General features: G+C 43.4%; 1 protein-coding gene across 2 annotated transcripts; it reads left to right on the forward strand.

Annotated features, from left to right (window-relative positions):
- The first annotated feature begins 10,303 nt into the window (after positions 1-10,303).
- GAS2L3 (growth arrest specific 2 like 3) lies at positions 10,304-41,481 on the forward strand. Of its 2 annotated transcripts, XM_073651459.1 has the most exons (10): positions 10,304-10,449; positions 25,458-25,517; positions 26,817-26,866; positions 27,302-27,470; positions 27,991-28,109; positions 28,563-28,704; positions 29,921-29,984; positions 30,080-30,215; positions 30,826-30,933; positions 38,052-41,481. In XM_073651459.1, the coding sequence occupies exons 3-10, from the start codon at positions 26,849-26,851 to the stop codon at positions 39,324-39,326; spliced, it is 2,031 nt and encodes a 676-aa protein (XP_073507560.1). In that variant the 5' UTR covers positions 10,304-10,449; positions 25,458-25,517; positions 26,817-26,848; the 3' UTR covers positions 39,327-41,481. The 2 variants fall into 2 exon arrangements, with proteins under 2 accessions (XP_073507560.1, XP_073507561.1); XM_073651460.1 differs by lacking the exons at positions 25,458-25,517; positions 26,817-26,866 and having other exon boundaries at positions 10,339-10,449.
- Positions 41,482-72,089: the final 30,608 nt, after the last annotated feature.

Raw genomic sequence — 72,089 nt, forward strand, 5'->3', positions numbered from 1 at the left:
AGTCTTAGTTCATTCCTGGGTTAGGCTCCAAACGCACTCCATACAAGGTCCCGGTTATAAAAAGTCCATAACCTGTGAGTCCTTACGGTAGCTGCAAGAAACTGAAACACACTATTAATAAACATGCAGGTAACTCTGGCAAACAATTCAACATTTGACAACAGGGTTATTTACAATTTAGTGCACCCTATATTCTCCAGCGAGCGGGTATCTGTCCCTTTGTGCTCCTGGTTGACCTCCTTAACCCACTGTCTGGTGGTGGACTAACCTGGCTTTCCCCACTAGCGTTAGGGGTACAGCTACCAGCTGGGTGTACAGGTAGGGCAGGCAGCTGTCTGCGGGTTCTTTGGCTTACCGCAGGCATGGCAGGCTCACTGTCAGCAGAGGGTTGATTCTCCTGGGCTGCTGGTACAGGCTCTTCTGCCTCTGGAACCGCTCGCTCCTCTTCACCTTCCGGCTCTGGTGTTGGTTGTTGCTGTGCCGGTTGCAGGAAATGCAGGACGGGTACCACTATGGCATCATTTATGCGAGTCCAGGACTGAGGGAACTCTCCGAGGACGGTGCTGATCATTTTTTCCTTGTCCTCTGCGGGTTCAAGGTCACTCTGATCCTCTTCTGCACTACGGAGTTGCTCGGGGCACCTTTTGAGGTGGTCTCTGGAGACGACACTAGTGGTTTCTCCTCCGTCCTTGGTGATTACGCACACCTTTGGGTTGTCGTGGTCAGACTGCAGTACGGTGTAGGGTTCCCTTTCCCACTGGTCGTCCAACTTATGTAGCCTTCTTTTTCGCTTTAGGACTTGCTCACCAGGTTCTAGGGGACCAGCAGGGGCATGTTGATTGAAGAGTCTTTCTTGCTTCTCTCTCACCTGGGCCAGGCTCTTCTCCACACTCTCCTGTACCTTCTTGTACTGCAGTTGCCTTTCCGTATCCCAGTCCGCATCCGGGGAGGTGTCCTCAGGTATTAGGACTCCCATCTCCAGGTCTACGGGCAGCTTACCCGGTCTGGCTCGCATCAGGTAAGCCGGGGTGCAGTTTGTAGCGTTCACCGGGATATTGTTGTACATGTCTACCAGGTCCGGCAATTTTTCTGGCCACAGGCTGCGTTCCTCCAGGGGCAACGTCTTCAGGAGATCAATGACTATATTGTTCATCTTCTCACACATCCCGTTGGTTTGGGGGTGGTAAGGCGTTGTCCGAATCTTCTTACAGCCATAGAGGTTGCAGAACTCCTGGAAGATTTCAGCTTCGAACGCTGGACCCTGGTCTGTCAGGACCTGTTCCGGATACCCGTGTGGACGGCAGAAGTATTGCTGGAAGGCTCTGGCCGCTGTTTGGGCTGTCAAGTCCTTTACCGGGACCACCACTAGAAAACGGGAATAGTGGTCCACGATTGTCAGGGCGTAGATGTATCCAGACCGGCTTGGAGCCAATTTGACGTGGTCCAGAGCTACCAGCTCAAGAGGCTGCGTGGTGACGATGGGCCTCAAGGGTGTCTTCTGGCTGGTACGGTCCTTCCTCCTTAGGTGACAAGGGCCACAGTCTCTGCACCATTTTTCCACAGCTCCTCTCATGCCGACCCAAAAGAACCTTCCTCTTAGTAGGAACTCCAGTTTCTTCCAACCGAAGTGTCCCGCTCTGTCATGGTAAGCCCCCAGGACCATAGCTGCATCTCGCCTTGGGACCACGACTTGCCAGGTCAGCTCGTGCGTCCGGTGGTTAACAATCTTTCTGCACAACTTGCCTTCGTAGAGGAACAGCTTACTCTTCTCCTTCCACAGCTGCTTGGCTTCCTCTGGGGCATCTGGATCTAGGCGGGCGTCTTCCCGGGTCAGCAGATCTTTCACCAGGTGGACTGCAGGGTCACTATCTTGGGTCTCGGCCCAGCTGTGGTGAGGTAGGGGATTCATCATCACAGTTGTTAGATCCTCCTCCTTCACGCGGTGAGAGTGTTGAGCGGCTCCATACCGGTGAAACGCGGGGAGTTCTACCTCCTCCAGCTCTTCTGGGTCTTCATCACCTTCAGGTAAGTGAGGCATCCTTGATAGGGCGTCCGCGTTGGCGTTGGTTTTGCCTGCCCGGTACTTGATCACGAAGTCATAGTTGAAGAGACGGGCCATCCACCGCTGTTCCAGGGCACCCAGTCTTGCATTGTCCAGGTGTGCCAACGGGTTGTTGTCCGTGTACACGGTGAACTTTGCGGAGGCCAGGTAATGCTTGAAGCGTTCCGTCACGGCCCACACCACCGCCAAGAATTCTAGCTTGAAGGAGCTGTAATTCTCCGGGTTCCTCTCGGTGGGCCTCAGCTTCCGGCTGGCGTATGCGATCACCCGTTCTCTGCCCTGTTGGTTTTGGGACAGTACGGCTCCCAGTCCCACATTACTGGCATCTGTGTGGAGAATGAAAGGCTGGCCGTAATCAGGGTAGGCCAGGATCTCATCCCCAGTGAGGGCCAACTTTAGCTGGCGGAAGGACCCCTCTTCCGGTTTATCCCACTTGAAGGGTGGCTTTTGACTTCTGGACTTGGACTGTCCGATCAGGAGGTCCTGCATAGGAGCTGCCATCTTAGTGAACCCGGGGATGAACCTTCGGTAGTAGCCTACCAACCCGAGAAACTGTCTCACCTCTTTGATGTTCGAGGGGCTTGGCCAGCTCTTGATTGCCGTGACCTTGTCAGGGTCGGGGGCCACTCCTTCCGCGCTTACCACGTGCCCTAGGTACTGGACCTTTGGTTTCAGCAGGTGACACTTCGATAGTTTCACCTTCAGGCCGTAGCCTGCCAGGGCTTCGAACACCTCGGCCAGGTGCTTTAGATGGTCCTCGTAGGTCTTCGAATAGACGATCACGTCGTCCAGGTAAAGGAGGACCGTCTCAAAGTTTCGGTGCCCTAGACAGCATTCCATCAGCCGCTGGAAGGTCCCTGGTGCGTTGCAGAGCCCGAAAGGCATACAGTTGAATCGCTCAGTCCCATCGGGGTGGTGAAGGCGGTCTTCTCCTTGTCAGCCTCTGCCACAGGAACCTGCCAGTACCCGCTAGTAAAGTCCAAAGTAGAAAAGAAGTTAGCAGATTTTAGTGCGGCTAAAGACTCCTCTATTCTAGGCAGCGGATATGCGTCTTTGTGGGTGATACGGTTGATTTGTCTATAGTCCACGCACATTCTCATGGTGCCGTCTTTCTTTTTGACCAGAACCAAGGGGGCTGCCCAGGGGCTACAGCTGTCTCTAATGACCCCAGCTTCTTTCATCTCCCTTAGCATACCCTTGGCGTTCTGATAATGTGCAGGGGGTACAGGTCTGTGCCTCTCTTTTATTGGTGGGTGGCTCCCTGTGGGGATGTGGTGTTCTATCCCTTTTACTCTGCCGAAGTCTAGCGGGTGCTTACTAAAGACTCTCTCGTACTCCCGTACCACCCGGTAGACTCCTTGTTTTTGGTGCAGGGGAGTGGAGTCAGCACCCACGTGGAGTTTCTGGCACCAGTCCTCCTTTTGTTTCTGGGAGCCATTACCCTCCTCCTGTGGAGATGGAGGCAAGGGTTCCACGGCCCTGATAGCTTGGTGTTCGACGACAAACAGTTTGGCGAGTGTAGCGTACCTGGGTAAGTGTACTTCCCTCTCCCCAATGTTGAGGATGCGGACGGGCACCCTCCCATGACGGACATCAACCACCCCCCGGGCTGTCAAAATGGTGGGCCTGCTGTCTGAGTACACGGGTTCTACCATGGCTTGGTAGTCTCTACCTCTCAACCCGATTGCAGTCCGACACCAGATCATCATTTCACTTTTGGGAGGCATGGAAATGGGGAATGGATCACTGAGTCTTACGCTACCGATCTCACCACCAGACAGTTCTACCTGCTGCCGTCTCATCAGGGCTTTTATCTCCTTGTTGAGGACTCTCTGTTGGCTGGAACTAGCATTCACCGCCACCTGTTGTAGAATTACAATTACTTCTGAAAGACAATTTTCAATTATGTTAGTACCCACAGTTATTTTAGGGTGACTTTCATGACGGTCAATGTCCACAATAATCACTCCCTGTGCCGGCAGTTCAACTTTACCAATTTTAATGGTCATCTCCTTGAACCCCATCTGCGGCACGGGTAAGCCATTACTGGCGATGATGCTCAAGTTACTGTCTGGATACCGTGTGATATCAGCATCAGTCCAATACTGCTTAAAAAGTACATAAGGGATTGTGGTTACTTGCGACCCAGTATCCAGCAAGGCGCTCATGGGGATACCGTCCAGCACCACGGGTAAAACCGGGCGCCCCCCAACGTACTTATCACGCCAATTATAAGGGCCTGGTGATCTTATGCCTGGGGGTCGGCCCTCTGCCCCAGGTTGGACCCGTTTAAATTACAGTACCTGGAAATGTGTCCGGGCTGGTTACATCGACGGCAAATGGGCTGTCCATCCTCTGCGTAGCGGTCTGTGGGCCTCCCTCGGAACGACGGGATCCTCCTCTGTCGACGCCACGGGACATCCTCCGGACTTGAAGCCAGCTCGATGGGTCTTGCCGGGTCCACTTGCAACGCCTGGACGGTCCTGGTCAACGCCGCGACGCTCCTGGTCAGCTCCTGGACTTGGTGGTGCAGGTCTTTCGACGGGGCTTGGTTCAGGGCCTGTGCATCAGCCCCCACGGGGTCCATAGAGGAGGGCGCCGCCTCCTGGTGGTAGGTGATAGCAGGGCGCCGGGGGTTTATAGCGCCACTGGTTGCAGATTCACGGAGCACCCTTATGGCCCTGTCCTTAAATTGGGCAAAGGTCAGGTCGGGGTTCTGAAAGAACATGAGGCGCAGTTGGGCCCTGTGGGCGCTAGACAGCAGTCCTTCTATGAATTGTTCTGTTAGCAGCTTATCCGTTTCCTGCACACTGCCAGGGTCAGTTTGTTGAATAGCCCTCAAGGCTTCCTGCAGATTTAGGGCATAGTCTCTGATGCTGTCCTGTGCCCGCTGCTTACATCCATAGAACCTCATTTTAATCTCAGCGGAGGTACGTGTGTCAAAGGTACCCCGCAGCCGGGCCAGAATACCCTTCACAGTCCTTTTCTCCTCAGTGGGCCATGATTTTACCTCCCTTTGGGCTGCGCCAGTTAACTGCCCTGTTAGTATGCTGACCTTCTGTTCCTCTGTCAGGGGGTAGACTTGGAACAAGCTGTACAGCCTTTCCTTAAAGTCAGTTAGGGCATGGGGCTCCCCAGAGTACTTAGGCAGCCAGGCCGCTCCAGGGATGTAAGGCAGGGAAAATGGCATCACCGCTGCTGCAGCTGCGTTGGTGGTAGTGGGCGGGCGCCTCTGTGTCCGACATCTTCCTCCCCCCTAGTCAAGCGTGGCCTACCTTCCGACGATTCTCTTCTGTAGGCCGCGGCTCCGCTGCTGCTGCTATGGACGAGGACCTGGCGTCGCGTCCTGATGACGTCAGCGTCGCTCTCTCTCCCTTCCAGGACCTTGCGCAGCGTCAGTGCGTGGGGCGGAGCTTCGGATCTCGCGCGGTTTTGACGTCCACGCCCCTCTTCTTCCCACGCGGCGTCCTGGAGATGGCGTCCGATGGCGGGAAACAGCTGCAGATGGCGGGAAGATGGCAGAAGACGGCGGGAAAAGGTCCAAGATGGCGTCTGATGGCGGGAATCGGCTCCGGATGGCGGGAAACGACTCCACAGGTAAGTTACAAAAGTCTTTTTCAGGCACGCAGTACCCGGTGGTTGCGGGCACGAAATCCTGCCGACTACGCCAAAGCTGACTCGCCCCCTGGGCCGTGGGGCACTCGGATCCGGGCAATAGGGAGCAATGGGAGTAGTAGTGGCAACCCGGTTCCGTGGCTCAGGGTGGTCAGGCCAGTGGTAGTCCGTTATATTGATTATGTCCGACTACGCCACCCGAGGATTGCGGTTATTGGGAACCGCCGCTGCATGCAGACCGCTGGGGCTGATGAGGTGTGCATCTATGGTAGTGTGACTCCCCACGGGAAGAGTGCGGCCCCAGGGCAGTAAAGTGGATGGTGGGAGTGATGGTAGTGCTGGAGGAGCAAGGAGCACACAGACAACAGGTTGCAGTCCAGGGTCTTTACTAAACAGGTAAACTGACCCACAAACAGTCCCAGCTAGGAGGGGACCTGGATGTCTGAGAGCAACGGGGAAATTGGCCCTGGTCAGGGTGAGGGTGTAGGCCTACCGTGCTTTCTGCGCTCCTTCTGACTATCTCCTCCTGATAGGATAACAGCCCACGTTTCCGAGCTTTCCGTGCTTTCTCGCCTGTATGGCCTGCGACGTGGGTTCCTTTTTGCTCCCAGCCTTGTACGGCTTTACTGGTCCCTTCGGTTGTGGCAGGGCCTCCAGGCTTCTTAGGCCAAGGAATGTACAGTCCCTTGCGGACTGGTTCTCTGCTGGGGGATGTGGAATCCTTCCAGCCTCAGACACCAAAGTCTGGTAAAGCTAAGTCTTTCTCTGCCAAGACAGGCTCTCTTCGCCTCTTGTCTCTGGCTTGTGGCTCTCTCCTACTGCCACACTTCCTCTTAGGTGCAATACAACTTTCTGTCCCTGCTCCACTCTGGGACACGTCTCAAAGCTGAGACAGGCAATCCAGTTCTCTCTAACCCTGCCCTCAGTACAAGCTTTTATAGGGGCAGCCAGCTCCCCCTACTGGCCTGAGACAGGAGGCATTGCATGCTAATGTTCCCCTAACCAGAGAACCTCCCCCTTGCTCTCAGACACAGCTTTATTACACTTGTGGCATCCAGGTAGGGTGACACAAATGCTATAAATGATAGCAGAGACGTTTTTGATGCCTGTACAGGGGAAGCTGAGAGATGCTCCAAATACATGAAGACATGCAGTATTAAGGCTTTATGAGGACCGCTGAATTACAGCACTGCTCATATCACAGACCAGAAATAATCATTAACCTCATTCCTGATTTTTCTCACACTTTTTTTTTTACATATATTTTATCCTATGTTCAAATTACACGCTACACATCTGGGAACCAGTCCAACTTTCTGAGTCATGTAAGAGCATCTGCTGACTAAATTACAGTTAGAGAAGTGTTGAGTAACGTACATCCCTCAGGGCTTCAGATAGTGACTAAAACGGTTGCCAATGCTGCAAAAAAAATATTATTGGACGCCTACATTTTTGTATATGAGTGCCAAATGCATCCAAGTATTTTTTCATTCTAGAGCCCTGGCTGCCCACAGCTGTAACTCTATAACAAGAAAGCTTAGTGCATATTGTGGTATTAATGAATTTTACTGTTTTTTCCCACCACTGCAGAGTGTAGCGCTGGTTTATTTTTGGTAGTCTCATAGATAATGAATGCAACGGAGCATAGGCTCTCCAGTGACATTAAAGTCCGTAAAATCTCGCTCTGGGAGTCACAGCGGTCTGATAGGGGAGAACTTTTTTTTTCCAGAATAACTGTTAAATGTAAAACCATATGCAGTGAGCACCTATGCTTCCTCTAATGGTGGCTGTAAGTAGCTGGTACATAGAACATATTCGGGGTGATTTACTAAGCTTCATCTGCCAGAACTTTGACTTAATATTTGCCCCCCCAAAAAAATGTTTGCCATACTTTGCTTGACAGGCGGGTGTAGCCTGTAGGAAGGTGGAAAGAGTAAGGTTATGTGCACTCAGGAATTGCTTGCAGAAATTTCTGCGTTTCTGAAAGGTTCTGCACCTTTTGGCATCAAAAACGCTGCGGAAATTCCACGCCTTTTTGATGCATTTTTTTGTATTTACATGCGTTTTATGTGCATTTTTTTCCAATGCATTGTATAGGAAAAAAAGAAGGCAAATCTGCACAAAGCACTGACATGCTGCTGCTTTTTCCGCACATGAAATCTTGTCAGGAGAATTCCTGATCATGTGCACAGATCTTCCAAAATCCTGTAGAAAATGCTGGGATAACGTTTGCAATGCGTCTTTGGGGCCAAATCCATGCAGATTTGCTGCATAAAAAAGGCTCCGTGTGCACATACTCTAAGTACATAGTCTAACTCATCCTCTTGTACCAAAATTGCATCAAAAATGTATGCAACTTTGTGGACCAAAGTAAAAGAACAAATGAATGGTACAAACTTAAGACTGTTAGGTTTATCAACCAGCATCAGATGCTACTAGGACAACCCCTTCTAGATCTGAATATTTGCCCCCGTGAAAATGAATACTTATAAATCACCTCCCGTGCCGGCAACATTCCAGCGGTGTTGACACTCGCATTCCTAGGGCTCATGTACGCTTGTTATGACATTGCGGAACGGCGCCGGCATGAGAGATGATTATAAGTGTTTTTATTTTCATGGGGGAAAATATTCAGATTGAGAAAGGGTTGTCCTAGTAGTGGAAAACCCCTTTAAGCCCCGATTCATTTGCATTTTTAATTGCCATTTTTGGAGCCAAATTCATCAAAATGACGCACGTGATTCATTAATTTTGTGCAATTAGAAAAGGCTTTCTTCCTGTTTTTAACTGGCTTTTGCGACTTATGGTGCCAAAAGTTGCACATTGCCAACACAAACAAAAAGTCGCAGAAAAATGCACCAAATTGCTGGCATAATTAAAAATACACCAGATGGGACTGGAGTGAAGTTGAAATTGAGACATTTTAAAAAGTTGAAAATTGATGGATCAGGCAAAAAAACACATCTGAAATAGCTAGACTCCACCCAAGAGGAAAAAAAGAAACAAAAAACAAGCGAGCACATAAAATAGACTTCAAAAAATAGAATCATGAATATGGTGCAAACAAACAAAAAGTGCGAAACACAAAGCTAGACAGAAAAAGAGGCGCAAAGGCAATGATAAATTGGGGCCAAAAAGCATTATATTTTGATTAATAATCCTGTGTGTGTCTGGTTTTTGCAGCAAGTTTCCTAAATAGCTAACTTGAGAAGAAAATGCAGGGAAACACAAGCAGCTCCTAAGAATGGTGCTCCAGCATTCCCACAGACAAGGAAGGCGTTTTAGGATAAAACAAGTTCTTATCCCCGATTAGTTGGCTGGGTGGCGATAACTCGCTGATTGGTGGGAGTCTGACTGCACCAGTGGCAGAATGCGAAAGTGTTATCCCCTAAGCATGGAGTGGCAGTGAGAGTATGAGAGTGATCACTCCATCTAACGCAGTGTTTCCCAAACTCCAGTCCTCACGGCCCCCAACACATCAGGTTTTCAGGATCTCCTTAGTATTACACAAGTGAGAGAACCTGTGGCGATTTCTGATGCCTTGATAATAATTCCATCACCTGAGCAATGCTAAGGAAATCCTGTTCTGTTAGGGGCCATGAGGACTGGAGTTTGGGAAACACTGATCTAACGGAACAAATATTCCCTCAGTATGTGATTGGCTGCAGAACGGCCCACGCTGATCAATATGTTCTCATCTATCCTGGGAAGAGGGAACTTGTGTTCACCAGAGACCTCAGCTCCAAGACGGGGCTCTGGCCAGCTGGGCTCCTGGAGTCCCATCTTTGGGATTGCTGGGGGCCCAGTATTAGGTCACGGACCCCCCTTCAGTATTTGGTCAGTATTTTTTCTCAGGAGTGGGAGCCAAAACCAGGAGTGGGTGATAAATGCAGAATTGGTGACTTGTTTCTATTATACCTTTTCTCTGATTGTTCCTCACCTGGTTTTGGCTCCCACTCCTGAGAAACAATACTGACCGAATACTGACCGAATACTGATAGGTGGGTTGTGGCCTTATGGTGAGAACTTGTAGTTTTGGGAGAACCCCTTTTAGGAGGTAGCAGACACTTATCTACTTGGCCCTGTGTAGCTACACATAGTATGCTGCCCACCCATGGGAACCCCCATTTCCCACAGTCTATTTCTAGCACATCCATAGAAAGGGCAGGGTTGACAGTGTGTGATGATTCCCACTAATAGTTGGAGGTGTGATCCCACCTGCACCATCACCCTATTAACCCTCTCTGTGCTAGGCCGCCTCATCCATGCGGAGCACTAGACCCCACCATCACTCCCTTCTTGCACTTAGTGTACTCCCCCCCAAGCAGCCCCACACCTCGCCGGGGTCTGCAGTAACCCGTTACCCCCTCAGCACTGTCTGCAGCACCTGTTCAGCTCTCCCCTCCCACCCGCCGTGCCATTCCCAGCAGGCGGCCCCTGCCGGACTCTGACTGTGTGTTGACTGTGGAGCCTCCAGCTGCCACTCTAGTCCAGCACGTACTCCCCCTCCTTCTCCTCACACCTCTGCCTGGGCGGGGCTTCATGGAGTTAGCAACACCTAAACCCTCATTGGATAGTTCGAAGCAGTGTAGTAATAATCCGCCAATGGCAATGAAGAATGGGGAAAGGGGCGGGGCAGGCGGTTTGTCTGAACTGCGGAGTGTGTGGGTCCGGGAGCTGCTCAGTACGGAGGAGCGTCCCGGGGACAGTGTGAGGCGCTGCGCTGTAGGAGCATACTGCAGGAGCCCGGCTGTACCGTGCATCACCGGCCGGTGAGTAGCCGCACTAGTCTGCCGCAGTGCATGAACCACGTATCTCCGAGCCGTGCAAGGCAGCCCTACAGAAGGACCGTGATTTAGGCCGTACTGCAGCAGCAGGGGGCGCTGTGCTGCTCATGGCTGGCTGCAGCTGTCAGGGCTGACCACCCTGCTGCTTGTATGGCTTCCCTGTCACCCGGGGTTTAGGCTGCTCCTCAGGAGACCGCAGCAGCTGTCATTAGTGATGGGGAACGCCATACACAATCCCAAGGGGAGCAGATGGAGTGTTATATGGCGGCTATGTAATAAGGGGTATGAGCAGGGGGCTTTCCTCTGTCCTATAAGCCTGACCCACGGGTGGGCTGATGAGATCGGAGCCCCCTAGTGACCCTGGTGCGTCCACAGGGGACTTGTCACCCTCTGATAGTCTTTAGTGAAATCTGCTGCGGTTTTTGCAGTTTTTCTTTGCTGAATTGCTGCTGTCTTGCCAGGGATTCTGTGCTATATAAAGAGTGAAAATCTTCAGCATAGACTGACCGGCCGTGGCCTCCAGATCCGCAGGTCAGCCATCGTCGTGGTCTTCTTCAGTGTGTGTGGTTGATGTATCCACCTGTACTGGTACCATAATACATGATTTACCAAGAAAACCCCACTGTACCAGCCAATGCGGACCTCCTATGGGGTCTACTCACACTTTGTAATGTCGGGATGCGCTGTATCCTCCAGGCATGTATGCAGATGCTATATGTTAGCAGTAATCACAGCTTAAAGTTAAGGCTTGTTCAGACGACTGCGTTATCAGTCCGAGTGCGATCTGACCAAACCTCAATAGCACCAGGACCAATGTTGTCCTAGGAGTCTGTCCGAGGACCAAATCGCTGCATGCCCAAGTTTGATGAGAAATTTAGATCGGACTCTGCCATGCAAGTCAATGATGGAAGCCATCGGACTGCACTCGACCACACTGTGATCAGAGTGTCATATAAATAATTGATCAGATATTCTCGGATGACAAAAAATACGCTTGTGGTTGTGTGTTGAGGAGGAATGAGAGGATCATTACTCCTGTTCTAGTGGTCAGTTGGGGTCCCAGTGATCAGACCCTGTGGTTGGTTGACATGTTACCTATGAATCCAAAAATAACAAATACTAGTGACTAAGTGTCCCTCAATATCTGTAAAACCTACAACTATGACACATGGTCAGACGTAAAAGCTCATTTATTCAACAAAAAAAATCACAAAGAATATATATTTATACAAAAATGAATAGACACAGAGGAAAAAAGTCCAGAGACATGGATATTCTGAGGGCAGGCAGAAAAAATGTAAAGTATCAGAATCTATGCAAGACATACTACTAAATACCATACTAGGGTCAAAAAGTTTCAATCATATAGGAATAACAGTTAGATTTAAAGTGCATAGTGCAATAAATATATTCCCAGATACATATACATATATATAGATAATAAGCTCCTAAAGATGAGATAATAATAGAGAGACACAGTAACTAGGCAAAGAGGTATGTCAAAAAGTGAGAAATGTAAATAGATAATGAACTACCTGTAAGTCCCTCAGAATCCACATTGATCCGACGCGCGTTTCGCCGTTTAGCTTTAACCATTTCTCTGGACTTTTTTCCTCTGTGTCTATTCATTTTTGTATAAATATATATTCTTTGTGATTTTTTTTGTTGAATAAATGAGCTTTTACGTCTGACATGTTACCTAGCCTAATGTGGCAAAACCCCTTAGGTTGCATGGATTTATATTGTGTGACCAACTTGTCAAGCCCGTTTTTACATGCGTTTATGCATGCGGTTTTCCAAGCGATTTTGAGCATCACTTGGAAAACCGCTAAAAAAAAAACCTCATGTAAAAACGCTGAAAAAACGCATGTAAAATCCGCATGCTTTTTTTCTGCCAAGGAGATGCAGAAATGCTCAGGAAATTTCTGCTTCAAATCTGCATCGTGGGCACATACCCTTAGACCATGTGCCCACGTAGCGTTTTACAAGCGTACATGCTGCGGAATTTCCGCAGCGTAAACGTTTGTAAAACGCTTGGTAATCCGCCCCCCATGGTCACCAAGGGGAATCCGCAATTTCAATGCCCATGCTGCGGATTTTTCCGCAGCGTTTTTGATGCTCTCAAAAATCCGCAGCATGTCCATTAATTTTGCGTTTACGCAAGCAGAATTGCCTTGTCAATGCAATAAAAAACACAAGGCAATTCCGCATGTCCTAAACGCATCATAAACGCGCGAAAACGCTTGCCAAATTCCGCAAGCGTTTTTCCGGGAGAAGACATGCAGAAATTTTCTGATTCATTTCTGCAGTGTGGGCACATAGCCTTATACAAAGTTTTATTATATCTTTTCATGGAACAACACTGAAGATATGATACTTTGATACAATGTAAAGTAGTCAGTGTAATGCTTGTATAACAGTGCAAATATGGTGTGCTCTCTAAGTAACTTAACATACAGCCATTAATGTGTAAATCGCTGGCAACTTAAGTACACCCTTAAGTGAAAATGACTAAATTGTCCCCAATTAGCCATTTTCCCTCCCCTGTGTCATGTGACTCATTAGTGTTACAAGGTCTCAGGTGTGAATTGGGAGCAGGGGTGTTATATTTGGTGTCATCGCTCGCACACTCTCTCATATTGGTCACTGGAAGTTCATCATGGCTCCTCATGGCAAAGAACTCTCTGAGGATCTGAGAAAAAGAATTGTTTCTCTACATAAAGATGGCCGAGGCTATAAGAAGATTGCCAACACCCTGACACTGAGCTGCAGCACGGTGGTCAAGACCATACAGCGGTTTAACAAGACAGGTTCTACTCAGAACTGGCCTCGCTATGGTTGATCAAAGAAGTTGAATGCACATGCTCAGCATCATATCCAGAGGTTCTCTTTTCAAAATAGAAAAGTGCTGCCAGCATTGCTGCAGAGTTTACACGGGTGGGGGGTCCGCCTGTCAGTTCTCAGACCATACACTGCACCAAATTGTTCTGCATGGCTGTCATCCCCAGAAGAAAGCCTCTACTAAAGATGATGCATAAGAGAGCCCGCAAACAGTTTGCTGAAGACAAGCAGACTAAGGACATGGATTGTCCTGTGGTCAGATGAAACCAAGATAAGCTTATTTTCTTCAGATGGTGTCAAACATGTGTGGCGGCAACCAGGTGCAAGTGTGTCTTGCCTACAGCCAAGCATGGTGGAGGGAGTGTCATGGTTTGGGGCTGCATGAGTGCTGCTGACTGTGGGGAGTTACAGTTCATTGAGGGAACCGTGAATGCCAACATGTACTGTAACATACTGAAGTAGAGCATGATCCCCCTCCCTTTGAAAACTGGGCCTTAGGGCAGTATTCCAACATAACGACCCCAAACACACCTCCAAGACGACCACTGCCTTGCTAAAGAAACTAAGTGTAAAGGTGCTGGACTGGCCAAGCATCTCTCCAGACCTAAGCCCTATTGAGCATCTGTGGGACATCCTCAAGTGGTAGGTGGAAGAGCGCAAGGTCTCTAACATCCACCAGCTCCGTGATGTCGTCATGGAGGAGTGGAAGAGGATTCCAGTGACCTGTGAAGCTCTAGTGAATGCCATGCCCAAAAGAGTTAAGGCGTGCTTGAAAATAATGGGGGCCACATAAAATATTGATGTTTTGGGTACAACTTGTCCATTTTCACTTAGGGGTGTACTCCATTTTATTGACAGTGGTTTACACATTTAGGCTAGGTTCACACGATGCGTTTTTGCTGCAGTTTTCCCGCCGCGGGAATGCTGCGAAAACGCTTGGAATAGGTCTGCTAGGTACTGCAATGCGAATCTGGATGTGCTGTGCACATGATGCGGAAATTCTCGCTCCGGATTCGCATTGCGGTAAAAACCGCAGCATGACCACTGTTTGGGCGTTTCCTGCACTGACGCCCGCGATCAGCTGAGTGGTGACGCCCGCGATCAGCTGAGTGGTGACGTGACCCTGGGACCATTCACAAGAATGTTCCCAGGGTGGTAAGCTCACCGGGGCTGATCAGCTGATCTGCAGCTGATCAACCCCAGTCACCTCCTGCAGCATGTATACTGATAGGTGTGATTTTACACCCCTGTCAGTATACAGTGCTGTCTTCTACAGCAGTGACATCAGTGATCAGTGATGATAGTTAACCATTGCTGGTTGGATTTTATAGGGGGACCCCACGTCAATTTTTTTTTTCTGGGGTCCCCCTGGAATCTAGCCAGTAAAGGCTAAACAAACAGCTGTGGGCTGATATTAATAGCCAGGGAACATTGTTGGCTAATGGCCCCTTCTCCAACTACTAATATCATCCCTCAGCGGTCGGCTTTACCTCTGCTGGTTATAAAAATGACGCGAGAGCCTACGCCATTTTTTTCTCTAATTGTAAGCTCTGTGCCCACGATCCGGACTTTAAACGCATATTTTTTGCTGCGTCCAAAACGTTGCATTCTATTGAACGCAGGTAAATCCAAATGTGTTCACTGAACCATGCGTATTTACCGCATTCTGTAATGTCTAGTGGTCAAATTTCTGTTGCGGAGACTAATGACTCCGCAAGAGAATTTGACTTGCGGTCCTGAAAGACGCGCCGCATGCCGGTGTCCATGCATGATCCACAGCCTCTGATGCACGCATAGTGGACATGGGATTCATAGAGGTCCCATCCACTATGCTGTAACATCTGGACGCTGCGGGTGTGACACTATAAACATGCAGTGTCAAACCTGCAGCAGCTCCTCAATTTCTGTAGCGGACACGCTAGTCTCCGTTGCAGATTTTGACCGATTTGAAGTGTCATTATATGCTTTTGATTCACATGTACCAACAACAAAAGTGCGATGTTAGAACACAGCGTTTTGGACGCAACAAAAATATTCTGCGTTCAAACAGCTGCTTGTTGCTGTTCGTAGAACGTAGCAGCTAACAAACCAGCTGTGAGATGTTAATTATGGCCAGGGAAAATGTTTGCAAATGGCACCTTCCCAGGCTAAAAATAGCAGCTCATAGCTGCCGCATAAACTTCATGAGTACAACCCCTGGCAAGAAATTATGGAATCACCGGGCTCGGAGGATGTTCATTCAGTTGTTTAATGTTGTTGAAAAAAAGTAGATCACAGACATGGCACAAAATTAAAGTAATTTCAAATGGCAGCTTTAGGGCTTTAAGAAACACTAAGAGAAATCAAGATTAAAAATGTGGTACTCAGTAAGGGTATTTTTTTCAGACCAAGCAGAGGGGAAAAAAATATGGAATCACCCTGTAAATTTTCATTTTCAAAACTAACACCTGCATCAAATCAGATCTGCTCGTTAGTCTGCATCTGAAAAGGAGTGATCACACCTTGGAGAGCTGTGGACTGACATGAATCATGGCTCCAACACGAGAGATATCAATTGAAACAAAGGAGAGGATTATCAAACTCTTGAAAGAAGGTAAATCATCACGCAATGTTGCAAAAGATGCTGGTTGTTCACAGTCAGCTGTGTCTAAAATCTGGACAAAATACAAACATGGGAAGGTTATTAAAGGCAAACATACTGGTAGACCAAGGAAGACATCAAAGCATCAAGACCGGAAACTTAAAGCAATATGTCTCCAAAACAGGAAATGCACAACAAAACAAATGAGGAACGAATGGGAGGAAACTGGAGTCAATGTCTGTGACTGAACTGTAAGAAACCACCTAAAGGAAATGGGATTTACATACAGATAAGCTAAACATAAGCCATCATTAACACCTAAACATAAAAAAACAAGGTTACAATGGGCTAAGGAAAAGCAATCGTGGACTGTGGATGACTGGATGAAAGTCATATTCAGTGATGAATCGCGAATCTGCATTGGGCAAGGTGATGATGCTGGAACTTTTGTTTGGTGCCGTTCCAATGAGATTTATAAAGATGACTGCATGAAGAGACTATGCAAATTTCCACAGTCATTGATGATATGGGGCTGCATGTCAGGTAAAGGCACTGGGGAGATGGCTATCATTACATCTTCAATAAATGCCCAAGCTTACATTGATATTTTGGACAGTTTTCTTATCCCATGAATTGAAAGGATGTTTGGGGATGATAACATCATTTTTCAAGATGATAATGCATCCTGTCATAGAGCAAAAACTGTGAAAACATTCAATGAAAGAAGACACATAAGGTCAATGTCATGGCCTGCAAATAGTCCGGATCTCAATCCAATTGAAAATCTTAGGTAGAAGTTGAAAAAAATGTTCCATGACAAGGCTCCAACCTGCAAAGCTGATCTGGCAACAGCAATCAGAGAAAGTTGGAGCCAGATTGATGAAGAGTACTGTTTGTCACTCATAAAGTCCATGCCTCAGAGACTGCAAGCTGTTATTAAAGCCAGAGGTGGTGCAACAAAATACTAGTGATGTATTCGAGTGTTCTTTTGTATGTTTTATTTTTCATGATTCCATAATTTTTTCCTCAGAATTGAGTGATTCCATAATTTTTTCCTCAGAATTGAGTGATTCCATAATTTTTTCCCTCTGCTTGGTCTGAAAAAAAATTACCCTTACTGAGTACCACATTTTTAATCTTGATTTCTTTTAGTGTTTCTTAAAGCCCTAAAGTTGCCATTTGAAATGACTTTAGTTTTGTGCCATGTCTGTGATCTGCTTTTTTTCAACAACATTAAACAACTGAATGAACATCCTCCGAGCCCTGTGATTCCATAATTTTTGCCAGGGGTTGTAGAAATGCTAATGAAGACTGGGTGAATGAGACTAGCTGACACCCAGCTCTTTTGTTTGGTGATGACAAGGTGTCAATCAGACCTTTTCATGACCAAAACAAATTAAAGAGTTAAATAAACACACAGACACGGAGCAAACACTTTATTTGAAATACAACAGACACATTCTTTAATTATTCAAATTAACCAATATACTCGTCCTAGTTCTGATGCTAATCCAAGGTTTAAGCAGTGTCCCATCAAATAACTTTATTTAGCCCCAAAAAGCATTCATTGATGTACTAAAAGGCACCAAAAAACCGCATGCATTTTTCCTGCCAAGGAGATGCAGAAACGCTCAGGAAATTTCTGCTTCAAATATGCACCGTGCTCACATAGTTTTATACAAGTTGTACACTGAGTACTTTACATTGCATCAAAGTGTCATATCTTCAATGCTGTCCCATGAAAAGATAAAATATTTCCAAAATTTGAGGGGTGTACTCAGTTTTGTGATATATTATATTTTTATGGTTTCCTTGAGGATTTCCCGCTTGCTGACTTGCCAGTCGGTTTAAGTCAAATTACAGATGTACCATAATTGCCTATTGTCTTGAAAATAGAGACAGTGCTTCTGATCTTGACCAAAACATCCTAAAGTTGTAGCTATTTCCAACTTCTCATTGTGATGTTTCATCCTTGAGGCAATGACCTGATGAGGCTCATGGTGCAAAAATAAAATCTTTGAAAATGTCCTATAGAGATGTCTTTGAATGGCTATGGTGGTGCTCGTGGTGTGATTTATCACTGATTCTTACTTTTTACTGCACAACAATATTATGTCTCAGCAGCGCTCTGGCTAATACATGGGGGTCCTGTGAGGTGCATCCGCTTCATAACGTCCTAATGGGGAGTATGGAATCTTGTTGTTGAGATGTGGAAATCACTTAAAAGGGAAGCTGTCACCCCCTGGACATACCTAAGCTATTAATATGTCCTACATGTCTCTGCGACACTGGACATGAATCTACCTACAGAGATTTAATTTTAATGAAAGGGGTCATTACCAGTGTGGGACAAATAGATCAAGAAAGTAGACTGTTAGTCATTACATGTCTCACACTAGTAACGTCTCCTTTCATTTAAAATAAGCTGTGGAGACAGGTTCTCGTGAAGATCACTGTCCGCCCCATAGATCTTAACAGCTCATTTACATACAAGAAAAATGTGGATTTCTCTGGAATAAGACATTGGATAACCGATATCATGGTATTCAAATTTCTATGATCTGTGTGGCCAAATATAGGGGACTTGGGAGGGTTGCTCTTGCAGACAAATTCCCCTTAAAGGTGTATATTAAGGAGGGGGTGGAGGTCAGGTCCCTTGATCCTAAAAACATTTCCTGTCAAAACTAGCAGAAAACATGGCTGGCATAATCAGTGGAGGTACATTTCTAATATGCAAAATTTTTTCTAACTGTAGCCACCAGTAGGGGCAGCTTATTTAGCTCCCTTTGCCTTTAAGGAGATTGTCCAGTACTTTTTATATTGATGACCCCTATACGATTGGTGGGGACCAGACTGCAGCCCGCCCACCAATCGGCTTTTATCGCCTCCAGTGGCGGCTGCTGATGTAAACCCTGTGTGGAGCTGGACACCATAGATCTGTACACTATTTAGTGCCTTCTGCAGCAGCCATTGAACAGCGCACAGAGCCTTTCTGTATGCTGTTTGACGCCTTACATTAACAGCTGGGGGGCCGGTTGTCTAGTCCCCACTAATCTTATGTGGGTCGTCAATATAAAAGTTGTGGACCACCCATTTGACACATAAATACATATGCAATGAGGTCACCACTTGGCTGCTGAGCAGTATATTATTTCCTGCTTTATTACAATTCTGATGCTTGGCTTTTCCACATATTAATTGAGATTGCCATTTCCCAATTGTGACAATGCGGGATCTGTCTTAAATGTCAGAGAACAGTTTTCTGGTGCAGAAATTCTTTGGCCTTCAGAGTGTAAATCCTTCCATTCATCTGTAGCCCATGTGGGCGGCAGCACTGGATGTTTTCTCTTATTGCTGGGGGGTCTGGCTCACACATTCCTGCGCCAACATCTGACATTGTTTGGTCACTAGTTAGACTCTCCATTTAAGCCTAATTTCTTACTGATTTTCTTCATGTTATGCCAGCATACAGCACAGAAAGCGACCCGTACATCCTGCAGATGGTTTTGGATTCTGGGAGGAAATAAACAAATTGAAAACATATATGCATTCAATGCCGCTGCTTCTCTTGTGCTCAGGTGCTAGTGGCCAACACTGCAAGGCGGCCCCCTGCGTATAACACCGCTTAAGGTCTCATTCAGGTGTATGTGTTATATCTGCTTTATCTTCAGATACAACACGTATCCATTATAATCCATGGTGCGATTCACATGTCTGTTTTTTTTCCATTATCACGGATTAAAAGGGCCAATATAAGTTTATGGGTTTGTGAAAAACACATACAGCACACGGATGACATCCATGTGCTGTATGTATTTAATATTGCAAAGTATAGTAGAAGATTTGTAATTTATTTCTTTAAAAACAGACATGCACTGCTGCAAAATACTGATACCAGTGCCATTTTTTTCACATATGTGAATAAAGATGTGTGAATGAGGCCTTAGAATATGTGCACACTAAAACTGCAGGATTTCCTAGTACCAGCTAAGTAAATGAGATTATATTTTGCCCTGCAGATTTGCAGCAGTTTCAGATCTGCAGCATGTCTATTCTTTTGGCATTTTTCACCTATTTTAATGAATGGGAGAAAAAAGGCATGTATTTTATTCTGTTTTTTCTTGCCAACACTTCAATATTTACAGCAGAAATGTCTGCAGCAAATACGTGACGTGTGCACATACCCTAAAATTGAGATGGGGAACATTTTTTTTTTTTTTTCTGCCAATGCCATTTGGATATTTATTACATCAGTCGCAGGCTTTACAAAATCATCAACTTGAAAATGAACCTGCTATATTTGGTCAAATAATTAACCCCCCCCTAATGTTATGGCTGGAACTACATCTCTTTTGTGAGGCGTGTGATGTTAGGTGGTAGTGATGAGGTTGCTACTTGCAACTGATTTTCCATGTTTGCGTCAGTCTGAAGCACAGTCGACTTTGTGATAAGTTTTGTAAAGAACTGATCGCAGCAGCAAGTTTTTCTTAACACAGATATATGTTACACTGAATGTCTCCTTACATTGGGAAATTCATCTCACATAGGAGATTCTGGTGCTGGAGCATATACATCACATAGGAGACCTTGGGGCTGGAGCATACACATCACATAGGAGACTTTGGGGCTGGGGCATATGGACATCATCCTTTGTTGAATGTGCCACAGCGTTCAGTAGTGAACACTGCATGTGTGTGTTCAGAGTGTAAGGAAGAATTTAAAGGCTTGCGCAACCATTGCTTTCCTCAGGAGTCTGCCGGAAGTTCCCCTTCCTTGCCCTAAGAGGACTGAAACCCACAGCAATCGGTAAACACTGCTGTGAAGTTTTCAGCTCATGCATGAGCATCAAGTACAAAGTGGCAGTGTATGGCCTCAATAGTAAGTGCTGGGGACCATAAACTACTGAGTGCTATATGGGAGCAATAATAAGTCCATGGGGCCATACACTACTGTCACAGAGCTGCAGGGGCGGGCTTACCATTGGTGCAGCCGTAGAGGGGCCCAAGAGGTAAGGGGCCCACTAACGCCTCCAAAGCAGGATTAATTGTGCATTATGATGGGCTTTGGACCTCAAAGGGCCCATATATTTTTGCACAGGGGCCTTCTTCTGTCTACATCCGCTCCTGCAGAGAGGTGCATGCGCTCTATAGTAAACCATGGGGCCATATACTACTTGGATCCCAGGTTCCCTACAAATCTGCGGCACATACAGTGCTGCTTGAATATTTGTGAACTCTTCAGAAATTTTCATGTTTGCATAAATTTGGCTTAAAACTACATCAATTTTAACACAAGTTTTAAAAATAGAGGACCAAATTTAACAAGTGGAAAAATATTACTCGCATGTCTGTGAGTGGCAAAAGTATGTGAACCTTTGCTTTTAGTATGTAGTGCTCACTTTGTGCAGCAAAAAATTGAAGCAAAATATTTTTTTGTCCCAACCGTATGTATGTGTATGTGTGTGTGTGTATATATATATATATATATATATATATATATATATATATATATATATATATATATATATATATAATTTACACAAACACTATGTTCCAAATTATTATGCAAATAATTTTTTCTGAGATTTTCCCAAATTACCTATATGAATTGCAGTCATTGTAATTTTCCAGTCAAATAACTATTAGAGTACAATTGAAAGGTTTTTGTACAAACTGCCTATGATAACAGTATATTTAAAAAAAAATAAAACACTCAAACTGCACTCAAAATGCCTGTTCCAAATTATTATGCACAGCAGAGTTTTCAACCTTTTCATGTTACATTTGCACATAGGACCCCTTGTTCGAAAGGAGCTTCTGAACTCTCTCATTCATTGAATTTGTCCGGTTTTGGATGGTTTCTGCTTTAATTGTTTTGCATGAGGACAGAATACCCTTCCAGAGCTGTTGCTTAGATGTGAACTGCCTCCCGCCATCATAGACACTCCTTTTGATGATGCTCCAGAGGTTCTCAATGGGGTTGAGGTCAGGGGAGCATGGGGGCCACACCATAAGTTTGTCCCCTTTTATGCCCATAGCAGCCAGAGATGCAGATGTGTTATGTGCAGCATGGGACGGGGCATTATCATGCATGAAAATGATCTTGCTGCGGAATACACGGTTCTTCTTGAACCATGGAAGGAAGTGCTGTTTGAGAAACTCAACATACATTATAGAGTTCATATTTACCCCTTCAGGTATCCTAAAAGGGCCGACAATCTCTCTCCCCATGATTCCAGCCCAAAACATTACTCCACCTCCTCCTTGTTGGCGCCGTAGCCGTGTTTGCATGGGGTGTCCATCAACCAGCCATCCTCCACTCCATCCATCTGGACCATCGAGATCATTTCATGCATGATAATGCCCTGTCTCATGCTGCACATAACACATCTGCATCTCTGGCTGCTATGGGCATAAAAGGGGACAAGCTTATGGTGTGACCCGCATGCTCCCCTGACCTCAACCCCATTGAGAACCTCTGGAGCATCATCAAAAGGAGTGTCTATGATGGCGGGAGGCAGTTCACATCTAAGCAACAGCTCTGGGAGGGTATTCTGTTCTCATGCAAAACAATTGAAGCAGAAACCATCCAAAACCTGACAAATTCAATGGACCAGAGAGTTCAGAAGCTCCTTTCGAACAAGGGGTCCTATGTGCAAATGTAACATCACCTAGAATAAAGTTTTGAGTTGAAAACTGTTTGATTTCAGTTTGTAATAACCTGCTAATGCTTATAATTTCAAAAATGACCATTCTTTTGTTCTTTATTAAAATGAAAAGGTTGAAAACTCTGCTGTGCATAATAATTTGGAACATGTATTTTGAGTGCAGTTTGAGTTTTTTATTTTTTTAAAAATATACTGTTATCATAGGCAGTTTGTACAAAAACCTTTCAATTGTACTCTAATAGTCATTTGACTGGAAAATTACAATGACTGCAATTCATATAGGTAATTTGGGAAAATCTGAGAAAATATTATTTGCATAATAATTTGGAACACAGTGTAATATGTGTGTAAATGTGCTGCCCTTTAAATAGCTGGTGTATAAAATTTGCAAGATAATGTGACTTCTTGAATCCTAACTGGGTTCACTGTTAGGACTCCACTCTTTTTTTTTTTTTTTTTTTTTTAACATGTCCGGTGACTGCTCATGCTTGATTTGTTTACTCAAGATCACAAGTTGATCATTTTCCCTTTGGTTTCTCTACTGGTCTTGAGAGAAACTGAAGACAAAGCGGTTAATCGGAACGTGATCAGAAGTATGATCAGAGTAAATGGAATATGGTCACGTGACGAGCACTGGAACTGTGAAATGGAGTGGAATTCTAACGGTGAGTATATTACACACTGTTAGGATTCCTCATGTTACAGGACCTCGCAAGTTTTCTACATGTCCCTAACGAGCCCTTTTAGCCTTCACGCATATGACTGCAGCTGCTGGCTGTTATCCCAGTATTCCGGACCTCTATAATTGAGGTTTGTGTGATCTCATACACCATGTTTTGAACTTGTCATTCTTTTATAATGAAATGATGTGGCATGTGCAGAAAGCCATGGAAATCGTGCTGCTAGAACAAATGTGCTATTATATTCTGTGTGCCATTCCTAAATATCTGACCCTGTGTCTCTCTGATTTCATATGCTCGGCTAGCTTGTGTGGGTGTAGTGACATGCATGTTTCCAGTCCAGCATGGGGCTGGGAAAGGGAACGCTCACTAACTTTTAGCACAAGCATTCCCAGTGTTTACTACCAGATGCATGAATAGTGGGTTTGTTACAGGAAAAAAATCCTCTGGAAAAAAATGTGAAAAGGTCCCAAATGGAACATAATTGTTCTACTGAAGAGAAGTAATTTAGATTGGAACTATGCAGTCAGCTTTATATACTGGAGCGACCCAACAGCATCTGTCACAAGTGGCAGTAACTCAACCATGAAGGGGAGGCCACGTAAAGTTAGAGTGGGGTAGCCGAGTACTGAGACCCATAGCGCATAAGTCACCACTTTATAACTGCAGAGTCCACACTTCCTCTGGCATTAACATTGGCAGAAACACAATTCCTAGTGCATTTTGTGGCATGGGTTTCCATGGCCGAGCAGATGTCTTACATCACCAAGCACAATAAGTGTTAGATGGTGGTGTAAAGCCACCACTGGAGTTTGCACGTAGAAACATGTTCTGTGGAGCCACGAATCACGCTTCTTTAATTTGCAGTCTAATGGATACGTTTGGGTTTGGTGAATGCCAGGAGCGCATTACTTGCCTGACTACATTGTGCAGACTGCAAAGTTTGGTGGAGTGATAATGCTATCTGGTTATTTTTCAGGGTTTCATTTATGTCCCCATGTCCAGTACCCGCGTAATTAGCTAAGCCTGCACCATACCTAGTAGTGGCTGGCTGTGCCACACAGCCATCATCTGTCTGTATCAGCAGTGACTGGAACTTGTGCAATCATCGTGATTGGGTTTTCATGGAGCCCAGGGGCTGGCTGAAAGCCCCCACGACTGTCATCTTCTTGAAGCCCAGCATCTCCTCGTAGCTTTACCCTGCCTAGGAGGACTTTAAAAAAAATAAATAAAAATTTTGAATGACCCTTAGCCCTTTTCTCAGCTGTAAAGGTAACAAAAACATAGCATATTTGTTATTGCCACATCCGTAAAAGTCAGATCTATCAAAATATAAAAATAATTAACCCATATAGAAACCTCTGTCAGGTGAAAAATTGAAACTCCGGATTTTTTTTTTTGTTCTGCTACCATACCTCCCTAAAAAGAACTTCAGTAATAATGAAAAAAACTATAAAAAAATGTTAGTAGGCCATGCAAAAAAAAAGCTCTCACACTGCTCCATTGACTGAAAAATAGAGTAAAAAAGTGACGGATCTCAGAAACTGGAGATATAAGGTTAATTTGCATTTAGCAGATCAGCGGTTGTTGAGCAGTAATGGTCTTGTAATATAAATATAAATGCACCTGTAGAAAATCTGTGCAAAGATTTAGGCCGGATTCATACAGCGGTGAATCGTGATTATAGGTGCGATACACAGACCGGTCACTGGCCCCCTGACCCAAACTTGGCAGCCTCCTCTACATACCCATGAGGTTGCTAAGTTAGTCAAGAGACCCATGGCTGGTCTGTACATCGTCCTCCGTTATTGGACTGCAAAATACGTAAGTGTGAACCTGAAATGCTTGTGGCACTTGGAAACCCGTAGTCGCTTATCTGCTGTCCATTTTTCCTTACGCTAATGGTGTATAATGGAGCTGGATGCTAATGTGTGGTTGCAGGTTACCTCTCAGATCTATTTAAACATCGTGGAAGTGGCCTTTTGGGCAATTTTCATCAGTTCTTTGCATATTTTCAAGTAAAACCAAAAGTACATTAAAAAAAGTATAAAACTCCTGGTTTAGGCTTTAATATATAGCTGCAAAATCCTGACAAAATCAGCATTGTAAAAGTATCCTTATTCTTTTGCCCACATAGTCCTTGGGGTTATTGCTAATTTAGTTTTGCTCGTAGTCTATATAGTTAAGCAGTGTTCATTTATCTCTGTAATGTTTTTCCCTTAAGGTCATGGCGGCCAGAGTTCATTTGTAGTACAGCCCATGTTGGAAGGTTCCTGAAGATCAGGTGGGTTCCCTCCTTGAGTCTGGTCTCAAGCCTGGAGCAGTCCGTTCTTCAAGGTATAAGGCCAGGTGTACACTGAGTTGGGGCGCTTTCCCCTGATAAGTATGTACGGTACTTTAATGCTCCCATTGGCTGACATTCACCAGAGATGGATCTATATGGTCCATATAATGGACAAATGCCTTAACATCCACCCTAAGGCGTATAACAGTGGCATCTTTACCCTTATACAGCGAAGAAGGGACTGATCTTGTCCTAAAATTGTTTGATTATTGTACACCCTAATATTATAGAAATCAAATGAAAGCGCATTCTTACAATAGACACTTTTATATTAGCTGTAAAATTTGGGGTATCGCTAACTTAGTCTTGGTGGTGATGTTTAATAAACATTTGCTGAAGGTTCTATTGGGGTATATTCCCAAGGGGCAGACTTGTTGCTGAGGTTTCTCTTATGTTCCATACATGTGAATGTCGTTGTTGCTGTAACCTGTGCATGGATTTTTGAAACCTGATTTTGGATTTATTGTTGTGGTCAACATTATTTACTTCCTTGAATATGAAGTGCACCAGGTAAAATATCCCCTGAAATTAAGGAATTTAAGACCACTCGTAGCCCACAGGGATAAGGGCTGCCAAATTTACTAAGAGGCAAGCTCCTCTTAATGAATTTGGAGCATCTATGGGCAGTTTTCTGTTTGAACATTATAGTAAATTTTTAACAACCATGCCAGGACATAATTGCACAGTTTGTTCAGTAGCCTATTCATGGTGGCTTTAATGCTTAAAATTAACCTTGCAATAAATAAAATGCTGTTTATCCGCAGCCATCATAGTAATCTGTAGGTAAAGACTGTTATAAACACATGTAAAAACGCTGAAAAAAATGCTTGTAAAATCCACATGCGTTTTTTCTGCCAAGGATATGCAGAAATGCTCAGGGAATTTCTGCTTCAAATCTGCATCGTGGGCACATATTCTAAGTGTCTAATTGGAAGTGCTTCTTCAAGGAGAATCTGCTTGTTATGTGGGAAGTTTTTTGTGCTTCCTATGTACAACTGTTTGAATCCTTGGTGCTTGCAAATGTAAACCAAATTTAAGTTTTCCTTCCAAATGAACGCCATCTTCGTTGCTTGTTGGAAAGTCCTATGTATCTGGACTTCCAGCTTGCTCATAGTTGGCTGCTCCCTTGGAATAGCTACCAATAGTGTTGACGCACCAGAGGACCTGTATATTGAACTGTTTGATAGTTGGAGTTCATTTACAACTTCTATACTTGTACCTATTTTTTTTTTGTAACAGTTTTAGAAATTGAGCATAATCTGAAGAGAAATATGAATCCAGCAGTCCAGGTAAATATCCCCCATTTTACAACGATTACACCTCCCCATCTACATTCATACAATGGAAGTAGTGGTTTTACAGTTGGTGAAAAACTGCAACTACCAGTATTCCCTGATGGCAACAAGCCACACAGAGCAGATCACTGTTATCACTGTTTTGCCTAAGCATTATTCATGATGCTATAGTTATAGGATTTCACAATGATGTCCTAATGCTATAATGCTGATTGCAGCAGGATGTCCTAATGCTATAATGATGATGATACCATGTTACGATCCTATGTTGATGTCATGATGTAATGTGTTCTGCTTTGATACATGGAAATCTGCATTAATATAGTACTTACAATGCAGTATAGTGGTTGCAGTGGTGAAGTGACAAGAATGTAATCCTTTGGGAATCCCTTTTCTTAGTAGAAAAACCCCTTTTAATTTATTGTCCAGGTTTGGTTTGGAGAGGATCTTCCATTAAGTCCAAGAAGCCCTCTAACTCCAAGACATGGCCCAGGTCTGTCGGATGTTTCTCAGTATGATCAGTGGTTGGCTGTTCGCCATGAAGCCTCCCTTGTACCTATGCAGGAAGATCTGGCAATATGGTTAAGTGGCTTGTTAGGTAAGTAAGATATGTTACATTGCGATCACTATGTGATTTGAAACCATTTACCAGCACCTTGTGTGTTTAAGGCTATGTGCAGTCTGAGGTTTTTTTTTTTTTTTTTTTTTTTTTTTTTTGTGCGTTCAAAAAAATAATGCATTTTTTAAGTTATACTCTGCTCCTTTGGGAAGTTTTTGCAGGAGTTTTATTTTCCTGAAGTGGATTGAGTTCTGGAAGGATTTTGGAAAACACATTTTCAGAACATTTCAATCCTTTTTGAGTATTTTTTCTCTGCCTTAACCATATGCTCGATTTAATTACCAAACGGTAGTGGTCAATTGCTGCTGCGATTTTTGGCTTTACCCTAACAAGAATTATTTGTATTTAAAGATAATCATTGCATTTTAATGTGATAAGCCTCAGGATTTATTCACACATCTCGATTTTTGCAGTAAATTCTCAAGCATCAACCTGACTTGAATAGAAGAATAAACCCTCATATATTAGCACCTATTCAAAATGATTGTGTTTTTGATAGGTGTAGAGGTTAGAGCGGAGCAGTTTATGGATGATCTGGACAATGGTGGTCATCTCTGTCAGCTAATTCATGTTGTGCAACACACAATGAGACAATGCTGCACTGCTGAAGAGCTAGTGGTAAGTGTATACATTTCAGACATATGCAGTTGAAAAAAAATTAAAAGATGTCCAAACATCAGTTGCACTTCCTAAATTTGAACAATATATTTATTATGTAACCAACACACAGAAAAGCCAAATAAAAAAACATCTAAACAAAAAAACAAAAATACCAGAAAAAATTCAATATTTGGTTTTAACTGACAACAAAAATATAGCTGATGCATTATCTTTACATTTATGAACTGCACTTTATTATTTCTGTTATTTTTTTCACTACAAATCACACTCACTCCCATTCTTAATATGTGTAGCTCTTTAAATATGTAAGTGTCCTATGGCCGTCATTCTGTTTACCACACACAGGCAGATATTGTACCTCTCAGTTCCATCTTTCTTGAGGTACACCGTAAGAAAAGCTTATTTTATGTATTTTGTATATTACTTTAAAATTACTTCTCTATTTTCCAGGGTATGCCCATGAGGAGGGTCCCATGCAGAAAAGATGCACCACCCGGGTCATTCTTTGCTCGAGACAACACGGCTAACTTTCTCCGTTGGTGTAAGAGTATTGGGGTGGATGATGCCTACCTTTTTGAATCTGAAGGTCTAGGTAAGTGTTTTGTGTTTTTTTTTATTTTTTTTTATTTTGTCCTGTGGATTTTTTTAGTTAACTTAACAGAACTATTAAGATTCCAGATTTTGAGTACAGTTAGACTATGGAGCCAATTCATAATATCTACGGTATATCCTTTTCACAATGATCATTGTGCTGTAAAACTTACCTGGAATCGCTATTCTACGAGTCAGTACGAATATGGAGATACAAAACTTGTATAGCCTTTTTTTAATCTATAAATACATTGCTGAATAGATTTGAGGGTGAGCTCTGAGGTGCTACACAGGCTTGCTGCTAGGCTGTAGTGCAGACGTCATGATCCTAGGAGTACACAGCTCTCAGGGTACTGTATGTCACTAGGATACAGTAGTAGTAGTATTTGTGCTACCCCCAGATGGGCTCATATGGCCCCCTAATATCACTTGTTGGGGAACACTGACCTATGTATGAATAGACAAAACGATGTAACTGCTCAGGTTACAGTTTTGACTGTACTATGTTCATAATTCTTTATATATATATATATATATATATATATATATATATATATATATATATATATATATATATATATATATATATATATATATATATATATATATATATATATATATATAAAAATATATATATATAAATAATAAAATCTGGCATGTGACAATGGATCATGTTTTCCGAATGTTTCCTTACATAATTGTGAATATTTGTTTCACCCACTTGTGATCATTAATGGCAGCTTTGTTTTATATTTTTATGATAAGGAACCAAAAATAAGTTCCAACAACGATTCTATTGAGAGGCCATTTTGAATCTGCTATACTTATACAAATATAAAATCTCGTGATTGCTACTTGAGGACTGTCAGGAGCAGCTCGATCCTTACTAGAGCTTTACATACTTCAGATTGCAGCGTTGTAAATTCTGCCTTTAAGGTACTGGCTACAGCTGCCGCATAGCATTTGTCAGACAGCATTTCAGAGCTCATTACGAGAATAAATATATCGCTTATTGCAATTAAATTTCTCTGCATCAATACTCCTTTTCAAGACTTTCTTTTTGTGTGACAACATTGTATTTTGATTGACACAACTCTTGTTCGAAAATAAAAATCCATAATTGTAACTTTTTGCATTGGTGATTGTGTTTGCTGTAACTAATCTATGGGGTTTCATTGATAATTTAGTTTGTGAATTCTGGCTTAAATATTTTCTAGTTCTCCATAAAGACCCCCGACAAGTGTGTCTCTGCCTCCTTGATGTGGGCCGAATCGTATCCCGGTATGTTATAATGATTTTTTTTATTACCTGAATTGTATACCTTACAAAAGCTAATCCAACAATGGAACTCAAACTACCTTCTGTTATGATTTAAGATATGGAGTGGAACCACCTGTCCTTGTAAAGCTTGAAAAGGAGATTGAACTTGAAGAAACCATGTTAATGGAGTCTGGACCTCTAGCTCCCACTACTATTGAGAAATCCTGCTGTCACCATGAGCTGCATGAGGCTGTAAGATGCCATCATAGTACATATTCTAGCTTGGTATATCTGTAGCAGTACAGATGAAAAGCAAGTAAACGCGTTCTCACTTTAGAAATGTGTTATTTCCCCCAGAATCAATACTCACACTTTGGGGGCTTATTTACCAAGCTTACAGTTCATCACTTACTTTAGTCATATTTTTCATGGGTTAAATGTGAAGAGAGTCAAACATTACATCAGACCCCAGAATTCCTAAGTAATCTTTTCCATGTTACTAGGTGCTGTTAGGCCAACATACTGTCAAAACCTTCACAGGACTGTCTTGAAAACTGTAAAGAACCTTACCTACAGCACTATCTTTGCTTTCAGTCTTGTGATGTCAAAAAGAAATTTGAAAATTGCTATGGGGGTTGGAAGAATATATGGGAAAATAAACTCGATATGATTACAATAAATTGCTCATTCAACTGATAGTCCTTCAAAAATACCTAGGGTGAATCCTTTTGACTCTGTCTTCTATATGCTCTTTAGCTCATAAAACATTTGGTTAACAGTCGTCATAATCGGAAAACTAAAAAGTGTTTATTTTTGTTTTCTTGTTAGTCTTATACATTTCTTAATTGCATTCTCTTTGCAGGTGACCCACATTGCTCAAGATCCTCCATGCAATTGCTCACACAGATTCTCTATTGAATATTTATCAGAGGGCCGCTATCGATTAGGGGATAAAATCCTATTCATAAGGGTAAGTTTTTAAAGGGTTATTATCAACATATGTCTTCAGCAGCACACAGGTCTCCAGTCTGTTCAACTCCCTTGTTATTGGGCAGGGGCGGGCATTCCTACTTGAGTGACACTTGGGTCTTTCTGTGTACTTGTTCTGGAGTGTACATTACTATTATTATATTTACATGTACAGATTACAGTGCCTTATAACAAACACACAGCCCAGGAAAGTGAGAGCAGTGATTAGGAAAATGTAAGGAAAGGAAAGCAGTGACAGGAGGGGGCCAGAGGCTTGTGATTCTGCTGGACTGATAACATCAGCTCCAGGTCATAGACTGACAGGGAGGTGGAAGGTGAGCAGCTGTATAGTAATCAATTGTTGGAGAGATGTTAACTCCCCAGCCTAGAATTTAACTATTGCTATACTTTGGCCAGGCTCTGGTGGTGGATCTCATTGGCAAAGGGCTGTAAACTAATAGGAAGATAAAAGCTATTCTAGCAGGAGAATAACAGCAGATAAAAGAAGCAAGTCAACTTCAAGTTTGCTCATTGTCATGCTGTCTGACTAACTGTACCAACTTCATAACATGAGAATAACTCTTTAGGGAGTTTAAAACATGATTGCAGATTCTAGAAACAATGTACAAGTCGCGTCACTACTAAAATGTCTTCTCTAAAATTCCATTTCACAGCCATTACGCAACATTTTAATACGTCTGTCTAGAATTCACATCAAAGCAATTGCTTTGCATTAATTATGAGATGCCCATTAAAAGGTTGTAAAGATCAAAAATCACTGATAGAATTTCCAACATGCTAAAATCTTTTGGAATTATCACCTAGGCGTAAATAATTTTGCAGCCACAAGGCACATGTTGTTGTGTGGTTTTTTTTTTTTTTTTTTTTTTTTTTTTTTTAATAAATGGGTGACTTAGCATTGCTGATTTACTCATATTATAAGACGATATTTCAGACCGATCATCAAGTAATTTAGTTTACAGTGAAGAAAAGATGGCCTAAATGACGTAATGATGTACTGAAAGGGCACATCAGCCTTTTGTTTCTTTCCTTTCCATGAATTGCTGGAGCACAGACCTAGCAGCAGTTTCCTGGAGGAAGCATCTGTGTCAGTAACCTAATCTCACTACACAGTGGATAAAGGAAACTCTGAAATGAATGGAGTGTTAAAGCCTCAGAAAAGGAAGCAATGCTCCTCTTGTAATATACTAGTCTTTATGTGTTAGTGTTTTTCCTGATTTATGGTTTGCTGTGTAGATTTTATTTTTTTCAGCTGTTGTCATAAAGGGTTGTGTTTTACTGGACTTTGCAGTCAGTGGTAAATGAAGCTTAAAGGGGTATTCCCATCTCTAAGATCCTATCCTAATATGTAGTCGGTGTAATAACAATAATAATATTAGCAAATACCTCCAATTAGAAATGTAGTATAGTTTTTCTGATTCACTGTCTCTTTCCTCATGTGCCGACATTGCAGGAACTTGGGTATCCTGCACCTTACATTTAAAATAAGCTCAGATTCTCATAGTGTTCGGCCCATATATCTTAATAGCTCATTAATATAGCAAGAAAAACAGGATTTTGCAGGAATAAGACATCAGATCAAGCAGGGCCGGCTCCAGGTTTTTCTGGGCCCCGGGCGAAAGTGTCTCAGTGGGCCCCTTTAACACATACCACGATTCATGATGCAGAGATACGGCGGAGAAATATATATATATATAGTACAATGCAAAGATTTCACTTCATGAGTGATATCTATTGTAAATTCCACAATAGCTCAGAAACCGGTGAATCGCTCCACACAGAATAGTGGCCCCCATATAAGGCTCCATACGGAATACTGGTCCCCATATAACGCCCATACGGAATACTGGCCCCCATATAACGCTTCATACGGAATACTGGCCCCCATATAAGGCCCCATACGGAATACTGGCCCCCATATAAGACCCCATACGGAATACTGGCCCCCATATAAGACCCCATACGGAATACTGGCCCCCATATAAGACCCCATACGGAATACTGGCCCCCATATAAGGCTCCATGCGGAATACTGACCCCCATATAAGGCTCCATGCGGAATACTGACCCCCATATAAGGCTCCATGCGGAATACTGACCCCCATATAAGGCTCCATGCGGAATACTGACCCCCATATAAGGCTCCATGCGGAATACTGACCCCCATATAAGGCTCCATGCGGAATACTGACCCCCATATAAGGCTCCATGCGGAATACTGACCCCCATATAAGGCTCCATGCGGAATACTGGCCCCCATATAAGGCTCCATACGGAATACTGGCCCCCATATAAGGCTCCATACGGAATACTGGCCCCCATATAAGGCTCCATACGGAATACTGGCCCCCATATAAGGCCCCATACGGAATACTGGCCCCCATATAAGGCTCCATAAGGAATACTGGCCCCCATATAAGGCTCCATAAGGAATACTGGCCCCCATATAAGGCTCCATACGGAATACTGGCCCCCATATAAGGCTCCATACGGAATACTGGCCCCCATATGGAATACTGGCCCCCATATAAGGCTCCATACGGAATACTGGCCCCCATATAAGGCTCCATACGGAATACTGGCCCCCATATAAGGCTCCATACAGAATACTGGCCCCCATATAACGCTCCATACAGGATACTGGCCCCCATATAACGCTCCATACAGGATACCGGTCCCCATATAATGCTGCATGCAGGCTGTTACCCCCCACATAATGCCCCATACAGGCTGTCCCCCCCTTATAATGCTCCATGCAGGCTGTTACCCCCCACATAATGCCCCATACAGGCCCCTCCCTTTTAATGCTCCATGCAGGCTGTTACCCCCCACATAATGCCCCATACAGGCTGCCCCCCCTTATAATGCTCCATGCAGGCTGTTCCCCCCCACATAATGCCCCATACAGGCCCCCCCTTTTAATGCTCCATGCAGGCTGTTACCCCCCACATAATGCCCCATACAGGCTGCCCCTCCTCTTTATAATGCCCCATGCAGGCTGTCACCCCTCCTCTTTATAATGCTCCATGCAGGCTGTCACCCCTCCTCTTTATACTGCCCCATGCAGGCTGTCACCCCTCCTCTTTATAATGCCCCATGCAGGATGTCCCCCCCTCTCTTTATAATGCCCCGTGCAGGCTGTTCCCCACCTTATAATGCCCCGTGCAGGCTGTTCCCCACCTTATAATGCCCCGTGCAGGCTGGTCCCCACCTTATAATGCCCCATGCAGGCTGTCACCCCTCCTCATTATAATGCCCCAAGCAGAAATCCCCCCCTCTTTATAATGCCCCATGCAGGCTGTTCCCCACCTTATAATGCCCCATGCAGGCTGTCACCCCTCCTCTTTATAATGCCCCATGCAGGCTGTCACCCCTCCTCTTTATACTGCCCCATGCAGGCTGTCACCCCTCCTCTTTATACTGCCCCATGCAGGCTGTCACCCCTCCTCTTTATAATGCCCCATGCAGGATGTCCCCCCCTCTCTTTATAATGCCCCATGCAGGATGTCCCCCCCTCTCTTTTTTATAATGCCCCGTGCAGGCTGTTCCCCACCTTATAATGCCCCATGCAGGCTTGTCCCCACCTTATAATGCCCCAAGCAGGAATCCCCCCCTCTTTATAATGCCCCATGCAGGCTGTTCCCCACCTTATAATGCCCCATGCAGGCTGTCACCCCTCCTCTTTATAATGCCCCATGCAGGATGCCCCCCCTCCCCTCTTTATAATGCCCCATGCCTCCATACATTAAAAAAAAAAAAAAAAAAATCAAATACTCACCTCCCTTCTCCTCACCTGCTGCCCGCCGCTCGCTGCTCGGCTCCGGTCTCCAGCGTTGTCGGCGTCTTCCCGCTCAGCGCTCCCTGTGACGGCTCAGGGGAGGGCGCGGTGTAAAGACGTCACCGCGCCCTCTGACCTGAGACGTCACAGGGAGCGCAGAGCAGGAAGACAGCTGATCTGCGGAGGCACAGGGAGAGGTAAGTATCGGGCTGCCGGGGCCCTGAGCAAGCGGCGGAGAAGGGCGGGCGCTGACACCGCTCTCCTCCGCCCATAGCCCAGCGGGGTGCGCGACCGCCAGTGGGCCCCTCTGCCTGCTCAGGGCCCCGGCATTTGCCCGGGTGCGCCGGGTGCTGACGCCGGCCCTGAGATCAAGGTATCCGTTTATTAAGCTTCCTATGATCTACATGTCCATATAGATGGCTGACAGATTCCCTTTAAGAATCCTCTGAGGCAGCATTGATTGTCTCCTTAGAGACACCAGGTGGATAACTTTTCATTTGATAAAGTCACAGACTATGCCTTTTTTCTAGCGGCATTTTCATATTACAAATGAACGGATACACACAACACGTCATTGTGGCCTCATTCTGTCCAGTTACAGACACTAGTAAAGACACAGATGCATTCTGAATCCAACCACTTTGGTTTCTGGATACATGTTTGCAGAGAGATAATTTGTAAGCAAAACTATATATAATTTTAAGAAATATAATATACATACATTTTTTTTATATGTCCAGAAATATTTTGACAGTGACAAGGTTTGGCATTTTAGTTGTTTAACAAAACATATTCAAGATACAGTTATATAATCAGATGGCTTAAAGTACAGACTCTCGGCTTCAATTTTGAGGGTATTTACATCCTAATTGGGGTAAGGGTTTAGGAATTTCAGCTCTTTAAACCCCTTCACGACCTATGACGTGTATATATACGTCATAGGTCTTGTCCCTGCACTCCGTGCGGGCTCCGGCGTTGAGCCAGCGTGTTTTAAGGCACATGACAGCTGATTTATACAGTTGTCATGTGCCCAAAACAGTTGCAGGTGGAATCTCGATCCACCCGCGGCTGTTAACGTGTTAAATGCAGCTGTCAATCTCCAACAGCGGCATTTAACTGCAAAAGCAACCCAGAAGTTTTTAAGGCAAAGAAGTGGAATATTCTGCAATGGCCTTTTCAATCACCAGATCTCAACCCCATTGAGCATGCATTTCACAAAACATAAGGTACTAGATGGTGGCCCGATTCTAACGCATCGGGTATTCTAGAATAGGTATGCGGCCGACCGGGCGCAATCAGCAGAGCGGTATTTAAATTTGGCGCCAAAATCGCTGATTGGTCGAGGCCGGCAACCGCGACCAATTAGCAAAGCGGTGTTAAAATTTGGCGCCTATATCGCAGATTGGTAACGGCCGGCGGTCGCGACTAATCAGCAGAGCGTTATTTAAATTTGGCGCCAATAATGGTGATTGTTCACGGCCGCGACTAATCAGCAGAGCGGTGTTTAAATTTGTCGCCAATAATGCTGGTTATTCGTGACCGGTAACTGCGACCAATGAGCAGAGCGGTGTTTAAATTTGGCGCCAATATCGCTGATTAGTCGCAACCACCGGCCGTGACCAATCAGCAGAGTGAGGTTTAAATTTGCCGCCCATCTCGCTGATTGGTCGCGGTGGCCGGCCGCGACCAATCAGCGTCGTATTAGTGTGGGCCCGGGAGCGGCGCTGCTTGTGCGGCTCCGCATTAGCGAGGACCGGGGAGCGGCGCTGCCTGTGCTTCTCCTTCTGCTGCGAGAAGCCGGGAGATGAGCGGGCGCTCGCAGCAGAAGCATCCCGACCGGCGGCGCCGCTCCCCGGTCCTCCGTTCACACGGGGTAGTTGTGCTGCTAGCGCCGCTCATCTTCCCGCTGCATCGCCGCTGACCTCCGTCCGCGAGATGAGCCGCTAACGGCCGCCATCTTTTTTCAGAAATCCAGCGGCGCTGATTGGCCGCTGCCGGACCAATGAGCGACGTGGGATTTCCAAGACGGACGGACGGGATAAGACAATTATATAGTAGATAAAGACCCACAAACAAGCAACAACTGAAGTCGGCTGCAGTAAAGGCCTGGCAAGGCATATCAAAGGAGGAAACCCAGCGTTTGGTGTAGTCCATTTCTTCCAGACTTCGGGCAGTCATTGCCTGCAAAGGATTCTCTACAAAGTATTAACAATGAACATTTTCTTTATGGTAAAGTTAGTTTGTCCATTTACTTTTGAGCCCTGGAATGAGGAGGCTTTGTAGAAAAATGGTTGCAATTCCTAAACATTTCACAGGATATTTTCGCTCAACCCCTTTAATTGTACCTGAAAGTCTACACTTCAATTGCATCGGTTTCATTTTAAATGAAAAATAATAACACGCAGCGCCCAAATCATGAAGATTCGGTTTCTGTCTAAATGTTTCTGGACCTAAGTGTAATGTATATATATGCCTTTGTGTAATATATCACTATGCCATGTATAGATTTGACGAAAGAATCAATGTATCCCTGTATCTTGGGTATATGGAAATACAAGAAAAAACAGCTTGCAGTATTTCAAGGTGAGGCCTCTTCACTGAAATGTCGGTGCTGCTAATAAATATGGGAACCTCGTGGCAAATGCAAAGAATAAGTATCCTTAGCACCTAATGTTAAAGGGTTATTCCCATATTTCTAAGATATACAATCAACTCATGATCGTTGTGGGTCTGACCCCTAGGACACCACCAATCTTCAAAATTAAGCAGCTGCGCAGCTCTTTAGACCTACATTTCTTTTTTGCACAGAGGCTCTAGGAAAACCAGTGCTAAAGCAGCAGTGCTTTGGCCCCTTCATTTTCATGATTGCAGGAGGTCAGGCCTCCATAAGGGATGGCATTTCTTTAGCATCGCTTTATAAGATGGTAGTAACTAGTGATGAGCGAGGTAGGTTTAATTAACCCTTTCGGCGAGCACGCTGAGGTGCTCGCCGATTATTTTGGCGTGCTCAGCATTTCTTTTACTGTCGCCTTGGCTTCAAGTGTCATGGCGGTTAGACAGCTGTGACACATGCAGAGATTGTCTGTTCGACAGTCAATCTTCATGTGTCACAGCTGTCTAATATCTGTGACACTTGCAGCCGCGGCGACAGTAAAAGAAATGCTGAGCATGCTAAAATACTCATCGAGCATGCTCTGGTGCTTGCCGAAAGGGTTAATGAAAGCTACTCGCTCATCACTACTAGTAACCCTTTAATATAACTTGGTGACTGGATTCTTGTTACATGCTAAATCAGTATGTTTGCTGTTTTTCTTTTGCAGATGCTACACGGAAAGCATGTCATGGTAAGAGTAGGAGGAGGATGGGATACTCTTCAGGGATTTTTGTTAAAATTTGACCCTTGCAGAGTCCTTCAGTTTACAACTTTGGAGCAAAAGATTTTACAGTTCCAGAAAGGGGTACAAAGTGACAGCTTGTCAACACCAACCAGCAAATCTCTTCAGCCTCCTGTAATGAACCCTATATCTGCAATCAAAGCTTCGCAAAAACTGGCATCTACCCCATCACCACAAGTAACCCCTTCCTGTGTTAATCTCAGGAGCCAAAAGTCACCTACGTCAACTACTCATAGGGGAACTAAGAATTCACCATTGACATCAGTACGTCCCAAAATCCAAGTCATGCCAAGAAAGGGGTCTCCATTACTTCCTGAGCCACAGAAAAAGGTAGCAAAGAAATCCAGTTCTCCACCTCATACTGCTACTGCTAGGCCTGAAGTGAAAGGTACACAGAAAAACCTTAGTTCACCTACTAATGTTGGGAAAACCAATGGCTTACATACTACTAAAATAGCTCAGAATGGTAAAAGCATGCAGTGTGGGGGTACAAACGAGAAGATGCAGATTCCTAGGAGTTCTCCCACATCTTTGGCCCGTCATATAACCAAGTCTAAGGGTGTTCCTGACCTTCAGACTAAGCCGGGACCATTAAATATACCAACTTCTAGTAAACCAGCTATTGCATCATCAATTAAATCTGATTTCTCTAAAAGGACTGAGGTTGTAAAACAGAACTACAAAAGCATTGCCAATCAGAAATCTGTTCCAGCTACAATTGCCTTCAAGGATGTTAAAGTAAGCAAAAATACAGAGATGCCAAAGAACAATCTCCAGGAGAGGAAGCCCTTTGTGGTATCTTCTCGTGTGCCTGACAAAATCCCTATTTATCCATACCTTTCTCACCCACTGTCTAAACCGCCAACTGCTGATGCCGTTAGCCGGAATACTACTAAACCAGTCCAGTCTGCCAAAAATGGCACCAATAAGAATGCAACCGATAAGACTGCAATGTCTGGACGCACCCCACTCTCTGTAGTTAAACTTCCACAATCTGCACCTAAAACACAGACTGTACCAAAGACAAAATCCTCTACCAAAACTCAGCCTATAAGCCGTACTGTAAAAAAAGATAAAGCACCAACTGTGTCTGATCAATTGGGTTCAAGAGCAAAATTGTCTCGTCGAGCCGCTCCTGATTCCACAAAAGAAAAATCGGTTAAAAATAAGGGGGACCACCTTACTGTGACAAAGAAGTGATCCAGAAGACCTTTCCAGTGTCACTAATCTAGTGACGCAATATGGAGAATAAATGGATCCTTTTATTTTTACTGTAGGGATAATTTAATAAGCTGTTTTATCCTCTATACATAAAGCCAAGCACAATCCTAAATTTTTAGCTATGACACTATGCAATAAACGCCTCTATAGCTTGTGTGACAGTATCACTACGATTAACCAGGAAGATATGTACATGCTGTGCTCTGTATGGAAAAATCCTGCTGGCAGGAACTTAACAATTTTATAGACTTTTACAAAAACCTGCCTCACTTGTGGAGATTGTAATACTTGCGTGCCTTCCCATAAGGGTTCTAAAGGAATCTAAAGATGGCTAATTGACTACATTATGACTGATTCTATGCAAAGTTTAAAAAAACTGTAAAATAAGACACCAGGTTAGTCCTTCGTTACAAATTGCAATGTTTGGCATGGAAAGGTGTGTGTTTTTCTCCAGAGTGACATTGCTTGTGTTTTCTAGCGAATGGTAGAAATTCTGCTACCTGTTTGTTCACTTGTTGCGAGTATAAGCCTCTATGCATTTTGTTAGAAGGGCAGCTACAGAAATTTGAGAATCCTGCTGCTTTTCTTTATTTCTTGAATCACAGAAAATATAGTTCACCAATACACTTTTTAAAATTGGTCTAAGCTGGAGAATCACTTTTAAGTAACTTTGCTATTTTAGTGACTTTAATTTTTGATTTATAAGTAACTTCATAGCAAGTAAATAGGTGTTTTAAAATAATCATTTGGGGGATTGGAGAGAACATAATAATGTATTTTCAGTTTGTCAGAAATGGCTCTCTAGTTGTCCTATATAATTATTTTATCACATTATGATTTATGTAGTATCTTATACAGTTAAGGACTGGCCCATATTTTTTTTTTTTTTTAAATTTATTCCCCCCCCCTATTGCTGACTTGGCACATTTTAGAGTTTTGTCATCCATATGCTTTTAATGGCGGTAAAAAAATGTCTTCTGTAGAATTTTTTTTAACATATTGGACATATTCGTTCATTGGGGGTCGGAGCAAGAAACAGAACACCAAAAAAAGACAGTCCCGTCCTGAAGCACGAGCATATCCTTAAATGAAAACTTCAAAAATTACACAAGAGCCACAAAACGGATTTCTTCATCGCAGATATCATTTTAATCAGTGTAACAGCGCCAACATGACAATGTCTATAGTTTACTTAGCAAAATCCTGCTGACAGGTTTTCTTTAAGAAAATGGGAACCGTAAAACTACAATCTGGATGCAAAACACTACTTTCAAAAATGTCTAAGGGATAATGTTTCTCCTTGTGGAGCGTAAGGGGACTTGTAGGCCATGCAGTGCTTCTCTTGGAAATGTAATATGCAAATTTCCTCTTCAGAGAGGAAGAGGACTTGAACTCTAAGCAATCCTAAAAGTCAATATTGACCCTTTAGACCCCTTCACAACACATGACCTATATTTATGTCATATGTCGTGTCCCTGACTTGGGAGCCTGCATCTTTCCCGGAACATGACAGCTGATTTAATCAGATGTCATGCTTTTAACAGCCACAGGTGGAGCAGTTAACCTGTTAAATCCTGCTGTCAGTCCCTGACAGCGGGATTCAACATTTGCCGGCGGGGTGTGCGTTATTCCACGCTCCCAATGGCGTACCCGCGACGTGATTGCAGGGCGTCAATGAGTTGTTTGGCTAGCGTTCATAGATCGGCGTATAGCACATGCTATCGGATGATCGTGCCTTCAAGTTTCCTCTTTGGTATTGACATGGAGAATCATATGGCCAGGTCAGTTTTACCATATAGTGAAGATGGTAAATTTTTAAAAAAAAGTGCAATTCCACAATTGGTGTGTGTGTGTGTGTGTGTGTGTGTTTTTTATTTTTTTTATTTTACCGCACTTGGAATTTTTTCCCATTTTCCAGTACACTATATGGTAAAATCAATGGTGCTATTCAAATGTACAACTAGTCCCACAAAAACAAGCTCTCATACGGCCATATTGGTGGAAATATTAAAAAGTTATGGCTCTTGTAAGAAGGGGAGTAGAAAAAACAGAAAATGGCCTGGGGGAGAAGGGTTTAACGAGCCTTACCACATGACTTAATGAATGTGAATAGCGGTATCAGAGCGCCAATAACTGGGCAAAAATTAAATTAAAATGACTGATTTATTAATACACACAACACGTTTCGGTGGACAAGGCCACCTTCATCAGGTGTGTGACACCTGATGAAGGTGGCCTTGTCCACCGAAACGCGTTGTGTGTATTAATAAATCAGTCATTTTAATTTAATTTTTGCCCAGTTATTGGCGCTCTGATACCGCTATTCACATTCATTGATTTTTTTTTTTTTCCCCCTGTTTGGGGTGCGGTAGAGCTGCCTCCATTCACCTGTTCATCCACCTGTGGGATGAACATAATTAAGTAGTCACTACCTTGGTTTCCAAACTGCGCTGCCCTAACCCCTCCGGAACGCTGCTGGGAGTGGTGGTGAATCTGGGCGTCCATCTCGGCGATAAGCGCAACTAACCTGATCACGTGACTCACCATCGCAAGATTAGGATCTGTGAACGCCGCTGAAAGCAGATGACAGCCACGAACGGAGCGCAGCCTGTGGAGCTTTACACTGGGGTTGTGCAGAGGTGCACAACTCCATAAGCTTAGTAGCCATTCCCACACCCCCCCCCTACCTATTTTATTACTGAGTCACCCATTGCGCCCTGTTCTCTTTTTTTACATTACCACATGACTTAGGCTTGTAAGTTCACATGTCCTATAATCATCCCTTGAAATGGATCCAGCAGCAATCAATTATCTAGCCTTAGAAAAAAAATCCAAACCAGAATCTCAATTTGCAGACTGGTGTTGCTCCTCAGTGCAAAGCAGAAGATCTGATTTGGGTGTATGAGAGGCCTCTGACTGGGGTCTAAAAGATGACCTCTCCTTGTGGAGAGTGACACGTCTGACATGCCAGTGTAAGGAGGTTTATAGGCCATGCAATGATGAATTTAATATGCAAATTGCTTATTCAGAGAGGAAGAGGACGTGAACTCTAGTGCCACCTATTGGAAGTAACAATTGTATAACTCCATATTGACCCTTTTTAATGAGCCTTGTCACATGACTTGCTTACAAAAATGTAGCGTGGACACAGCCAGAACATTATGAGCACCTTCTACCAAGGGGACATATCTTCCTGGATTGTATTACAATTATGCGGTCATTGTGTCTACATGTAACTATTTTGTCTATGTAGTCTTTATGTACATTAAGTGGAGTATACACATTGCCCATTTCCTGGTTTACTAATGGTCTGGCCTCAGTTGGAACACTGGTCCTATTAACCAAAGTTGCAATTAACAGCGCAGTGCCATAAAACTCATTACTGTAAAGTGACAGTAATCCCTATTTTATTACATTTGTACCCAATTGTACAATTTAAAAATGTTCTTCTTATGAACAACCCATGTTCTATTTATATGGGCTATTGAGATTAAACTTAAACTTTGAGCTGTATAGTTGGTTGTATAACCTCCTTGTGTACACCAGCTAGATTTTTGCGATCCCTACCCATTAGGCAGAATAATTCATTGGTACTACTAATGATCCATTAGCACGATTCCAAATGGATGTGAGTACCTTGTCACCATAAATCCGTATAATCACAAGCTAAAGTGGTATTTTACTGTAGCTCTGAATTACTAGAGGTCGTGTGTTGGAAGCTACTACATCATAGATGTGATGATGTAAGATGGTTTCTTGTTACTGGAATAACACAATCTGGCTTAGGTTTCGCACTTTTGCCCACATTTATTCATCAGTGTGGACTACAGGTTTTTGACAGATTTATTGAAACAAAAGCCAAAAATGGCACTTTTTTTTCTTTCTTCAAGATGTATTTGACTTTGATTTGCTCTTGTAATAAGAAAACTATAAGGCTGTGGTCTCATAGTACGGTGTAGCTTCATAAATCAGATGGGCTTTTTGCGGTATCATTAGAAATTCTTTGCAAATTGCCTGCTTTCTGCAAAACCATGCATCCATTCACAATAACCAAGCAATTTCCTACGTGGGACCCGAGCCTCAAGCTGTTCATAGACACAGATATATCATGCAGTCATTTCTTTAGGCACCTATGCTATAGTTCTATAATGAGTTTTTACAGATCACAATATGGCACATTTACTAAAAATAGTTTTTCTGTTGTGAAGAGCCTTTGTTTGGGGCCTTATAACTAATCCCCCTCATTATTCCCTAGGTAGGAAAAGTGCAGCACCCTTACTCCACGCACCCATCCTCTTCTTCCGTTCAATTAACTGAAGCCAATCGAACCCTATTATAGTCGATGAGGTCTGTTTGGTGCTATTTGTATCTGTTATGGGACTGATTTGTTAATCACATTTTTCTGTTCATTTACACTTAATTTAATTTTGAACACTAGTGTGAACCTAGCTTTAAAAATTGCAGCTAAATAATGGAGTATATGATATGCAGAAAATGTATGTGCTTTTGACACTTTTAACACTTACCTCTAAGTTTGAAAACTGTCTTTAAGAAAAATTTATATTAGTGCCCCTTTTAGATGCATAATTTTATTAAATTTTGCACTATATGCATTACTACAATTATCCTATGACACTTGAAGTCTCACACATAAGTCAGAGTATAAAGCTAGCCACATACCCTGTAAGCTTTAGGCTGCGTGCCCACTATGCGTTTTTTAAGCATTTCCGCAGCATAATTTCCGCCGCGGAAACGCTTAAAAAAAGCTTTGTAACAGGTCTGCAATGGTCCCCAATGATAATCTGCATATGCTGCGGATATTTCCGCTGCGGATTATCATTGTGGAAAAATCCGCAGCACGCCCATTAATTTTGCGGAATCACTGTGTTTTAGCCGCCATTGACTTGCATTGGACCGCATAACATCCGCATGACTACAAGTACACATGCGGATATTGTGCGATTCAATGCGCGGATGGTACTCAGGTCTGGAGAAGAGGAGACTCTCCTCCAGACCCGGGTACCATAGTACCTGTAGTTAAAAAAGAATTAAAATAAACATATACTTACCTTCTGATGGCCACCTGCTTGCTCCCGGCGGTGCTGCTAGCTCTTCGGCTGCTTGTGGTGGTAAAAGGACCTTCCATGACGTCATTTAGTCATGTGACAGGTCACGCGACCGCTGACATCCGCGATCGTGTGACCTGTCACATTGACTAAACGACGTCATGGAAGGTCCTTTTACACCACCGCGAGCCGCCGAAGACACCGGACACACCGGAGAGAAAGACCGGGGGCCATCAGAAGGTGAGTATAATTTTTATTTTATTTTTTCACCATTTTTATTCTTTTTTTTTTTTTTTTTTTTACTATTGATGCTGTATTTGCAGCATCGTAACTTGGTCACACTATATAGATCCATGTCGGTTGCATGGATTTATATAGTGTGACCAAGTTGTCAAGCACTTTCCAAGTGATGCTAAAATCGCTTGGAAAAGCGCTTGACAACCCACATGCGGAAATGCCAGTGAAGAACGCTTCACATCCGCTTGTCCCTGGTAGGAAAACGCATGTACAATCCACATGCGTTTTTTTCTGCCAGGGAGATGCAGAAACACTCAGGAAAAATCCGGAGCATTTCTGCATCGTGGGCACATAGTCTTACAAGTTGGACATAGATGAAAAGCAATTAGGAGGGAAGGTATGGTTTGGCCATGCAACGGGTAAACTGAGCACCTGTGCTTGGTTTGCACAGTCATTTTGTGCCGACTGACTCCTTTTAAAGAGAATACATAACATTTTGTCTAAAGCAAGCGGGAGTTCTGTAGGATACGGCGGTGTAAAACATTTCCAATTACACCTTCGCAAGTGCACTGGTGGACAGATCAGTGCACTTGCACGCTATTGCTCTATTTCACTTGTTGATGGCAACAATTGAAACAGTCTCTGAATATGAATAAAAGTTGCATTTCAGAGCAAAGGAATACCAGTTGGTGACAAAATGGGTATCCTTTAAAAGGTTTGACACTGCCCTATCCTGCAGCACAGCTTCTTGCATAAGGCAAATGTTAAGGACAGATTTATTTTAGGCTGAGACGCACATAGAAATAATACTTGTTTATCTACAAACTGATGAACTAGCTATAGACATTTCAGTGTTTCCAGCAAGTACTATTTCTGGTGGGATCTGCTGAACACTATTGTCTTTAGGCACTAGCAGACTTAATCGGCCACTTGTTCTGGGATTTAGACTCTGACCTCCCAAGATACTAAAGTTTATGCCATGTTTCTAGTTATTTGGGCTGATTTTAATTTATAGCTTTCATTGTCCACTTTATATCTAACTTGACCCACAATGAAGATGGATTATAAAAAAACTAAAAGTTGATAAACATTTTATAAAATTGCCTAAACAAATTAAAAAAGTCTGAGCACTTGTGCATTTATGGTGATCAAAATCAGTATTCTAATCTTTGGAATACGTGGTGTGCTTTTATAGAAGATGCCTTTTGGATGCCGATTTGCATACATTTACCCAGAAAGATGGTTTTCTGCATTCTAGATGAGGGCTAACTTGCATGCAGTGTTTAAAATCATAACTTCTATAAATTAATAGCACATCTAAGGATTGGCAAATGAAGAATGTGTTTTATTTTATTTTTTTTATCAAGCAAGATCCAAAATCCCTTAGTGACTCTCAGTAGTGAGATGTTACATACTGAAGAATGCTTGGCAAGAATGTTTACTTTATAAAGTGCCTAGAATTTGCTTTTTATTTTATGTATTGTAATGGCAGAATGAAATTAATACAAGTTGCCTGCTTTTGTCACCTGATCTGTCAGTCTGGTTTGGTCACAGAATATGTATGCTTTTGGTTACTTTTATGTGCACAGGCTATCTCTTCTGCTGGCAGGTGCTTGTCATTAGCTTAGATGTAGAGGGAATGTATTGTAATATAGCTAAGGCCAAGGTCTTTAGGGCATCAAAAGTAAACCCTTGTTTGTTTCCAAGAAAAGGGACTGCATGGGTGTATTCATACTTAGGATTGGCTTATGGCAAATCCGAAGTGACCTATTTACAAGAAGATCCAAGGCTGACACTACGACTTCTGTACCAGCGGATTCAGTCCTGTTGTAATTCAATAAGGCTAATCTGTGGCTCCATGGATTTTTTTGTATTCTTTTTTTCCTGGAATATGAGATTATGCTATTCATTGGACGCAGAATCCTGAACGTGAGTTAGCACTATCCGTATCACTATCTAGCGAGTAACAACACCACAACTTCATATCCAATGATTTTTGCTTATTCCGTGATTATCCATCAGTATGTGTAATAAAATGTTGTCTTCAAAGCTATTTTAAAGTGACGCTTTTAACTACGTAGGATGTCTTGAGCATATTCCTTTTACTGAATGTAATGAAAGTTGCACACATGACCTATTAGAGTGTAATGTTGAGTGTATGTATTATATGGTGTTCCCTGTGATAAGTGTATACTCTAGGGCAACTATCTACTCTTGTAAATTGTATTTTACTTTTTACATTACTGTATTATATTGTTAAACACCAATTCTTGTCTCATCTCTCCAGCCGTGTGTATTACATTTTTATTGTATTTAAAATGTGTTTTTTAATTTTCTGTAATATAGATGTTTGCGTTTTGATGTTTGGAATATAGAAAACTGCACCTTAATAAACATGGATTGGGGAAAAATGTGTTCATGACTAGTAAATGAGAATTATAGAGGGGTAATGTAATTCCTTATTTTTAACTACTGTAAGAGGAAATCCATGCGTCCTCTGTACGGAGTCACAGTTAGTCATAGGACACGGTGGGGTGAGTGATACTCTCTTGCTTCCTGGTATAAAACTGTAGGAAAGGCATGTAGTGAAAGTTTCCATCTTGATTCAGATCAAATGCTTGGCACATGATGTCGAATTCAATTGGACCAACATTGATGTGTAATGACAGGAAAATGGAACAGATTTCTGAGAAGGAGACTTGGCCTGTACCTTTTGGATCTCTACTCTTCAAAAGTGCCAGCACTTTATAATATTTCTGGTGATTCTGGTTTGGACACTTTCCACTGGACTCTCTTTTGACTTCTGCAGATAGAATTAAAAGTGAAATACAAGCGAAAAACAGTGGCTCACATTTTTTTTATTTACACACTAAAGTCACAGCATTAAAGGGAATCCAAATGATTAAACCCCCATTGGAAATTAGGTTTATTAGCTTAAAATGTAAAAAAAAATAATTCTGTTTGCTATAAACCACATAATAATTTAAATGACTTAAAATGACTAATGTATCAAGTGGTTTCTCTAGATTCAGCACAAAATGACACTTTTATGGACTACTGTAGAGCTTAGCAGAGCACCTGTGGCTGATATGACCTGCTACAACTTGATGCATAGAGACACCAGCTTTTGGCAGCGTTCCCAAGGAATCCCTTTTCCATCCTAATCCCTTTTCCACCCTAAGGCTATGTGCACACGTAGTGTTTTTGATGCGTTTTCGCAGCGGTTTTCCCAATGCGAAAATGTTTAATAGGTCTGCCATGCATAGCAAAGCTAATCCGGATGTGCTGTGCACATGATGCGGAAATTTCCGCTCCGGATTTGAATTGCGTTAGACGCAGCAGGACCATTGCTAGCGCGATCCCGGAGCGAATTCGCACCTATTGAGGTCCATTGAAACGCAGCAAACCCGCAGGTATATGTGGATTTGCTGCATTTCAATTAAAGGCAATGGCCGCGAATTCGCAGCGGAAATGCCGTGTGGGTGGTACCAGAGTTGGAGAGGAGGACTACAACTCCTCTCAACAGCGGGAGCATCTTGGCTGGGAGGAGCAGTAGTCTTACCAGCCAAGCCGGCTACCACGTGCTGTAAAACAAAAAGAATAGAATAAAACAGTAAAAAAAAACAAAAACTCTATACTCACCTGTCCGGTGGCCCTTGGTGTCCTCCTGGTCCCCGGCTGCGTTCCTCTCCTCCCGGCGGCCGGGGATATAGCAGACTCGCTCCCCGCAGTGTAGTGAGCTGCCAGGGCCTGCGATCAGCTGATTGCTCACTTGACTGCATCCTGGGAACTTTCAGAAGAAAGTTCCCAGGGTGAATGGCGGTGAGAGCTCACCGGGGCTGATCAGCTGATGATCCCCAGTGACCTCCTGCAGCAATGTACACTGACAGGAGGGATTTTACATTATTAATCAGCAATGTCCACCACTTCAGTATTTTCTAAGTTGTCAAGAGAGTGGTCCAAAAATTTAAGAGATTATTGCCTTGTACAAACAAGGAAAAGGTTATAAAAAAATGACAAAGACTTGAGTTGGTCTAAAAATCCTCAGGGATGCTACCACAAGCTGGTGTCTGGCTGTTATGACGTATGATTATGCATAGCCAAAGGTTGCTTTTTATAGAGTCGCGCAAAACGGCAGTTATCACTTCATCAGCCGGAAGTGTCTTTGGTGTTTACTAGTGATGAGCTAGTATGTTCTGTTAATGCTTTCAGCGAGCATGCTCTTGTGCTCGCCGAGTATCTTCAGCGTGCTCGGCCGTTATGTTTTAGTTACTTTGTGCACATGATTTGCGACTGTTTTGCCTGCTTTACCTGCTTTAATACACGTGAGGAATGCCTAAGAAACAGGCATTCCTCACATGTATTAAAGCTGTCAAACAGTCGGAAATCATGAGCACAGAGTGACTAAAACATAACACCTGAGCATGCTCGTAAATCTCGAGTAACGAGCATGCTCACTCATCACTAGTGTTTACTAGACCTCATAACATCGCAGGGCCTGGTAAATAGAGGCTCTAAGGATCCAGGCCGCATAAGTGAAGTCTGCACTAGTGCGGCTGCTACAGAGAACTGGACTAGACGTCCGTGTAGAGCGAATGTATTTGTACAACTCTACTGCTCTATTAAAGAAGATTGTCATGAAGACAGCCGTATTTCATTAAAAGTTGCATTTGGGGAATTGTGTCCAGGTATTTAAGTTTATTCTTGGTTTTTGGTTTACTGCAAGCAACGTATGCAAGCTTAGATTTATTTTGAAAATTAACAATGTGGTTGAATCATTTTGCTTGCAGCTGTACATGGCCTTTGCTTTTCTTACTTAGTTTCTTAATATTCCCATTGTTGGAATGTAGTAGTGATGGCAGATTTCAATGTGATAAATATGTAGCAACCTTGCACACAAATGCAATGTTTCGTTTTAGACTACAGCTCTTATGCTCTTTGTCTCTGCTTACAGACTGCAAGCTATTCATGTATAATTCTAGCCAAGTTTTAGGCTATGTGCTCACGATGCAGAAATGAGGTGGAAAATTTCTGCTTCAGTTCCGCATGTCCTTGCCCGGAAAAACGCGTGTGGAATTTGACACATGTTTTTGAAGCATTTTGCACATGCGGAATTGCCATGCGTTTTTTAATGCATTGAGAAGGCAATTCCGCATGTGGAAACGCACAAATAATGGACATGCTGCGGATTTTTCCGCACATCAAAAACACTGTGGAAAGTTCCACAGCATGGGCATTGAAATTGCAGATTCTCATTGGGGACCATGGGGGACGGATTACCAAGCGTTTTACAAACGTTTACGCTGCGCAAAAACGCTTGAAAAACGCATCGTGGGTACACAGCCTTATTCCTTTTTTTTTTTTTCCTGGGACCCTCTCCTCCCCTTCTTTCTACTGTTTGCAGGCTAGCAAGAGGTAGTGGACACATGAAAAGAATTAAGGAACAAGATGATTTCCTTTGCTTGTGTTGAGGGACTACATAAAAAAAAAAAAAACCTCAGTCAATATATAATATGATCATTTATTAAAAAAATATATATCTTACCAAAATCCTTTGGTCTTTTCATGTTCACAAAATATGAAAGGAGCTTTTGCAAGGATATTGATTCAACAGGATTAGTTATTGGTAAGCTGTACCAGAGTGTTTTCAGTTCTTCAGGGAGAACACAGTTCATGCTGCAAAATGCAATGCAGAAGAATTGGGCAACAGGGACCTCTAGTGGTGAAAAAATAACACTTGTCACATTACACAACTTTTCTTTAAAAAAAAAAAGTATTTACTACCCTGAAGTCTTCAAAACTTTCAGGTCATAAAGGAAATCTTGTAGCTTGTGATCATATGTTCATACCATGTTTCTGCCAGTCACATGATGGGCTATAAACTTACTCCTATTACAGGTTATTTTGCTATTCCATGTATCGGCTGCAAGTAAGTGGTGTTTGGCAGAAAGACATTAATAGTACAATAGCAGAGTGCTAATCACCGCTGTCAGCTGGCCATGTAATCATCGTGCTGCTGTGCTCTGAACACTGCTATGTCAGTGTAAGCCTCGTTCAGACATCCCTGTGTTAGACATCTGAAGGCGGCTTACACTGACATGGGCATTAGATACACAGATCTCCTATCGTGTGATGCAGCCCCCAGTTCCACGTATCTAATACCCATCATTTGTGTCACAGTCCGCAGTGCTGTGTATCTACTTACCATCGTGTAATACAACCCACAGGGCCGTATTTTACTGCCCATATGTGTCTTACAACCCACAGTGCCATCATGTGTGATACACCACCAGCAGTGCCGTGTATCGAATACCCATCATACAAATCTGGGTAAAGTCTGTGTATCCCATCCCATAATACACTGTGTATCCAATCCCATCCTGTGTGATACAGTTCGTGTATCTAACCCCAGCATCTGATATGCGGCGGGCAGCACCAATTACAGGATTGGCGCTACCCGCTGTCCTCTGACACTGTCCACATGTCAGCATCACTTAACAGACCAGAACAAAATGTCTCTATGCTGTGATACTAAAATTCATCCTCCCTTATCCTTTTGCAAACACTCGGGAGGAGAGGAGTAACATCATACACGTGTGAGCAGATAACCCCCCCCCCCCCACACACTTTTACTGCAGTCGTAAAGGGAACTAGCCATACACTAGGCTTGCATGGCAAATTTCAGCAGCTACTCTCCCTAGTGTTGAAAAGTGGAAAATATCGAAACTTTTATAATTATTGCATATTTTATACCATTACTTTTTTTTTTTTTTTTTTTAATTGAAACAAATACTTATCATTTTTTCAGTGGTTGAGAAAACATTTTTCGGGATGGCGCATTCCCTTTAAGGACTTATTTACACACAAAGGGTATATGTAGCTGAATAAAATGATACCTTTATATCCGCAATCCGATGTTTTATTCCAAAGAAATCCACGTTTTTCTTAACATCTAAATGAGCTGTTCAGGACTATGGGCCGGACACTGATCTGTATGAGAATCTGCCTCCAGGGCTTATTTTTAATTAACAGGGGGAGTTACCTGTGTATTATGTACTGGCTGCTCTTCTGATCTTACTGCAGAGCTGTGTGTGATTATAACTAATAATAAGACATTGGATCATAGGTCTCAAGGTATCATTTTATTCGGCATCCTATGACCTGTATGCCTATACAGTCAGTTTAGAATTGTTGATCTTACTGACAGATTTCCTTTAACTTCTAGGGTGTATTGAATGCCTTGAGCAAGTATATGCAAAACTTCCCAGAGAACCCTACTTCAAACCCAGTATATTTGTCATTGGGAAGTTGATGTATTCATATATTCTGACTAATACTTGTTGACTGCTTTGCCTGACAAGTGTCCTTCAGCAAGCTGAAATTATTTTGCCATTCTTACTGTTAGAGCTACGGTACTTGCTGCTGCTCTGCCTTGGGGAACTCCTGGTTTGGAAACATTGGCTTTAAGGTTATTTCCACAAAATATTTTTTGGGAGCTGGTCTGCTCTGAAAAACACTCAGAAAACACTTAAAAGATGCTTCCTATTCAATTTTATTGCAATTTGACATTGTTCACATACTCCCGGCTTTTGAGCTTTTTCTAACCGCCAAGGATTTAAAGAGGTTTTCCCCTACTTTCACATTGATGCCCCTGGCCGATCAATGTATGATCGGCCGGAGTCCCGCACCTGATACCACCGCCGATCAGCTGTTATCGGTGCCGGCCAGAAGTGCTTACCTGCGGTGCTTGGCCGTCAAGTTGTAGCAGCCAGCTCTTGTTCCTGCACATCCACCTCGGCGTCTGAAACTTTTGTAAGCATTTTCACTTTAAAAAAAAACTAAGGTGTTTCATTAATTGCACCAATTGTAATGGGGAAATCTGTGTTCACTGAAGACCAATTTTACTTGTGAGTTGAGAGGTTTAGAGTGAATGATCAGTGCAGGAGGAAAAAGGAGCAGATTTCTCTGATAAGATAAATTGCAAAGTTTCTTATTTTCATACGTATTTATGATTTATTAAAGACATTAAAACAACGGTTACTCTTTAAGTGATTTAAAGAAACGTCAGAAAATTGCCTAAAACAACTACACGAACTGCTAAAAAATGTTTTCAGAAAATGCTTAAGAAAAATGTAAAAACACTTCAGGAAAATAAAAAGCTGGCACTTCCTGAAGCAGCTCTTGACTGCCTGAACACAAAAATAATAAGTCATGTGAACATAGCATGGTAGTTTCTGACACGCTTACCGAATTAATACAGCATCAAATTTCTCTTTGTCTGCACTGTAATCATTGTTTCTACATTCACTGAGGAAAGATCTGCAGAGCTGCCAGAATTTATGCTGGAGAAGAGCCCAGACAATCAAATGTATCTACATTAAGAAGAAAAACAGTTCACATGAAATAAATTGTTCTCCTATATGACGGACTTATCTGTCGGTTTAAAATACTTATGGAAGAAGTACAGAAGGCTGTATTTACTACTTAACAGTATACAAGAAAGTGGGGAATATATCCAGCATTCCAAATTATTATACAAATTGGATTTGTGTCATAAAGATGTACCGTATTTTTCAGACTATAAGACGCACTCCACATTTTGAGGTGGAAAATGGTAAAAAAAAATTCTATAAGATGGGGGTCTGTCTTATAGTCTGAATAGGTCTCTTACCTGGGGGGGGCAGTGGAGCGGGGGTCACAGGAGGCTGGGTACCTCAGGAAGTCGGCAGAAGTGTAGCATTGCATTTGGCCCTGGGTGGGAGAAGGCGGTGCCCCAGCAGCAGGGAGTTGCGGTGGTGGTGGAGCGGCATAGCAGGAAGCAGGGTCCCTCCCTCAGAAACCCGGCGGCAGGAGCGGTGAGATGCTATGAGCCCATCTTCCTGAAGCTGTGGTCTACAGGAAAATGGCCGCCCGAGGTGGCGCATGCGCAATGTGGGATCTCGGCCATTCCCTGAGGCCCACGGATTCAGGAAGATGGCCGCCAGAGGCAGCGCATGTGAAGTTGAGATCTCAGCTGGGTTGAGATCCCAGTCTGCACATGCGGCGCCGGGAAAGCTTTGCCTGACCACCGATACTGGGCTCACAGCATCACACAGCTTCTGCAGCCACCGGCTTCCAGACGGAGAGACCCTGCTTCCTTGCGATCCAGCTTCACCACCGCAACTCCCTGGTAAGCCTGTATTCGGACCATAAGACGCACACCCCATTTTTCTCCCAAATGTGTGTGTGGGGGGGGGTGAGTGCGTATTATGGTCTGAAAAATAAGGTAATTTTTTGTTTTTAAAATAAACCCATAGAAGGTATTGTGTCTCAGGTGCTCTATGGATCACTGAGATCATTCTCAAACATCTGTCATAATTAGTTTGCCAGGTGAGCCGAATTAAAGGAAAACTACTTAAGAATGACGTTCCACATTACTAAGCTGGCCACAGGTTTCAAGCAATATGGGAAAGAAAAAGGATTTCTCTGCTGCCGAAAAGCAATAAATAGTGCAATGCCTTGGAAAAGTTATGAAACCATTACATATTTCACTAACACTTAAGCATGATCATCATATTGGGAAGAGGTTTGTGACTAATACAGAGCACAGATGGGTTTGTGCAGATAAAGGCATAATGAGGCACGTTTCTGCCAGACAAATTCATCAGATTAAGAGAACAGCTGTTAAAATACCATTACAAGGCAGCAAACAGGTATTTGAAGCTGCTGGTGCTTCTGGAGTCCTGCGATCCTCAAGGTGTTGGACCTCCAGAGGCTTGCAGTTGTGCATAAACCTACTATTTGGCAACCCCTAAACAGTCACAAGCAGAAACGGTTGCAGTGGGCCCAGACATACATGAAGATTAATTTTAAAACAGTATTGTTTACTGATGTGTGCAACCCTGGATGGTCCAGATGGATGGAGTAGTGGATGGCCACCATGTCCCAACATGACTGCAACATCAGCAAGGAGGTGGCAAAGTCATGATTTTGGCCCGAATCATGGGGAGAGAGATGGTAGGCCCCTTTAGGGTCCTTGAAGGTGTAAAAATGACCTTGGCAAAGTATATAGAGTTTCTGACTGACACCTTTCTTCTATGGTACAAAAAGAACAGTGTCATCCGCAGTAAAATAATCTTCATGCATGACAATGCTCCATCTTATGCTGCAAAGAATACCTCTGAGTCATTGGCTGCTATGAGAATAAAAGTAGAGAAACTCATGGTCCACCATCCACCCCTCACCTCAACCTTATTGAGAATATTTGGAGTATCAAGCAAAAGATCTATGAAGGTGGGAGGCAGTTCACATCAAAACAGCAGCTCTAAGAGACTAGTCTGACAGCCTGCAAACAAATTCAAGCTGAAACTATCCAAAAACTCACAAAATCAATGGATGCAAGAATTGTGAAGGTGATATCAAAGAAGGGGTCTTATGTTAACATGTAACTTGGCTTGTTTATTTTTGATTGAAAAATCTTTTCATTTTAGTAAATGTGACCTTCTAATGCTGCAAATCCAACAAATGACCATCTTCAGTTCTTTACAATCTATAAAATGTTTGGAAACTCTGTTGCGCATAATAATTTGGAGCAGTGCATTTTGAGTTTTTAAAAAAATATATTTTTATCATTGGAAGGTTTGTCCACTAAAATTTGATTTATACTCTAAACGATTGATGATTTGCATCAAACATTTAAGAAAATCAGAGAAAAATAGCATTTGCATAATAATTTGGAATGCGGTGTAGTCCAAAGATTTAGGTAATGACCAAGACTTACAGCACCACTACAGCGTTTTGGGGTTTTGATAGACTTACATTGAAAAGTGACCTCCGGCTCGCTCCAGGAAACACTGGAGCGATCCGGCAGATCACAACCTGCTGAAGATCGGCCAGAGTGGTGCTGATAGAAGGTGAATATGGTGGCAGATAGATATGGTAGACTAGGGACAAGGACCTTAGGGTAGAAGCACCACGCTAGCCCTGCAATTGAAAAAATGCTGTAGTGGTGCTGTAATGATGTAATGAGTCTTTTTTTATTTCTAAGTTGGGGCCTATGAAATGAATGCCTGTGCACTAGTTTCTGGTGTGACCTACTCTCCATCAAACACAGTACATACATTTTCTGTTTTCAGTGGAGTCTAAATGATGAACCTTCTGGAGCTTTGTATCATTGTACATTATTTCTGGCAAACACAAGCTTCCGTCAGCTCCATTTATTGGTATTCTTTGGGTTTTGACTGAATAATGTAAAAGCTTAGGAGATACAGCCGAGCCTTTTATGAAGATGTTATTGCACAACCCAAATCAAGAACTGCAAGATGCTGCAATATCTTTACACAGAGGGAGAATCCATTAAACCGGTATACTAAAGAAAGGAACAATTCTCCGTAACATTTTTCTGTGGTAATGAAAGGTTTACTTAACTTTAGTGCTCGAAAAGACCTTTAGATATCTCTGCTAAAATAATGATGGGGCCCCCAAAAATAGAAAGGTTGGACAGTACACATATAGAATGACTTATCATACAGTACTTGCCTCAGGCAACTTTCTTGGGGTTTGTGCATGACTGTACCTTGATAAATCCATTTCAAAGCTTTTGTGATAACGAATTTTGTCCATGCGGTAATGGACTTTAATCAGAGATGAAAGCCGTTCCACTTCTTCCTTTAGCTCAAATGTTAACGGCCTTGCATAATAAAATTATTATTATATTGGGGGGAAGAAAATTACATTTAAATTGATATCTTTTTATAAGTACTAAATTTCAATACATAAAAGAACTTACTATAATTTTGCTAAGATCGTACCCACACATCAACTTTTACCTGGGCAACGCACCCCAATCTCTGATCTGCATACCGGTTAAAGCCCTTAGATGAGTCCTGCTCTATAGCATCTATGGGTAGCCCATGTATAAAACTTAGCGCTGAGTCCTCTAACATCACGTAAAATCACGTGCTACGAACATAGAATAAAACCCAAGATAAAAACATAATAAGTAAATACCCTGCAGTAAATAAATAAATAGCAATAGTGCATGAAAAAAATGTAAAAGCCATTCCACCACGTCACGGTGATCCTATTCAGGACGGTCCTACCCTCAATTAGTAAAACCTTACCATTTGTCAAGTGACATACATACATTACGTGGTGAGATGGCTTTTACATTTTTGGGAATAAAATTATGTTAACTAAGTACCCTATATTATTTTCATGCACTATTGTTGTTTATTTACTGCAGGGTATTTTCTTATTATGTTTTTATGCTGCATGCCTTTTATTCCAGTTCCATCTCTTCAGGTGTATTGTTCCAGTGTTTTTGCGCTTTGTTCAGAAAAAGGAGTGGCCTCCCTTTTCTTTGAGCTGAACATAGAAGTTAGGTCTATGGGGAAAGCCTGCATGCGGACCCACAGGAGGAAATAGACATGCTGCGGTCTGGAAAGACACGCCGCATGTCTGTTTCCGCGGGTGTTTGTATAAATCCCATCCACTATGCTGTAACATCTGGCCGCTGCGGATTGCATGCAGCACACTTGCGCAGCGAACACTGATCGTGGGTACATTCCCTGACAGTTCCTGTGTTACATTATATACATAAATAGATCTCTAGAAAAAGTAGTTTTAAAGTCCATTTATGATATGTAAATAAGGCCTTTGACTAGTCTTGGGGTGTTAGTGTCCCCAGACTAGTCGGCCCACTTAGCATATTATCACGCCTCTGTGGGCGTGATAACATAACTTGTAAGCACCGCGTCATCGCAAGTGCTCTTCTTACCTCCCGCATGAACACGGCTTATTCCCCTCACATTATTGATCCTCTGAAGCTGGATGTACTCGTCCCCGCTTCAGAGAGACGCACTGCGCAGAACCGGAACTTCCGGTCATGCGCTGTGCGTCTCTTTGAAGCCTGGACCCGTATACCCGATTTCAGAAGATCAATAACGAGGGGAAGAAGCCGCGCGCATGCGCGAGGTATGTATAGCGCTTGCGATGACGCCGTCCACAACATTCCAGCTTTCACATTTGCCGTTAGGACAATCCCAACAGGCTGACACTTCCTGTACCTTTGCTTTATAACTGGGATAACATGAGAGGAATCGTCTCATACTGATTATAGGGTGAGCAAGTAATGCTGGAGGTCTAGATAGTAACACTATACATGTACACTTAAAGCTTTGCATACATCCCCCTTATTTCTCTCTGGTCACCAGGGTAGGGGATTTCCACCAGTTTCTGGAGACTAATAATCTTTAACAATTTTCTATCAATTGACTACCATTTATTGCAGCTACCATGCTGCGGACACATCCTACTCCACTATGCATAAACACAATACAAGAAGGAAGTCTCTGTCTCCATTATGGCCGTGCCAAGGAAAGTTTTCTTTTTCTTAAAAAAAAAAAAAAAAAAATAGGACAAATACATAAGGCCACTTGTACTTAAGTGTTTTAGACAACTTTTACCCCTTGCCCAACAGGGAACGTGACTTACCGGGAATGGGCATTGCTTAAAATGTGCAAAAATTTGGAGTGAAAAAAATTGGTCTAAATTAAGTCAACCAGAAGGTGCGTAAAACTGCTGTTGACAGTGTAAAGAAGCAACAAATTTACCAAACATTTTCTATAAATAATATGAAGTTTGCTCAGAAGGAATAGTTTTTTTTTTCTAGGAACTTTTACATCTTATATGTATTTAACATTTGTTCTTTAGAAAAATACATTTTATCAGTAATTAGCAATTGTAATAGACAAACAAACTATTTGTTGACATGGATATATTTTGTTCTGCTCTTCAGTTTATTCACAAACACCATGAAGTCAACAAGGCCATCTTTTCTTCTCATATTAAATCTAATTGCAAAAATATATATTAAAAGGATTCTGTCAGATTAAAATTACATTATGAAGGAAGCAGATTTTCCTAAGAAGAAGCAAACCTGTAATCCAAAACGTGTTGGCTACTTTTCAAGAAGACAATCTTAAAAGCAACAAGTACCTAGCATCTCCCACTACTTAATTAACATGTTACACTTTTATTGCTGGTATAATGCAATGCAATTGTAATTCTGTGTATTATGACCTGTAACTGGCAGGATCACATAGTCTTGATTCCATGTAAAAAGGGAATAATTATACCGGCTAACACAAAAAACCCTTTGTCTATTTATCTTAAAAGGTAATCTTTAATAGTCATACTTGACACATATAACATACAACAAGTGCCCATAAAAAGTGACCTAGTGCAGGTAGAACTGTTCATTTATCATGATTATTTTTATGATTATTTTTTCTCTTTTTACACTCCTTATTGCTGACGACGATAGTCTTCCACTACTGGATATATAATTTTATAGGTGTGAACTTGGGCAAAAATAGCCTATACACAACAAGTCACTAAACTTAAAAATAGCAGGAGAAGATTGTTGTAGATGGGGCTTATGAATGCATATCTATTATTTCCCAAGCTACATCAATATATCACATATATATATCAAGGGTGCAACCTTATACCAGTAGTCCTTAATCAAATATATTCACATATTCCAGTATAATATTCCTATAGTTAGCAATGCTAAACCCACTCACAATTTGCATTTATGTGGTGAACTGATACTCCATTCCAAATACTTTTTCATGATAATGACATGATCAAAAATAGGACTTATCTTATATAAGTATTCAGGTTGCCCCCATCATTCCTCCAAACTCCTCGACGCGTTTCCCCGTTGTTTGGTGGTTCATCAGGAGAAGATCATCCTGCAGAGAGCTATTTTTAAGTTTAGTGACTTGTTGTGTATAGGCTATTTTTGCCCAAGTTCACACCTATAAAATTATATATCCAGTAGTGGAAGACTATCATCGTCAGCAATAAGGTGTGTAAAAAGAGAAAAAATAATCATAAAAATAATCATGATAAATGAACAGTTCTACCTGCACTAGGTCACTTTTTATGGGCACTTTATGGGCACTTGTTGTATGTTATATGTGTCAAGTATGACTATTAAAGATTACCTTTTAAGATAAATAGACAAAGGGTTTTTTGTGTTAGCCTGTAACTGGCAGGACCTAAGAGGCTTTCAAAGATGGCAAGCCAAGAGTCTGTTGTTGGGACACAAGCATTGGCACCCCGCGACTGTGCTGCAGGGGATCCGATGGGGTTACATTTAGAATTCCCTTCCTTTGTAAGGCAACTAGATGCCATATTCACTATTGACTAGGGCATATAGGGGATTAACTTGTCAGGATATTGTGGTAGAACTGATCCCAGCCTTTTCAGCATGGTATTAACTGTATGTTACAGCTGACACCTGCTCCTTCAGGTGGAGCCCATACTACAGGATTACCAGAAAAATCCTGCAGTTTGCATTACGGCTCACCTTCCCACTATGTAGTAGTACATCATGGGGTGGGAAGAGTCTAAGTATGTAGTGAGACTGGTAGTCAGAAAATGAAGTTAGATCCCCGCTGCACTGGTCAGTTCCAATCATGTGGACAGTTGTAATCATGGTTACTCTTCTTTTAGCCCATTACAGTCATAAATATTCAGGAGTGCAGCTCTGCCCTGATGAAGTGAGCAGTCCATAGCGAGGACCTGACTGTATTTTCGGACTTACATTTATCACTGATAAATGTAAAAAATTGAACGCGTTTAAAAGGTTAATAATCTACACTATACTATCGCCATTAGTTACAGAGGGAAATCTGTAATGACTGATTTTATTTATTTATTTTACTTACTTATATAGCGCCATTAATTCCACACCGCTTTACATACATTATCATCGCTGTCCCCATTGGGGCTCACAATCTAGATTCCCTATCAGTATGTCTTTGGAGTGTGGGAGGAAACCGGAGAACCCGGAGGAAACCCCCGCAAACACGGGGAGAAGATACAAACTCCTTGCAGATGTTGTCCTTGGTGGAATCCCTTTTAATATCACCTTGAAGTTCCATGTGTGACTTGGGCTTCTAACGGCCATTAAGCTTATGAGACTGTGAATATTCTTATAAAGTACAATAGAAGATACATCATTCCACATATAAACTGTCCTGTTATTTTTATCATTAAATATTTTTTAATGATTTTAAAATATTTCATTTCCAATAGTAACAAGTACACATACTTAAAGAGCCATCGTCAACCAACATATTTACCCATTTGAACTCTAACCTTAGATCAATGAAAAGGAAGATAAGTTGCATAATATTTTGTTACTGCCTATGTAAAATGCCAAATATACAACATTTAGAAACACCAATTAACATTCCCATATATTTGATTAACAAGCTACCAGTAAACTACAGCTTATAACTTATACTTTTTTTAAAGGCCCCAAAATCCAGATAGTATGATCAACTCATAAAAATGATCAACCCATAAAAATGATCAACTCCAAACCTGCAGTTATTAATGCATCACACATATATAAAACACACAGAAATGCTGTATATTACACTGCATGGGATCATCCATACCTTGCAAGCAAGTGTTCCAAATCTACAGCTGACATGGAAATGTTACATTTTTGCAGTACGAGACGAAATTCAGATCTGTTAATCTGATGGAATATTTGTAGTGTACAATGATTTTTTATTTTTGAAAAGTCTGTGTCAACTTTTGGATCCTCTGCTGTCAAGCTGATAGCTGGAATATCAATTGCTGTGGAAAGCAGCTACAGATCATTGTAATCGGTGCACTGAAATCGATGGCATTTTCAAAGTTTTGCCTGTGCTACATTTTCTGTCCTGTTATCCTTTTCTTATGAATCATGGTGACCATATCTTTAGGGATACCAAGGTGAATATTTTTTATATAATTTCTGAATTAGTGGGGATTTCCAAGCAAATTTTACAATAGTATTTCCATAACCATCTTTTGTAATCTAAAATGTTTTTCATTTCTGTTTCCCTTTTTCTATACAGTATTGTAAAATATAGCAAGAAAAGTTTACCCCACAAATGGATCATCTAATTTTCTTGTATATAACCATGCCAAATATACAGTACCAGTCAAAGGTTAGGACATAGCATAAAACATATTGTACTTACAGTAGGGATTTTCTTTATTTTTCTTTTTTTGCACGTAATACAAATGGTATGGTGTAGTGAACAAAAACTGTCAAATTTAAAAAGAATATACACTTCAGATATTCATAGTGTCCCCCTTTTGCCTTAAAGTGGCTGCAACATGAATACCTGTTATGACCTATCTATAAGACAGATTATAATTGCAGTTTGATGGGGATCCTGAGATCCCTTACCAATCCCAAGAGTGGGCTCCTCTGGAGTGTCCCTAAATAAATGTCGCAATGATCCCATTTGTACCCTTAACAACTAGCTTTAGCTACCAGGGATGTATTTTTATTTATTCTGACCACTTGCTGGCTGGTTTTACTTGACTCTCACGTCTATCTCATGATAAACCATCTCTTTACGATTTAGGTCTAAGGAAAATGGAAGCCTGGTAATGTGGTACAATACTCATCACACTCCCATTTTTGTGACGTAGCCCTTAAGCCACCTAGAGTTGTGTTTTGGATCAGTATCCTGTTGAAATGCAAATGATGGCCCAACTACCAGTAAACAAGATTGAATGGCATTTCTCTGCAGAATTTTGTGATAGCCATAGTGGCTTAGTGTGTCTTTTTTTGTTTATAAATTGCCAATAGTGCTACCAACAAAGCACCATCACATTAAGGCTGCGTGCCCACTATGTGTTTTTCAAGCGTTTTTGCAGCGGAATTTCCGCAGCGAAAACGCTTAAAAAACGCTTGGTAATACGTGCTCCATGGTCCCCAATGATAATCCTCATGTGCTGTGCATATGCTGCAGAATTTTCCGCTGCGGATTATCATTGCGGAAAAATACGCAGCATTTCCATTAATTTTGCGGACACGCAGCGTAATTGCCGCCATTGACTTGCATTGAAACGCTTAATATCCGCATCACTACATGTGCACACGCGGATATTAAGCGATTAAATTTGAGGATGGTACCCAGGTCTGGAGGAGAAGAGACTCTCCATGGTACCTGTAAAAAAAAAGAATTTAAAGTAAAGATTATACTTAACTTCCGATGGCCCCCAGCCTCCTGAGCGATGCATTCGGTGTGTTGGGCGGCTCACGATGGTCTAAAAGGACCTTCCATGACGTCATTTAGTCATGTGACAGGTCACGCGACCGCTGTATAATCTTTATTTTTTATTTTTTACCATTATTATTCTTTTTTTAACTATTACTTGGTCACACTATATAAATCCATGCCGGTTGCATGGATTTATATAGTGTGACCAAGTTGTCAAGCACTTTCCAAGTGATTCTAAAATCGCTTGGAAAAGCGCTTGATAACCCGCATGCAGAAATGCATGTGAAGAACGCTAGACAAATGCTTCTACCTGGCAGGAAAAACGCAAGTACAATCCGCATGTACAATCCGCATGCGTTTTTCCTGCCAGGGAGAAGCGGAAAAAATATGCAGCATTTCTGCATCGTGGGCATTTAGCCTATCACAGCCCTCCCCATGCTTTGTCGTGAGAACTACACATCCAGAAATCATCTTTTTTGCATCTAACTAATTAATATTGATTGCAGCCAAAAGAATATATTTGTTCGATGTCCACTGCATGTTTTTTTTTTTGGCCCAAGCCAGTATGTTCCTCATATCTGTCTCCCCTAATAGTGGTTTTCTTCTACCATGGAAGCCCGACTCCCTGTCTCCTCTGAACATTTGGTTAGTTGGCTCTTTGAAGTATTCCATTGAACTGCAATCTGAATAATTGTTACTTACAATTTCTGAGGCTGATGATGCTACATTAGATCTTGATTCATCATAGCAATTACGGTAATGGTTTTTACTACTGCAACTTTAGAAAATTGTAAGTTCTTACACTGTTAAATCTTGTCTGACCTGCATTGCTTCTAGTAATCATGACTACTCTTTGCTCAGCTAATATGTTCTAGTTAATTCATGAACTATGGCAAATAAAATGATTTAAAATAGAGTTGTTTAGATCCACCCAACCTGGTTGACACTGCTGGTTGGCATAGCCATCAACAAGGAAATATGCATTTATTATGTACACTATACACATTAAAAAATGATAATTAAATGATTCCACCTCTAAATGTCACCAAAGTTCAAAATGAATTAGGTTGCTTTCGGCCACCTAAACTATGGCTATTACTCTTTTTGTTTTTTGGACTATTGGGGTTGGGCTTTGGGTGGAGGTTAAGCAGATTTCAGCTAACTTCATAACTGTCAACAGTCAAAATGGAAATAATTTATATGGATGGAAAGTAAACATGAAGATTGCATAACTGTCTACTATCTGGCAGACAAATTAGGCTATGTTCACATTATTATACAGGCATTCGGTTTGTCTGCCATTTAAGAAACAGACTAATGGAATTCCTTTCCAAAATGAATCATGCAGAACCTTCTTTTTTCGTTCTAAAAACTGACACATAACGGAACCCAGACTGATCCCCTAATAATCAATGTGGCCCGGTCTCACTGTTTCCGTTTGCATAAGCTATGGATCAGTTGCATACCTCATGCAAACGGAAGTAGTGAGACCGGGCCACATTGATTATTAGGGGATCAGTCTGGGTTCCGTTATGTGTCAGTTTTTAAAATGGAAGAAAAAATTCTGCTTGATGTGCTTTTTCTTCTGTTCTAAAAACAGATACAAAATGAAACCCAGACAGATCTCATAATAATAAATTGGGCACCTTTGACTCCATTTACATCAGTTATGCAACAGACTAATTTTGGACAATTATTCCTTTTGTCTAGTCCTCAAATTGAAACAGACAAATAGAATGTCCGAATGAGTGAACGTAGCCTAATACGTTCAGAATTTGATTGCAGAAATTTCTGCATCTCTTAGCAGCAAAAACGCACTTTTTGCCGTAATTTTGGTGAGCTTTTGATGCGTTTTTGTACAGCAACGAATGGTTTTTGGAGCTAAATAAAGATATTTGAAAAAAGAAACGTGGGACATCGCTTTAACCCTTTGATTACCTTCAGACCTTGTGTGAGTATCTTGGTTAATTTAAATGAATATAGAATGTGTTTGTTTTATTTCAAATAAAGTGTTTTATTCTAAGTGTGTGTGTTTATTTAACTCTTTACTTAGTAATGAGGGTGTCTGGCTGACACCTCTTCATTACTAAAGCTAGAGTTAGGTGTCAACGAACCTAATCCCATTACTATTAATGCCACACTTGTGTTGTCAGTACATGTGGATCCACCACAGGTAATGACATTTCAATCAGTCAAAATCGGCAGCAGAAATTGACATGCTGCTGGTGAGTTTGGGTACGTGCCAATGATCAGGAAATGCTGCGGGTTTGATGCTGCTTATTTATGCAGAATCAAACCAGCAAGGGCCAGATATTACAGCATAGTGGATGGGATTTCTAGAAATGTCCACTATGCATGCATCTGAGGCTGCGGATCACCGGCAGACACTGACATGAAGCACGTCTTCCAGGACCGCAGCATGCCAATTTCTCTTGCGGAGTCTCTAGTCTCCGCAGTCGAAATTTGACCACTAGAATGTATTGAATGCGGTAAATCCGCATGGTTCAGTGAACACATGCGGACTTACCTGCATTCAATTGAACACAGTGTTTTGGACGCAGCAAAAATATGCTGTGTTCAAAGTGCTGCTACATCCGGGTCGTGGGCACATACCCTTAAATTAAAAAATTGGCTCGGGCTCCCGCAACATTTTCATAGCCAGCAGAAGGAAAGCCGACCACTGGGGGCTGATATTACTAGCCGGGGAAAGGGCCATTAGCCAAAAATATTCCCTGGCTATTAACAACAACCCACAATTTTGCTTAGCCTTTACTGGCTAAATTACAGGAGTACCCCAGAATTTTTTTTTACTTAGGGTCTCCCTATAAAATCTAACCAGAAAAGGCTAGGCAGACAGCTGCAGGCTGATATTAATAGCCAGGGAAGGGGCCATGGATCCTGGCCCCCTCCAAGGCTAATGATATCAGTTCTCAATCATCCCAGAAATGGTGCATCCATAAGATATGCCAAATCTGGCTTTTAGTCTCTGCACCTTCCACTTGTCCTGGTACGGTGGAAAGTGAGGTAATAGGTTTGGGGTTCATGTCAGCTTTGTATTGGCAGTTGACATGAAGCCCAGGTTAATAATGGAGGGCGTCTATAAAACTCCCTCATTACTAACCCCGTAGTAAAGTTTTTGAAATAAAGACACGGCCAGAATAATGTATTTTATTTTAAATAAAATTCCTCACGGTTTTAATAATTTATTTAAGAATTAAAAACACTGTTATACTCATCTAACGCCAATTCTGCTGAAGCCATTGTCACCTGTAAAAAAACAAAAATAAAAACAACCATAATCACTCCTGTCAGTGTATAGCTCTGAGCTGCCGGGACTGAGGTCACTGGAGTTCAATCAGCTGATAATCTCCGGTGACCTCACTTACTGTATCAGTGCTTTGTGAAAAAATTCTCATACAGCATCGATGCCATAAGTGAGGTCACCGGAGCTCATCAACTATTTGAACTCCAGTGACCTCACTCCTGGCAGCTCAGCACTATACACTTCCAGGAGCAATCACGGGTGATCGGATCGCACTCGTGATGATGGAGGTGGTGAGTATGAAGTGTTTTTTTATTTTAATAGCAATTTATTGTAACTTTTTTTTATACGGAGCACAAGCGCTGGCTGAGGAGACTACTTCTTCCCTACTTATCAACGGGAGCGGTTGTAGGATGATGGGAGGAGTAGTCTCCCGCGGGCAATTTTTTGTGCGTTTTTGACTCATTAACTTGAATTGAGTCATTCATATATGCAGCAAATTCGTAAATATTTTTATACCTGCGTTTTTGCTGCGGATTTGACTGACTCAATTGAAGTCAATGGGTGAAAAATGCTGCAAAAACGCACAAAGAATTGACATGCTGCAGATTTAAATGCAATGACAATCCTGACAGGAAAATTCCTGATCATGTGCACAGCACTTCAGGATTGTCATTGCATTAGCTGGCACAAGGATTCTCTACCATTTTTGGGCCATTTCGATGCAGAAAAAATGCAGCAAAAATGCACAGAGTGCACATAGCCTAATTGTCACAAACTGGAGCAAGTTCAGAGAAGAGCGACCAGAATGGTGACTGGTCTGCAAACCATGTCCTATGAGGAACGGTTGCAGGATTTGGGAATGTTTAGCTTGCAAAAAAGAAGACTGAGAGGAGACTTAATAGCTGTCTACAAATATGTCAAGGGCTGTCACATTGTAGAAGGATCATCTTTATTCTCATTTGCACAAGGAAAGACTAGAAGCAATGGGATGAAACTAAATGGGAGGAGACACAGATTAGATATTAGAAAAAACTTTTTGACAGTTAGGGTGATTAATGAGTGGAACAGGCTGCCACGAGAGGTGGTGAGTTCCCCTTCAATGGACGTCTTCAAACAGAGGCTGGACAGACATCTGTCTGAGATGATCTAGTGAATCCTGCTTTGAGCAGGGGGTTGGACCAGATGACCCAGGAGGTCCCTTCCAACTCAACCATTCTATGATTCTATGATTCTATGAGTGTGCATGTGTGTGGCTGGTCAGAAGAAATAGATAACAGCTAAACAAGCATTTGGTTGACACCTATCTAAGGTGTATGGGAATTCTTAGATTTCAAGTTCAGTGCATATAAAACGTATCAATAGAATTGTCCTTTGCCCATGTTGGAGATAAAAAAAACATTGAATGCCTAAAACACAAAACACAGCACTCCTGTAACGGGTCCGGGAGGCGGACTGTAACGGGTCCGGGAGGCGGAACCTCTGAGCTACTATACAAGGGGGCGGCCCTTGTAAGGGAGCGGGTGGCAGTCTCTGGGTGAACGGACAGGGAGTTACGGCAAGTGATCAGGGCAGTCTCTGGGTAAGGGGTAGGTACGACCTGTGATGGCAGAGCCTCCGGGTAGGCTAGCAGGCAGGTGGTAGATGTGTGCTCCCAGGTGAGCAAGCGAGAGTCTCTGGAATAGCAGGTGGTCACGGCACGTGACGGCGGAACCTCCGGGCTGGCAGGCAGGTAGGTAACGGAGAAGCGCTCCCAGGTGAGCGGGCAAGAGTCTCTGGAATAGCTGATGGTCACCGCACGTGACAACGGGACCTCCGGGCTGGCAAGCAGGCAGGTAACGGAGATGCGCTCCCAGGTGAGCGGGCAAGAGTCTGGAGTAGCTGGTGGTCACAGCACGTGACAACGGAGCCTCCGGGCTGGCAAGTAGGCAGATAACGGAGAAGCGCTCCCAGGTGAGCGGGCAAGCTGGTCCATAGACAGACTGACCGGAGTAGTAAGGCAGACCGTCGGACCTCAGGCAAGCAGGCAGGTAGCTGATATGCGCTCCCAGGTGAGCGGGCAGGCTGGTCCTTTAGACAGACTGACAGGAGTAGTAAGGCAGACCGTCGGACCTCAGACTGGCAGACAGGTAACAAGTATTCAGGCAGGAATCAGGCAGGTAACTGGCAGGTACTGGCAGGTAACTAGCAGGAAACTGGCAGGAAACTGGCAGGTAACTGGCAACGGGACCTGAGGGCTGAAGCACAGGTGAGACACAGGTGCAAACAACATTGCTCGGGCACCTCCATTTTGGAGGAGGTGCCTTATATATGATGAAGTCCTCCGGCCATTGGCCGGGGACTCTTTAGGGCGGCGCGCGCGGCCCCTTTAAGAGGAGGGGAGCGCGCGCGCGCGCGCCCTAAGCACAGGGGCCGGGAAGGAGCGCGCGCTGAGAGCAGAGCAGGAGGAGGACGCCGGGACGGAGCGCGCGCTGACAGCAGAGCGGGGGGAGGAAGCCGGGCACGGAGCAGAGCGGTGAGAGGAGCAGCGTCCCTGCCTAGCAGAGGGCAGGGACGCCGGCACTACAGTACCCCCCCCTTTAGGCCCCCCCTTTTTTAGGCCAGACAGAAATTTAGCTAGGATGAGAGGGGCATGGATGTTCTCCCGGGGCTCCCACGTTCTCTCCTCAGGACCAAACCCCTTCCAATCTACCAGGAAAAAGGTCTTTCCTCTTACCCTTTTGGTGGCAAGAATGTTCTCTACCTCAAACTCGTCCTCAGCAGAAACCGGAGCAGGAGGCGTACCTGTAGACTTGGAAAAAGAGTTAAGTACCACAGGTTTGAGGAGAGACACATGGAAGGAGTTAGGAATCCGTAAGTTGGCCGGGAGTTTCAATTTATAGGCCACCGGGTTGATCTGACTGATGACCTCCAGTGGGCCGATGAACCGAGGCCCTAACTTATAGGAAGGGATCTTGAGCCGGACATATTTGGACGAGAGCCAGACTTTATCCCCAGGGCGGAATTGAGGAGGGTCCAGACGTTTTTTGTCAGCGTGTCTTTTCATACGCTCGGATGACAGAAGGAGTGCGGACCGGGTACTCTCCCATATGGAGGAAAATTTGTTAACAAGAGATTCCGCAGCCGGATTGTCCGCCGAGGTGGAGACGGGAAACGGGATCCGAGGATGCTGACCGTAGACTACAAAAAACGGGGATTTGGAGGAAGACTCGCTCTCGTGATTGTTGTACGAGAATTCGGCCCATGGCAGGAGATCCACCCAGTCAGAATGGTGGGCATTAACGAAGTGCCGAAGGTAACTGGTCAGGTTCTGATTGATCCGCTCCACTTGACCATTAGACTGTGGGTGGTAAGCGGAGGAGAAGTCCAGGGTGACGTCCAGCAATTTACAAGTGGCTCTCCAGAAACGGGAAGTGAACTGTACCCCACGATCCGACACGATGTGACGGGGCAGGCCATGAAGACGGAAGATGTGGCGGATAAAGTCTTTAGCCAGCTCGGGTGCAGACGGAAGACCTGGCAGTGGAATGAAGTGAGCCATCTTGGAGAAGCGGTCAGCGACCACCCAAATGACCGTACAACCGGCAGAGACGGGCAGATCAGTAATGAAGTCCATCGCTATATGCTGCCAGGGGGCAGCAGGTACTGGCAGAGGTAGGAGGCGGCCGGCCGGCAGGTGTCTCGGAACTTTGTTGCGGGCGCAGGACACACAGGCAGAAACAAAGTCTATTACATCCTTGTGCAGGTTAGGCCACCAGTAGTGCCGGGTAATAAGCTGGAGGGTCTTTTTCTGACCGGCGTGGCCAGCTAGTTTAGACGAATGACCCCAGTGTAGAATCTTCTCCCGATCAGGTACTGGTACGAACGTCTTACCAGGAGGAAGACGATTTAGACTCACGGGAGCCACCTGCATTACTCTGGCGGGATCGATGATATGTTTCGGATCCTCCTCGAGATCAGACACCAGAAAGGATCGAGACAAGGCATCCGCCTTGACGTTTTTGTCAGCCGGGCGAAAATGAAGGACAAAATCAAAACGAGCAAACAACAAGGACCACCGGGCTTGGCGCGGGTTAAGTCTCTGGGCATGCTGGAGGTAAGCCAAGTTCTTGTGGTCAGTGTAAATTATTACCGGGTGAAGAGCCCCCTCGAGCAGGTAACGCCACTCCTCCAATGCCAGTTTGATGGCCAATAACTCTCGGTCTCCTATGGAATAGTTGCGCTCAGAGGAGGAGAAGAGTTTAGAGAAGAAGCCACAAGTTACCATCCTCCCGGAAGATGATTTTTGAGTAAGTACCGCTCCGGCTCCAGAGGAGGAGGCGTCAACTTCCAGGAAGAACTGCTTGTTGCCATCTGGGCGATGCAGCACCGGGGCGGAAGAGAAGGCCTGTTTAAGGGAAAGAAAGGCCTCCTCTGCTTCGGGTGGCCACTCTTTGGGATTAGTACCTTTACGGGTGAGCGCAGAAATTGGGGCCGTCCGGGAAGAGAAGTGTGGTATGAAGAGGCGGTAGTAGTTGGCGAAGCCCAGGAAACGCTGAATGGCCTTCAACCCCTCCGGTCGGGGCCATTTCTCGATGGCAGACAGTTTCTCAGGATCCATTTGAAGGCCGGTCTGAGAGATAATGTAGCCCAGAAACGGAAGCGAGGTCTGCTCAAAGAGGCACTTCTCAAATTTAGCGTAGAGATGGTTCTGCCTTAGCCTGAGCAGGACCTGACGAACGTCCCTCCGGTGAGTCTGGAGATCCGGAGAGAAGACCAAGATGTCGTCCAGGTACACCACTACGCAGGAGTAGAGAAGGTCCCGGAAGATGTCATTGACCAACTCTTGAAAGACGGCAGGAGCGTTACAGAGACCAAAGGGCATTACCAGGTATTCATAGTGGCCGTCCCGGGTGTTGAATGCCGTCTTCCATTCATCCCCCTGACGAATACGAACCAGGTTGTACGCCCCACGAAGGTCCAGTTTGGTGAAGATCCTAGCCCCCCTCAGACGATCAAATAATTCTGGAATGAGCGGAAGGGGGTACTTATTCTTCACCGTGATCAGGTTTAGGCCTCTATAGTCTATACAGGGACGGAGAGAGCCGTCCTTCTTTTTGACGAAAAAGAAGCCTGCTCCCGCCGGGGAGGTAGATTTCCGGATGAATCCTCTGGCCAGATTCTCCTCAATATATTCGGACATTGACCGGGTCTCAGCAGCGGATAAAGGATAGATACGCCCACGGGGAGGAGTAGTACCGGGTAGCAGATCGATGGGACAGTCGTATGGTCTATGTGGTGGTAATGTCTCTGCCTCCTTTTTATTAAAGACATCTGCATAAGACCAATAAGGAATCGGAAGTCCAGGTAGATTAGCTGGGGTAGGAGAGGGACGGACGGGATGGACGGGAACCAGGCAGGTTTTATGACAATCTTGTCCCCAGCGAAGGACCTCTCCGGTTTGCCAGTCTAGCACGGGTGCATGTCTCTGGAGCCAGGGCAGACCTAGCAAGAGGGCGTGAGAGAGTCCAGGCAGAACATGAAAGGAGATACTTTCAGAATGCAGCATTCCCACCTGCAGGGTAATGGATTCGGTGATGAGTTGAATGGGGCGAGGTAAGAGGCCCCCATCCACGGCAGCGACAGACAAGGGTACAGCCAGAGGTTTGGTGGGGATGCGGTATTTCTCAACCAGGGACTGTGAAATAAGGTTCCCGGCTGCTCCAGAGTCAAGTTGGGCTAGTTCGAAATAACGGTTCTCCCCGTAGATGATCGAAACTGACAACAGCAGGGATGGAGAGGATTTATTCTTGTCTAGGTGGACCTCTCTGAGCGAACCTAGACACAGGCGTTTCCCGACCTCTCCGGGCAGGCACGGATCCGGTGCTCCTTACTGCCACAGTAGAAGCAGCTCCCCTCGGCACGGCGTGAGTCCTGACGGGTTTTGACCATCTTGGTCTGGTCGACCTGCATAGGCTCAGGAGAGTGTACCTGGGGAGAGATGGAGGGAATGACGGGTTTCTGGAAAGTAGGAGCTAAACGTGGAATCCTTCTCTCACGGGTGACCTCTTTGGCACGCTCCTGAAACCGTAGGTCAATTCGGGTGGCAAGAGTTATTAAGTCATCGAGAGTG

Source organism: Phyllobates terribilis, unplaced genomic scaffold (genome assembly GCF_046119375.1).
Source record: "Phyllobates terribilis strain yellow unplaced genomic scaffold, ASM4611937v1 Scaffold_11__3_contigs__length_659146591, whole genome shotgun sequence".
Classification (NCBI taxonomy): Eukaryota; Metazoa; Chordata; class Amphibia; order Anura; family Dendrobatidae; genus Phyllobates; species Phyllobates terribilis.

What these genes read in the sequence shown, in the direction of transcription:
- GAS2L3 (XM_073651459.1), top strand. An exon ending in TTTTGAATCTGAAGGTCTAG is followed by an intron (nt 28,705 to 29,920) that starts GTAAGTGTTTTG and finishes AATATTTTCTAG; the next exon opens with TTCTCCATAAAGACCCCCGA. An exon ending in GTGGGCCGAATCGTATCCCG is followed by an intron (nt 29,985 to 30,079) that starts GTATGTTATAAT and finishes TTATGATTTAAG; the next exon opens with ATATGGAGTGGAACCACCTG.